Genomic DNA, 72,089 nt, shown 5'->3' with positions numbered 1-72,089 from the left:
AGTTCCGGTAGCACGACGGTGTGGTGACGGTGTTGGTGAAGAACAATCTTCGTAGGGCTTCGCCTAAGCACTACGAAAACTATGACGGAGGATAAACACTAGAGGGGACGGGGTTGCCGGCACACGGCTGGGTGTTTCTTGATGTGTCTTTGGTGCTAGCCCTGCCCCTCTATTTATATGTTGAGCCCTGGGGTCGAAACTTGGAGCAAAAGCCTCCTCAAAGTCAGTTTTGCCCGAAAGGCAAGAGTCCCACTCGGACTCCAGGACCAAACGCCACAATCCTTGGCATCTGGCCCAGACGCCATGGGCCTCGGCGTCTGGCCCAGGGCCAGACGCCAGGGTCTCCGGCGTTTGGCCCCCTGGCCTCCGCAAAACTCCTTTTGCACCGACTTATAGCCCCATGGGCCTGACCCCTTGGCCAAACCATATCATCCAATATATGTATCTTTACCTCCTAACCATTCCGGAGCTCCTCGTCATGTCTGTGATCTCATCCGGGACTTCGAACAACATTCGGTCACCAACATACATAACTCATAGTACTATACCATCAACGAACGTTAAGCGTGCGGACCCTACGGGTTTGAGAAGTATGTAGACATGACCGAGACACCTCTCTGGTCAATATCCAATAGCGGGACCTGGATGCCCATATTGGCTCCTACATATTCTATGAAGATCTTTATCGGTCAGACCGCATAAAAACATACGTTGTTCCCTTTGTCATCGGTATGTTACTTGCCGAGATTCGATCGTCAGTATCTCAATACCTATTTCTATCTCGTTACCGGCAAGTCTCTTTACTCGTTCCGTAATACATCATCCCACAACTAACTCATTAGTTGCAATGCTTGCAAGGCTTATAGTGATGTGCATTACCGAGTGGGCCCAGAGATACCTCTCCGACAATCGGAGTGACAAATCCTAATCTCGAAATATGCCAACCCAACAAGTACCTTCGGAGACACCTGTAGAGCACCTTTATAATCACCCAGTTACGTTGTGACGTTTGGTGGCACACAAAGTGTTTCTCCGGTAAACGGGAGTTGCATAATCTCATAGTCATAGGAACATGTATAAGTCATGAAGAAAGCAATAGCAACAAACTAAACGATAAAGTGCTAAGCTAACGGAATGGGTCAAGTCAATCACATCATTCTCCTAACTAGCGGAGCCACCCGCGCATTTGCGCGGCTAGAGTTTCCTGTTAATATAAAAGTTGTTTTAGATTCGAGATATTTATGTGATATTGATAACTTTGTCTAAAATTAGTAATGAGTGTACTATAACAAATCATGATGATATTCTAAACTTAGAAATACAATTGAGAGCTTCAAATGGTGTCTGTCTAAATCCAATTGCTTATTTTGTTTAGATTATTATTCCAAACTTCCAATATATATTGCTTTCGACCATGTCTATGTTGTTTTTATGCATGATACAAATAATAAAAATAAATCGTACTACTTGCCTTGGATATGTGTTGTTTGCAACCTTTTTGTTAAAATATTCTCTCCAATTACATTGAGTAACTGCTTTTCATTATGATGTTGCACAATATATGTTATTTAACTATCTTTATTGCTTGTATGTAGTTACCAATGAGACACATCCTAAATCGCCAGGGTCAAGGATATACGTACAACCACATCGTCGTGATTCACATGCTCATGACAATTTCATTGTTAGTATACTTTCATGGAAATCACATAAATGATTGGACAACAATCGTTAATAAATTATAAAAAAATCTCATTTCACTTCCTCCTGTATAGTTTACAATATATAGTATATGTACTTTTCTGATAATTACATCTTTAAGCATGACTAAAACAACATATTCCAACCTTGAAATTAATTTTTTATAAGCTCCTTTCTCTTTCTACCAAAATAATACATATTATGTTATGTGCACACCATATTTATATTGGTTTGACTATTATCTTGTCTTGCATCCAATCTTAGTACATATGTAATCTATTCAAGTCTTCATAATCTATCATTTCTTTTCTTTTATGTGTGCCATAAACGACGCTCATGATTGCCAATTCATGAGTACCTTAGATCGACTATTTTTTACACAACTCATCTTCATATAAATGAATCCATATGTGTCAATACATCCAAGATACCCAAGAATATTTGTATACGACACTATGCGTCGAATGTAAACCATTGTCACAACATGCTTCTGATACTGGATGGTCCTACGCAGATCGTTCATTTTAATTATAGTTCTGCATTCTAGTTAAGGTTGATTTGTACATAAATCAAATTCCTCCATGTATTCTTGAGCTGACCTATTTGCAACTACATCTGAAGAACTATAAATTCGATGGTATATATGAATATACAATTCCAATTTGATGACTCGGATGAGCTGAAAAAGTGATACCATGAGATAGTTAACCGATGACATCAGTGATGCTGTTATAGCATGCATGAAGCCGGATTTATATGTAAATCAAATTGTTCTGCGAACAATTATTATTCTTGAGTTTATCTCTTTTTTTAGACATGTTGAGTACTTATGAATTACATTATTTTTATTTTAGTTCTATTTAAACTTTTAGTATACGTTTTTGTTTTGACTAACCACATAATTATTTTACTAAACATCAAACCATATATTTATAGTAGATACGATTATATGATTTTACCTAATATATCATCTGGTAATTAACTGATGACATCTTCATGCAAAAAAAATCACTGATGACATTAGTGATGGTACCGTGGAGTGCTAGCAGCCATATTGTCTTTCTAAGAAAAAAAATGATTATTTTTCACAGCGAATCTGGTTGGTAAAAGGGCTGGTTCCAGCCGCTAGGACGTTGTATTTTATTAGCCTCTTGTTTTCCAATCGGAACATGCACGGATGACTTCCGTATTGATATTGGACTCGGGGAGATTTTTCCTTTTTGACACCATTGGACTCGGGCAGATTACGTATGTGTTGCCTAATGCCTACATTGATTTTGAAAATTTCCACGTACACAGATACGTGATTGATTACGAATATAGGTTTGGTTGTATGACCATGGTCTGGTTCCACACTTGGACTTGTCTAATAATTATCTGTACATCATTATAGTCGTACCTGATTTTTTCTGCATTTTGATCTTAACCGTTAAGATTAGGATCCACAAATCGTATATTTTTAGCACATGTGGACAAACGTGATGGTTTTTTTGACTTCTGTTTTATAATATAATAAAGGATTTTATGCCATATTTACACCTAAAATAGCCCAAGTCATGCGCCTATCTCTGGTATGAAGTTCAGGACACGAACATCTATGCGATTTTCTGAATTATTTTATAGCACGTGAAGTAGACAATTGAAAGTAGCAATATAGCATTTGAATTAGCCTGGCCGGAGAAAGTAATAAGTGTTCTCTTCTCTATGGCCCACTGCTATATACGTGCGCACACATCTATTTTTTCCTTGTTATAACCGGAGTAGAGCAAGTTTGCTAGCCGTAAGTAAACCACTATAGTATGAGTCCGGATAGATTGATTTGCTTAGATCACATGTGATGTCAGTATATTTAATTCTGTGTGGACTCTTCCATGATTATCGCTGTAGTAGATCAATCTGTTTTAGTTTTTCTTTCTTGCATCTAGTACTTGCCTAATCTACACTGTTGATACATCTTAGTTTTTAGAGTGTAAAATCGTCACCTTTTGTTTTCTATCATTTCAAGTATATAATAGATAGATAGATAGATTGGATGGATTGAGGAACAAATTATGTAAGTTTTCTTTGTGATTACTTGTCTGTTGTGTTCGGGAATCAGTGGCCGTGGATGAACTCAAACCATGTCCATGATAGCGAAGCACTTCATTTTAAGTATATAATAGATAGATAGATTGGATGGATTGCGGAACAAATCATGTAAGTTTTGTTTGTGATTACTTGCCTGTTGTGTTCGGGAGTCAGTGGCCGTGGATGAACTCGAACCATGTCCATGATAGCGAAGCACTTAGTCACCAGTCTGCTATAGCACATCCATTGGGTCTCCTCATCGAGGATGATGACTACCTGATCTGCTTCATTTTTTTGCGGATACATCTGTATTGTAGGCCTGATTAGCCTTAAAGAAACTATGGCGTGTAGGCTGCAACAACATACATGTAAGTTGAGATGATTTTAGAAGCTGGGGAATTAGCAATTCATGATTGGAGTGTAGACTGTAATCGGATAGATTGCACCAACGAAGAAATTCCAGACGAAGCAAAGAGAGGAATCAGCTTATGGAGGAGGATGGAATGCTTGTTAATCCAAGATGGAATGCTTGTTAATCCAGCAGTGATGGAGCTACGGACAAATTGATGGGCTGGCCAAGCTAAAGAAGAACACACACAAAAGTATTTTATTCTGAATTAATTCCTAGCTTACTGACCTTGATCCTGGCTACATACTATACAATTTGTAAAGAGTAAACAACAAACGCTACTAAATGGGTGATGAGATAAACATCTAATAAGTGAAAATTTAGATGACGCCTGTGAGGTGAATTCAGAGAAGGACCTCGACACCTCGTTTATCTTTGGAGAAGTAGAGTTGGCCGATTGCGGCTGGGTCGGCCGACTCGTTCTGCTGCTATCGGAGTGTGGCGGTGGCTCATGTGTGGCGGTGGCCGATGGCGACTGCTGACGGCAGCTGCCTGCGGATCAGCCATGGAGCGGCGGCTGCTGCTTGTGGTAGTGTTCATGTCCAGTGGTATTTGATGGGCCTAGATATACCCTTTTCTCTTGCAGGATTGGGCAAACCACGGCCAGGTCAGCCTTCACGTAGCTGCACGACCGGTGTGATCCAGATATGACGATGAGCCGTGCTTGGAGTTGTAGGCACGCAGAGGCTGCAGGGGTTGATTGGTGAGAGACTAAGGATGTACACGTGCTAGAGAAAGAGACGATGTCGAGCTATTTGCGGATTGGAAACATCCTATTTGAAAGCCGTGAGAAAATTGCAACTGCTTGATTCCTCCTATCAGCTGTACTGTAGGTGTCCTAATGGAATATGACATTGCCTTTTTTTTCTTCTTTCAAGGAAAGGATTGGACGTGGTTTACTTGCGCACCAGATTCATCATATTGGTAAGTTTTTTTTGTCTGAAACATATTATTGTACGTGACTGGTTCAATTGTTTCCACACAACAATATTTGTGTGTAACGTTTATATCTTTAATCTCAACTCTTGATATCTAAAATTAATGGTCAAGATAATTTAATCTGTGTGGATGAATATAATGACTTGTTTGCCTCTTGTCTTAATTATATAATAGATAGATGATGTGATCCCGTTAATCAAATGACAACTCATGTCTATGGTTAGGAAACTTAACCATCTTTGATCAACGAGCTAGTCAAGTAGAGGCATACTAGTGACACTCTGTTTGTCTATGTATTCACACATGTATTATGTTTCCGGTTAATACAATTCTAGCATGAATAATAAACATTTATCATGAAATAAGGAAATAAATAATAACTTTATTATTGCCTCTAGGGCATATTTCCTTCAGTTACCGCCTTGCTCAGCCCCTCTTATAGCGTTGCTAGTTGCAGGTGAAGATTGGAGTTTGTTCCTTGTTGGAACATGTTTATTGTTGGGATATCATTATTATATCTTGCTTACTTTAATGCACCTATATACTTGGTAAAGGGTGGAAGGATCGGCCTTATGCCTGGTGTTTTGTTCTACTCTTGCCGCCCTAGTTTCCGTCATACCGGTGTTATGTTCCTTGATTTTGTGTTCCTTTCACGGTTGGGTTATAATGGGAACCCCTTGACAGTTCGCCTTGAATAAAACTCCTCCAGCAAGGCCCAACCTTGGTTTTACCATTTGCCACATAGCCTTTTTCCCTTGGGTTCCACGAACTCAAGGGTCATCTTTATTTTAAACCCCCGGGCCAGCGCTCCTCTGAGTGTTGGTCCAAAACAGAGCCACTTGCAGCGCCACCTCGGGGAAACTTGAGGGTTGGTTTTAGTTGTACGTAGTGTTCATCCGGTGTGCCCTGAGAACGAGATATGTGCAGCTCCTATCGGGATTTGTCGGCACATTCGGGCGGCTTTGCTGGTTTAGTTTTACCATTGTCAAGATGTCTTGTAATCGGGATTTCGAGTCTGATCGGTTCGTCCTGGGAGAAGGAATATCATTCGTTGACCGTGAGAGCTTGTGATGGGCTAAGTTGGGACACCCCTGCAGGGATTTGAACTTTCGAAAGTCGTGCCCGCGGTTATGGGCAGATGGGAATTTGTTAATGTCCGGTTGTAGAAAACCTGAAACTTAACTTAATTAAAATGAATCAACAACGTGTGTAGCCGTGATGGTCTCTTTTCGGCGGAGTCCGGGAAGAGAACACGGTCTCGTGTTATGCTTGAATGTAAGTAGTCTAGGATCACTTCTTGATCATAGATTCTCGAACGTGCTTCGCCTTCTCTTCTCACTCTCATTTGCGTATGCTAGACACCATATATGCTAGTGCTTGCTGCAGCTCCACCTCATACCTTTACCTACCCATAAGCTTAAATAGTCTTGATCGCGAGGGTGTGAGATTGCCGAGTCCCCGTGACTCACAAATTACTTCCAAAACCAGATGTAGGTGTCGATGATACCGTTCCAAGAGATGTGACTGAGCTCAAGTGGGAGTTCGAGGAGGACTCAGGACGATACTACGTTTCCTTTCCAGATGATCAGTAGTGGAGCCCGGTTGGGGCGATCGGGGACATTATGCATTTGGGGTTGTCTTTATTTTGGTTCCGTAGTCGGACCTTGATTGTATCTGGATGATTGTAATGCTATATTTATGTTATTGTGTGAAGTGGCGATTGTAAGCCAACTATGTACCTCTTTCTTATTCAGTTTATGGGATGTGTAAAGATTACCCATCTTGCGACATTGCCTACAATGCGGTTATGCCTCTAAGTCGTGCTCCGACACGTGGGAGCTATAGCCGCATCGTGGGTCTTACAGTTTAAGGGCGAGGGTTGGACAAGGAAACGAGAGTCCGCGTGGCTGGGCAGGGAAAATGCCTCTTGGCCAAGCTTGCCGAGGGAGGGCTTTGATAGTTCGGAGCTAGAGTCCGGGGGCGAGTCCGGCCTTTCCATAACGAGAGGGACCTAGCCTGACTATGGGCTGTCCGGAGACAAAGGCGCCTTTGGATCCCGATTACGAGTTTCATAGCCGAAAGTCCGGTGGGCTCCAAACTCCCATCTTCGGACCGGGCAATTTGCTCCGGATCTAAGGCCAGAGTGGTGATCGGGGCCGCAAACCCTTTGAAGATCAAATCTCCTTGGATATCAGCGACATAGTTTAGGTTCCCGAAGCTGATCTGATGACCAGGGGCGTAGCTGTCGATCTGTTCGAGGGAGCCAATCGAGTTGGCACGCAAAACGAAGCCGCCAAATACAAAAATCTGGCTCGAGAGAAAAACTTCCCCGGAAATGGCATCATTGCTGATGATTGAACGAGCCATCAATCCTTCCGGTGACGGCACAGCGGAACTCTCAATGAAAGCACCAATGTTGGTGTCAAAACCGGCCGATCTCGGGTAGGGGGTCCCGAACTGTGCGTCTGAAGATCGAAGGTAACAGGAGACAGGGGAGACACGATGTTTACCCAGGTTCGGGCCCTTTTTATGGAGATAAAACCCTACATCCTGCTTGATTGTATTCGATGAGTATAGGGGTTACAAGAGTCGATCTACCTCGAGATCGTAATGGCTAAACCCTAGATGTCTAGCCTATGTGATTTGTCTTAGCCTCTACGGACTAAACCCTCCGGTTTATATAGACATCTGTTGGAGTTGTGTCAAATATTGTGTACAAGGTAGGTTACAGTTGGACTTGTAGTTGTATTGTGTTTACATAGGATATATAGTCGTGTCCTAATAGGACACTTGTATCCTAGGCCTCTCATATATAGTGGGGGTAGACACACGATGTAACCTATGCCAACATAATAGCACCGGAACGCAGGGGAAGCCGGCGGCATGTGCCGGTGTCCAAGGCGACCGGGTGCAGTATTGTAGCGGTGTCATGGGGAGGAGCGCCCATAGTCATGCCCCGGGGATGTAGCGATATCGGTGAACCTCGTTAACAAATCTCGGTGTCGTGCTCGTGTGATTGCTTGGTCCTTGGATAATCGACGGAGTGCCTCGAATTTATTTTAACAGGTGGTATCATGAGCAAGGTTTGATATCGAGGCGACTCATGTTGATCTAGAGGAAGTATCGAGTTTGAGATGCAGCTGGCAGCGGTGGCCGGTGTGGTTCTCGACAAGATTGGATCAGCGGAAGGTTACGCGCGTTGCGGCAGTAGAGACGTGTGGCGATCGGATTGACCGGGCGAGCGTACAGGAGCGCGTGCATGAAGGGACGGTGCGCCGCACGGGCAGGCAAGCAGCAGGTTGGTTGATTCCATCGATGGGAGCTGCGGAAGCCCCGTGTGTGGGCAGCTGCCCCAGGTGCGCACGGCTGCAGGTGGGCGAACCGAAGCCAACGCGGCTTGTGGGCATGGGCCTAGGACGTGCCAAGCTGGCCCTGGTGGTTAGTTGTGTGCGTGCTTGATGGGCTAGGCCCTTGTGTAGTGCTGATATGATGTGCAACACAGGAGAGGTGAGATCTGTTTTGGACAAAAAGAAAACCGAGTCCTCGTGTGACACAGAGAGGCAGGATCAAATCAAATTGGTGAAGAAAATTACGTGGTAATACACTAGAAGAGCATGGGCACGGGCAAAGCAATCGCTAGCATCAGGGATTGAGCTAAGGATATTTTTCACACTGTCAGCTATACAAAGAACCATGGCACTAATGGGTACCTGGTTTGAGGTGAAGAAGTTCAACGAGACAGGAAACCTTGGGTTATGGCAGACAAGGATGAAAAATTTGTTGGTGCAATAGGGATGCTTGAAGGCGTTGCAGGAAGTCAGGTCAGCTGAGAAGGAATAATCATGCGATGGACGGAAATTCTTGGAAGACGATTTGGGAGCCTCGAGCGTGTCATGCAGTCGAACAAGTTCGGCTGGGTCGGACTGGACAGTCTGATGGATCGACGCAAGTCGGTTGGTACAGAAGACGGTGGTGGGAGCGGCGACGACGACATAGAAGCGTGATGCCGATGGTGACCGACTTCTGGGCGTGGAAACACACGGCACAGGCCCGAGGCTTGTGTGGCTTCGACAAGACTATGGCGCAGGATCGATTCAAGATGGTGCACATGAGAGCTTGAAGTCAACGGGGCGCGGGGTGGACTGATCATCTACCATGGAGTCATGTTGAAGGTGGAGCTGGATTGAGGGGCTGCGATGTAATGATACAGGGTATCAAAGCCTATTCAGCAAGGGGGAAAAGTGAGTGGCACGCAGTTCGGACTGGAGCCCAGTGGTCTGATGGAAGCGTGAAACCCGTCATCGGTCGGTGATGATCGGTGGTACTCTGCAGTGGGGGTTGAGTGGTGTGGGTTCGCGACCCTTGAGACTCGACCGGGACAGCGGAGGCTCGACGCGGTAATAGCGGCGAGGCATGCAGTATGCATGGGGGCATGGAGACGGGCCAGGGCTCTGGTGGTCATACATGTGGTGAGACAACTGCGAATTTGACTCGGGATGACTACAAGCAACGGTGAAATTCCTTCATGTTTCAGACAGGTGGTCAAGAAAGGAGCGGTGATGTTGAGTTCAGGTAACTCTTATGTGTGACACCCAATATATGAGTTGTCCACTTTCACGCAGGTCAATGATCAGTGTGTGATGGCGTTGGACTGATGCTCTGGAAGTTGGGAGCACAAACTAGAGTAACAAGAAACTTAATTTTGCTCGAGTGTTGACTGTGATCAAGAAAAGAAGGGACTACAAATTGCAGGTGGAGTCATATGGAGTCTTTGAAGTAGCAGCGGTTCTCATGGGATATGCTCAAGTCCAATGTACATGGAAGTTTGACGCATGGACAAATTCAAGGTGGTGGAGAATATTCGCCAAGGTGGAGTTTGTTGGAGTTGTGTCGAATATTGTGTACAAGGTAGGTTACAGTTGGACTTGTAGTTGTATTGTGTTTACATAGGATATATAGTCGTGTCCTAATAGGACACTTGTATCCTAGGCCTCTCATATATAGTGGGGGTAGACACATGATGTAACCTATGCCAACATAATAGCACCGAAACGCAGGGGAAGCTGGCGGCATGTGCCGGTGTCCAGTGTGACCGGGTGCGGTATTGTAGCGGTGTCATGGGGAGGAGCGCCCATAGTCATGCCCCGGGGATGTAGCCATATCGGTGAACCTCGTTAACAAATCTCGGGGTCGCGCTCGTGTGATTGCTTGGTCCTTGGATAATCGACGGAGTGCCTCGAATTTATTCTAACACCATTCACGCAAAGGAGAGTCCCATCCGGACACGGGGAAAGGTCTTCTGCCTTGTATTTCACGGCCCATTAGTCCGACCCATATCAAATTGTCCGGACACCCGAGGACCCCTTAGTCTAGGACTCCCTCACCTCGTCCATGTCGAAGCTCTCCTCCACGGCCAAGAAGCGACCCGTTAGCTCTTCAATCATCAAGGTCTTGAGGTCGAGTAGGAACTGGATGGAGTGGGCGAGCTGCCGGTAGCGCTGCGGCACGCAGCGGAGAAACTTGAGCATCGCCTTGTCCTTGATGATGTCGTCGCCAAGGGCCTCGAGGTCGTTGACGATGCCGGTGAGGCGGACAACAAACTCCTCCATCCTCTCGCCATCCTGGAACCGGAGATTCTCGAACTCCAATCGACGCATCTGCGCCCGGGCTTCGCGAACGCGCTTGGACCCCATCCTCAAGGTCTTGAGGGCGTCCCAAGCCTCCTTCGCCGTGTCCTTCGCAGCCAAGGAGCGCAACATCTCCAGCAGCACAGCTTGGAGGATGATGCCCAAAGCTTCACCATCATCGCGGTAGTCGATGACGGCACCATGCTCAACCACCTCTCATAGGCCTTGCGCCTGCAGCCGCACTCGCATGACAAGCGCCCACTCAGTGTAGTTTGTGCGGGTCAGCGGGGGGAGCTGCCCCATCGATGTGGTCTGTCGAACGATGCGCTCGACAACGCGAACCTCGCCGCTACCGCAGGCGTCGGTGAGCCGCACCTTCGGTGGAGTCGCCAGCTTCCGCCGCTTCCCCTTGGCCAGCTCCGCCGCCTTGGACGCATCATCTCCCTTGGTGCCGGCCATCACAGGGACGGATCAAACTGTAGCTCTGTATACCAAATGTTGGCGCAACCCGAGGAGGAAGAAGCACACACACAGGTCTGGAGGTAGAAGAAGAGCACACACGAAGGTTTGCAGCACCGCACACACTTGTTCCTTTTCTTTGTTTCTTCTCAACGGAAATGAACTGAGTACATGGGTTTTAAGTACCAGACCCACACAACACACACGCACCCACTAACCCCTCTACGTTGCTACACACACGCACCCACTAACCCCACTACGTTGCATGCAGACGCGACGGCCAAGCCAACTGGTTGATCCGATTATTCTTGCATGTACAGGCTTGAGTCAGATCCAAGTTTTTAACAGACTTGAGCTTCCCCACAATGGCACACTTGACGCACGTCTCAACTGAATGCGTCGGTTTCTAGCTCCACGCTGATCTGCCGCTGGACTCGGCCGCTCTGACTCTACGGTGTTAAGTATATGTATTATGTGCATATTGTGTATTAGGCTCGTCTTCTAGTCCTTTGTATAATTAAAGTCCGTGATCCATCTTTGTACATCATATATACGTGCCTATATAAAAAAGCAATACATCGTACAATCATAATCTTCTACATGGTATCAGTTTTTAGGTTCTAACCCTAGTCTTCCGCTATCGCCGCCGCCACCGCCACGCTCCTGCGTGCCGCCGCCACCGCCGCCGCTTGCGCGCCTCCGCGCCGGCTGCCGCTCGCGTGCTACTCCAGCCGCATCCCGATGATCGCTAGCTAGCCTCGCATCAAGCCTCACATCGCATCAAGCCTTGCCTTGGTTCGCTAGCTAGCTAGCCTCGCATAGAATCAAGCCTTGCCCCGATCGCTAGCTAGGCTAGCCTCGTATCAAGCCTCGCCTGGCATTGCTGCTGCCGCATCCATCCTCCCGTCCCGCTAGCATCCACCGCCCGCCCGTCAACCACGCGCGCCAGCCACGCACTTCTCCAGCCGCGTAGCCCGCCCGCCTGCCTGTCGAAGCCGCATCGCTCGATCTGCTGCTACATGCCTGAACTGCTGCTGCCGCCGCGCGATCCACCCCACGTCGCCGCGCAAGTCGCCGCCGTCGGACCAACGATGGCGTCAGGCCCGTTCGCCGCCGCCTTTGTCGTCCCGCCACCGGCATCCTCCGATGCGGCTCCGCCGCCGGTGCCCTATGGCGCGGCCCCGCCGCCATACGGGGCGGCCGCCACCTACAGCGTGTTCGTTGCCGCCCCGCCGCTGGTGCCCTCCGGCGCAGCCTCCCACGGCCCCGTTCCCATGTATGGGGTTTACGAGGCTCCGCCCGTGTACGAGTCTCCCAGGTACTGGTGGGGGTCGTTAGCGGGTCAGCACTCATCCGCTGGGTAGTAGCCAGACGACGCCCAGTACCTGCATCTGTCAGCGGGCCCGCAGGTTTTTCCGGCAGGCCATCCGGCCTATCTGGCACTGTAGTTGCAGCCGGGGCTGTATGGAGCGTACCCACCGTCGTCGTTGAGCGGCGGCTACGGCTTCCCCATGACGTCTCCGCCCCCGTCACTGGCCCTGCCGTCGGCGCCCTGGGACCCGGTGCTCCTTACCGGGCTGCATGCCGCTTCTACACCGAATAACTACGCTGGAGGTGGTGATTGGTACATGGACATCGGTGCTACGGCTCACATGTTTGCTCATCCTGGTAACCTTGCATCCTTCACTCCTGTCTCCACCAACCGCCGCATCATTGTCGGTGACGGTTCCACACTTCCTATCACACATGATGGTCACACTTATTTTCCTTCTATTCTACTCATTTATCTTTGTCTAACATACTTGTGTCACCTCATTTTATTAAGAATCTCATTTTCGTTCGTTGTTTCACTTGTGAAAATCCTGTTACTATTGAATTTGACGAGCTTCGTTTTTATGTCAAAGACGCTCACACCAGGATGATACTTCACCGATGTGACAGCCGTGACGAGCTCTAGACGGTGCACTCGCCTTCATCAACCACCACCGCACCGGTTGCTCTCTCCGCTGGAGTCAATCTTTGGCACGCTCGCTTGGGTCATGCCAACCCCGTCACACTTTGTCACATTTTTAGGAGTTTCAGTTTCAGTTGCAATATGATCGAGGATCATACTTGACATGCCTGTCGAGTCAGCAAACATGTTTGCCTGCCGTTTACTAATTCCACCACCATTGCTTTTCCTTTTCAGTTGATTCATAGCGATGTGAGGACTTCTCCGGTTCCCAATAACTTGGTTTATTTATATTATCTGGTCATTTTTGATGATTATTCTGATTATGTGTGGACTTTTCCTTTGCGCAGAAAGTCGGATGCACTCTCTACCTTGACGGCCTTTTACTCCTATGTCCGCACGCAGTTTGGGCGTCCCATCCTTGCGCTTCAGAGGGACAACGGAAAAGAGTTTGACAACCGCGCTTTCCGCACCTTTTTGTCGCATCATGGCACAGTTTTCCGTCTCACATGCCCGTACACTTCACAGCAGAACAGTCGAGCCGAACGCGTCCTTCGCACTCTGAATGACTGCGTTCGCACGCTCCTGTTTCATGCCAATGTGCCGCCTTGTTTTTGGCCGGACGCACTCTCCACTGCATCACTTCTTCTTAACATTAGACCTTGCCGCCCACGGTGGAACTACGCACCTCACCATCTTCTCTTTGGTACGCCCCCGTCTTATGACTACTTGCGTATTTTTGGGTGCCTTTGCTATCCCAGCACTGCCGACACTGCTTCTCACAAGTTTGCACCTTGATCTGTCGATCGGCTACCCCTCCAACTCCAAGGGATATCGGTGCTACGATCTCGTCTCCCACCGTGTCTTCACTTCCTGGCACGTTTACTTTAATGAGCATGTGTTTCCGTTTCACCAGGTACCTCCGGCTGTTCCTCCCGCCACTGGTGACGCGGGCTCCTCGACGCCTCTCCCAGGGCGCTCGCGCACCTCTTTTGGCCCGCCTTGGCTTTGAGGCGCGCCCCCCGCATGCAGCGCCTCCTACAACTGCGGCACTGGCGCCCTCGGCGCTCCCGACGTTGGCGCCCGCGGCCCCGGCGGCTCCTCTGGCGCCCGCGGCCTTGGTGCCCGCGCCGCCCCGGCGCCCCCGACGTTGGCGCCCGCAGCCCCCGCGGCCGCGGCTCCTTTGGCGCCTGCGGCCTTGGTGCCCGCGGCCCCCCAGCGCCCCCGGTGCCCGCGGCTCCCTCGGTGCCCTCGCCCCCCTCGGCGCCCCCCCCCCCCCCCCCGGCGCCTGTGGCAATCCGGTCACCCGCGCCCGTATGGGCGTTTTTTCGCCCGAGCTCGTGCTACGCCTCGGATGACTACATCCATGCGACGTCCACCTCTGAGCTGTAGCCGTTGCCGTCCTCCGTTTGAGTTGCTCTTTGTGACCCGCTCTGGATGGCTGCGATGCAAGAGGAGTTTGACGCCCTGTTGCGCAACTGGACGAGGCAGCTTGTTCCCCGTCCCCGGCACACCAACGTGATTACCGGGAAGTGGGACTTTAAACACAAGCTCAGTCCTGATGGTACCCTTGATCGCTACAAAGCGCGCTGGGTCATTCGTGGCTTCCGACAGCGTGCTGGCATCGACTTCACCAACACCTTGTGCACCAGATGGACGTCTCCAATGCCTTCCTCCATGGCCACCTTTGTACATCATATATACGTGCCTATGCATGAAGAGCAATACATCGTGCAATCATAATCTTCTACACACGGAGCTGTACGTGCATGCTGCTAACAACCATACCCATGAAAACTACACGACGTGCATGCTACTGATCAGCTGATGCTAACTCAACTAACTAACTAGGCAATGTTAGCTTTGCATGTGTACTCGTGTCCACACTTTTACGAGCATGCTGACTGCCGCAGCCTCAAGCCTTCAACTTAACTACATGCATGAATGAACTAATGCGACGAAACAAACATGATGGATACCTAGACAACAAGGTAAACTCTATCAGATGATGTCCTCGGGAAGGTGATCGAGCAAGGTACTCCTGCCTCTCCTGCCCAGCATGGTGCTTGGTGGAGTCCCGTCAACTAAAAGGAAGGCGTACGTACGCTTTTTGTGAATTACTTCGGCGACTAGCTGCTTCAGTTATGGAAAACAAGTAAGCAACCCACACCAGGAATAATAGACAGGTTTACTCTGCACAGCGGCAAACGATGTTGGCCGGCCGTCGCCTCTAGGAACTCAGAGGACAAGAACGCGGCCAGTTTAGGCGCGAAGTTGGTCCTCACCTGCGTCGGGGAAGAAGGCGGCAGAGAAGGGGCTTGGTGGGAAGCGGAAGTGCAGCTCGGTTGAGAGAACGTCGAGTTAGGCGACGCAGGCTGGGGGTCAAACTTTATAAGAGATGTTGCTATTCGTCCACGCCGAGGCCTATTTATTGATGAGGAGTTCGTCTTGTTTTTGCACAGTTCTGGTCCGTGTCGGACGGAGCTCGAACGAACTTTTAGGGCGGTTAAAGCCGTGTCGACCATCTAATTCAAAGATCAGGAGAAAATATGATTACTGCTGAGCAATGCTCATTTAAGAAAAACATGCTAATGATTCTATGACAAGTGAATGCAATCTCGCCGTAGTTTGAGCCTGGATATGCACGTATGCCATCATATTATTGAGGCCCGCGCTAGGCGCCGCTGGACGGGTCGAAATTTCAGCCGGTCGCCGCACAACCCAACGATGCACGCATCTGTATACCGCATGAATGAGCCCTCTTGCATGTGTTTCTTCTTCTTCCTCCCGCTGCAATTTCTGGCAGCGTCTCATCGCCCCCTCCCCTCCCGTGGCTTTCTGCTTGCAGGTCCGCGTGCCAACTCGCCGTGGACGGTGCAACTCCCTGGCTCGGCGGTTTGTCGAGCTGGTGTCTCATGAGGTTCTGCCTCTATGCAGCAAAATGTGTTGCCGGTTCCAGCAAAGCAGCTCGTAGGTTGTAGAACCCCCTCGTCAGCTGTTGCTCTGTCGTAGTTGTCGCGGTATCAGGTTGCAGCAATGGCGACTGTCGGTTGCAGCTCGCCATGGCCTATTGTAGCTTCCACCGACGCCGGTTCTAGCTTCCACCAGACGCCGGTTGCAGCAAAAAACATCTTAGTCGCCGTCGGGGTTGCATCATCATCATGAATGATGTAGCAAAAAAGTCGTCGCCGATGGTAATACGATTGCAACTCTAGCAAACGTGGTTGTAGCTTCTGTGGCAAACGGTTTTAGCATTCGTCAATGACGCTTAGCCGGTTCTAGCTCGGGTGTACGCGGTTGTAGCATTGCAGCCAACTGGTTTTGGCTACTGCGACACATAGTTGTAGCATTCGTCAACGACGGCGTGCCCCCGCTACAACTCCGGCGAACACGTGTTTTAAGTTTGGCAAACATGGTTGTAGCCTTTGTGGTAAACGGCTTAGCATTCGTTGACGATGCCTTGCCGGTTGTTGTTCCAGTGTATGCGGTTGTAGCATCACCGGGAAATGGTTGTACTTTGTGTGGTATGCAGTTATAGCATTCGCGACGCCGTCGTCCATGTGTTTATATATGCGGCTTCTAGCAAACCTCCGAGCGCCGGCAGCTCGTGTCATCCCCCCCCCCCCCCCCCCCCCCCCCCCCCCCCCCCCCGGCGCGCAGAACCGGAGGAGAGTGCAACGCGAGGTACGGACAGCTCCCTGCCCGTGGCTAGAAAGGCAGAAGTGGTTTTGATGAAGAATAAAATGAAAATAAGAGGCGGAGAACGATTCGTTAGAGGATAAGGTAAACAAAAGAAAAGAAAAGAAAGAAAGATAGGTTGCGGAGCGCACGATCTCGCTCGATCGAGCGCTGCCAGCGTGGCCGGCTTAATATTCTTCCAGCCAGCCACAAACACATTAGTCTTCCGGCCTAATTACAATCAGAAGCACCCATATATGGTGTTCTTACATACCCCATGGGAGCAGCGCCTATCATTCAAAGTGTCTGCTCCAGAGCTCATTCATTGGCCATTGTAAATTCTACAGATTAGACCGGTTCTCCTGCTTTCGCCTTGTATCAGCCCCCTCTCTGTCACAACTAGAGAACCATGGTTAGTTATCATTTCCAACAGGGGGAGCCTTCATCATAAGCAGTTTCCAAAAGACAACTTCAAACTCCTATCAATGTCATACAAGTTCTGCCTTTACTGTTTAATCTGTGTTACAATGCGCTTGTGTTCTTAACCAAGAAGGCGTAAATCCTAGAGTATCTTTATTCGATCAAAAGCTAGCGCAGTAACAATAGTTTGAAGCTAAGAACTTACTTGCTATTAATAGGAATTTGGCTACTACCAACTTAAAAGATAGCAAAGAAAGATCGGATACCAAAAGAGCAGCTGTTAAGTGGCTTCACTTACATCCTGTCTACTTGGGGACATGCACCTGCTGCTGCCGACGCACGAGATATTCCTCATAGTCAGAGTCACTCTCGGAGTCAGAGATCCATCCGTAGCAGGACGGCCTTGTGCGCTTAGTTCCTGTAGCTTCCAGATCTAACACCGCTATGGGAGAAGGCGGGTTAACGAGCATAGGGACCACTTCCTCTGTCTGCTCAACTGCTAGCACAGCCTCAGATGGTGGTACAACCATCACAATGGGATTGAAATCTTCTGATGGTTCCTGCATTTCTGCTTTTTGTTGCTGTATTACCAACCAATAAGAATTGGAGAATATGCTTGAGCTTTGTTACTGGAGAGAATAAGAAACCACAACTAAAGATTGATAACCCAAAGTCTTGGTTTAGAGATAAATCCAATTTATCACAAGTAAAAGCAGTTTGTGCACCCTAAATATTTCTGTTATTACAGAAGTACTGATGGTCGACATGTTTCAGCTGTATTACAAAACCAACTGAGAAAATACTAAATAGTGCAATGCTAAAATGTACAATGCCAATTCATCAGTAAGTTATGTCATCTTAAATGAACATAAAAGGCATCAACCAGTTCATTTCTTTCAGCTGGCAATGTTGGCGAAATAAACAAGCTTTTTTTATGTGAATAGCACATAACATATTCTACACAAGACCAACAAAACAGCTAAGCGGTGACAAGTAATCTCTACAAAATAAAGGAAACATCAGCAGATAACCATTCTATAACTTCAATTGCCAGTTAATTTTCCATATATCATTATATTCTAGCATGAAAGGTGCTTCATGTATCAAATAAGAAGTGATCTGTGGCTCCACCAGGTTGTCAGCAGGTGTTGATAACTGCCCACCAATCCGACTCACATTCTTGGTGCGTACACACAATTCACTTTAATGAAATGCCATGAGCTGTCTAGCCCATGACCTATATTTTTATATCACATAAAAGTACAGCAAGGATATTGGAAAAACAATCAACAGCAAAAAGGAAAGATGTTAAATCATACCCAAGGATGGTGGGATACACAATCACTTGATCGACGAATGGGAACAAATTTCGTTTGAGGAATATGTTGGGTCCAGATATAGTATGATCTAATAGCACTAGAAATGACATTCATGAGGAAATACTCAAGTAATATTTCCATCTTGTTATGTGAGAAGTACAACTAACAGGTTCATCATTATCACGTTCCCTTTAGAATACGTCGGCTATGTTGATGCTATAAAAACTATTTGATGGCATCGTAATGAAATAAATTAATCATCCTAAGACTGAGGTTGTCAATTCGATCAAATATGCCAATGGTAGCCTTGCATTTATTGGTCAGTAGGGAAGCAGACTGGTAAATTACTAACAAGATTACAGTGGCGCACGGACATCACGAGAGACTAACACAAGAAAGTAAATGGAGAGGGAGCTGACCTGAGCCTCTTCATTCTCCTCGTCCTGCTCCGGCATAAATATTGAAAATAAAAACATGTTACTTTGTACCCGCATGAACCTGTGCAAACGCAACCTAAAGCACGTTAAGACTAATATAACATGGGAATGATTGATGGAAGGGAGAGTATCAATCCTAGGGTGGATGGTCCTTCAACTTACTCCTCATTTTATATTCTTACTTTAGTCATTTGAAATAGTATATTGAGAAGTCCCCTTGATTATATTCATAGAAAAAAGATAAGAAATTATAACCGCTCAAATAACCTCGTAATATTATAATCCATGTACTAGGAGATTAGGACCAACCTTTTTCTCATACTAAATGCCTTAAGGCAAACAAGATGAGGAATTCATGGCCAAAAAAGATAAGGAAATACAACGTATGACAGGTATTATTCAGCAAGATTGTTTTCTTGGCTTGTGATGATAGTTACCAATTTCAAAAACATTGCCTCGAATATATTGGTCTGTAGGTAACAGAGTGGTAAACAGTACCAATGGCACACACACACAGAAACTGAACAAATTATGAGACATCGATAAACATGAGAGTATGTGGAGAGCAGGCTCACCAGCTGAGTTTCCACTTCGCCATCAACGAGAACCATCACAATGGGCTTGGCATTTTCTAACGGTGCATCCAACACCACTCCTTCTTCTGCCTACATTACCAGCCAAGCCCATGTAAGAATTGGACAATATGCATGAGCTTTGTTGCTGGAGCATTAATAACACACAAGTAAACATTCATAAACCTGAGGTCCTAGTTAAAAGGTAAATCCAATTTTTGAAATGTAGCAGCAGTTGTGCACCCTAAACGTTGATGGTCAACATGTACTGATGGTTAACATGTTCATGTAAGTATTAATGTTCAACATGTTGATGTTGTAATAGAAAACCAACTGAGAAAATACTACATAGTGCAAATGCTAGCATGTACGACGTTAATTAATAAGTCAACTATGTCAGCTTAAGGGAATCATGCAAGACATCTAACAAACCACTTCTTTCGGCTGGGATTATTGTCATCTTTATGAATTAACAAGCTTTTACATGGAAACACAATGTTGTTTACACAAGACCAGGAAAGCAGTGAGAAGTACTCTCTGAAAAATCAAGGAAATTAAGAGAAAATGGCTGTACAAATCTAGGTTAAGGAATCAACATGAAAAAACGTTGAAGGATCACAAATCTTGAAGTTCAACATGTAAAACCATTATATATCTTAAATTGCCACTTCACTTTTCATATACTATATTACCATATTTGTTCTAGCAAACCAAAACGTGCTTCATATTGTTAAGGAAACCAAAATGGGAAAAATGATTTTACTCAAAGGGAAAGCTAGTACAGATACAAGAGAAGGCCAGCCTGGGTCTTGGGCCAAAAGCTACAAGGGCTAAGAGCTATACATATTTTCTTAACACCACCTTGAATATATTGGTCTGTAGGTAACAGAGTGGTAAATTGGTACCAATGGGACACACACAGAAATCGAACCAAAGTATGAGACAATGATAAGCACGAGAGTATGTGGAGAGCGGGCTCATCAACTAAGTTTCCTCCTCGGCATCAAGGAGAACCATCACAATGGGCATGGCATTTTCTGACGGAGCCTCTAACACAACTTCTTCTTCTGGCTGTATTACCAACAAAGCCCATGTAAGAATTGGACACTATGCATGAGCTTTGTTGCTAGAGCATTAATGAACCACAAGTAAACATTCATAAACCCGAGGTCTTGGTTAAAAGGTAAATCCAAATTTTCAAATGTAAGAAATGTTGTGCACCCAAAATGTTGATGGTCAACATGTACTGCTGATCAACATGTTTATGTACCGATGGTCAACATGTTGATGTTGTAATACAAAACCAACCGAGAAATACTGCATAGTGCAATGCTTACAGGTACGATGCCAATTAATAAACACAAGAGAGTAGTAAATATGTATCAATGGCACAAACACAACAAGTGAATCAAAGTATGAGACATGGATAAACAAAAGAGAGTATGTGGAGAGTGGGCTCACCATTTGAACTTCCTCCACCATCATAATGGGCATGCCATTTTCTAACGGTGCATCCATCATTGCTGCTTCTTCTGGTCGTATTACCTACCAAGCCCATGTAAGAATTAGATAATATGCATGAGCTTTGTTGCTGCAGAATTACAAAACCACAACTAAACATTCATAACATGAGGTCTTAGTTTAGAGGTAAGTCCAATTTTTCTAATGTAAGAGAAGTTTTGCACCGCAAACATTGATGGTCAACATGTACTGCTGATCAACATGTTTATGTACCGATGGTCAACATGTTAATGTTGTAATACAAAATAACCAGAGAAATACTACATAGTGCAATGCTAAGATGTACGACGCCAATTAATAAGTCAATTATGTTAGCTTAAGGGAATCATGCAAGACATCAACCAAACAAGTTCTTTCAGCTAGCGTTGTTCTCATTTTTATGAATAACCAAGCTTTTACATGGAAACACTATGATTTTTATAGAAGACCAGCAAAGCAGTGACAAGTAATCTCCATGAAATCAAGGAAATTAAGAGATAATGGTTGTAAAAATCTAGATGAAGGAATCAACATGAAGGAACATGGAGTGGTCATAAATCTGTAAGTTCAGCATGTAAACCATTGTATATCTTCAATTGGTACTTCACTTCTCATATACCATATTACCATTTTTATTCTAGCACCACAAAAAGTGCTTCATATTTTTAAGGAAACCGAAATGGGCAAAATGATTTTACTTAAAGGGAAAGCTAGTACATATACAAGAGAAGGCCGGCCTTGGTCTTGGGTCTAAAGCTACAAGGGCTAAAAGCTATACATATTTTGTTAACACGGCCTTGAATATATTGGTCTGTAGGTAACAGGGTGGTAAACTGTAACCAATGGCACACACACATAAATCGAACCAAAGTATGAGACATCGATCAACATGAGAGTATGCGAAGAGTGGGCTCACTAACTGAGTTTCCTCCTCGGCATCAATGAGCGCCCCCACAATGGACATTGCATTTTCTAATGGTGCTTCCAGCACACTGCTGCTTCTTCTGGCTGTATTACCAACAAAGCCGATGTAAGAATTGGACAACATGCATGAGCTATGTTGCGGGGGCATTAATAAACCACAAGTAAACATTCATAAACCCGAGGTCTTGGTTAAAAGGTAAATCCAATTTGTTAAATGTAAGAAAAGTTGTGCACCCTAAATGTTGATGGTCAACATGCACTGATGATCAACATGTTTATGTACTGATGGTCAACATGTTGATGTTGTAATACAAAACCAACCGAGAAATACTACATAGGGCAATGCTAACATGTACGACACCAATTGATAAATCAATTATGTCCACTTAAGGGAATCATGCAAGACATCTACAAAACCACATCTTTCTGCTCGCGTTGTTGTCATTTTGATGAATAACCAAGCTTTTGCGTGGAAACTCTATGATTTTTACATAATACCAGCAAAGCAGTGACAAGTAATCACCACAAAATCAAGGAAATTAAGAGATAATGGATGTACAAATCTAGGTGAAGGAACCAACATGAAGAAACATCGAATGATCATTAATCAGTAAGTTCAGCATGTAAACTATTATTTATCTTCAATTTCCAGTTCACTTTTCATATACCATATTACCGTATTTATTTCATCACCACAAAAGGTGCTTCATATTGTTAAAGAAACTAAAATGGACAAAACGATTTTACTCAAAGTGAAAGCTAGTACCCATCATCCGTATAGTATTTCTTGAAACAAAATTTTTAAACGACTAAATCTACTCACAAAAAAAGATTCATTGAGTCATTCTTGGAATGAAGGATGCTAGTAGTGTAGCAGGAGAGTACACAAAGAAGAATTAGTAGTAGAATAAGAAATTAGATTACACATAGTGTGTTAATCCTATTAGTTTTGATTAAAATAAAGCCTACTCAAGTAGCATTGCTGTACTAGTAGAGATTGCATTCGATACAGCGCTAGGATAACATCAGAAGAACCAACGATGTTTCAAGAAAGAAATTACCTTAAGGCATTGTTCGGTTCCTTCAGATTCGAAGGGGATTGAGAGGTATTAAACCCTCTACAAGTCAAAATACATCTCAATCCTACCAATCCCCTTGTGACCGAACAAACCCTAATTAGTTTTCCATTCATCAATTTTTATTCCGGGCATATGGTAATGGCTTACCTTGGAAAATATTGGGGGATTGCGAGATCAGACTGCTGCGGTAGCGAAACAAGCGGCGACGGCCGTACACACAGCAGACTCACGGCGAGCGACCGCCATCTATCGGCGGCTCATCCCCTCGTCCAAGCACAGGTAGGCGGCGCCTCGTGAAGTCGTGGACACACACGCACGCTCGGCTGTAGAGAGTAGGCCCATTAACGTAACTAGCCTGCCTAGATTTTCTTTCTATTTGGGCCTTCTATCTGCAAATAGGGCCGAGTCAGAAGTGGGAAATTGGTACTAGGAGAACTGTGGGCCTGTTAGCTTTGACCAGAGAGCTTCACGCGCATCCGGCTGCATTTTAGTTAGGATCGAGCGAGCCAGCCGAAAAGCCAACCAACTAGCGAATTAAACCGAACGCTTCGTGATTTTTTTCTCCGCTCGGGGCCCCTGCGATCGCACACCTCGCACAGCCCCCTGCGGCCATTAATGATACGATTTGTCGTTTGAGGCTTGTGGGAGATTTAACGGGTTTGTAGTGAAGTGGTGCAGAATGGAATATTTGGTGTGTTTGTCCATATCCATTTTGATGGACGGACACTAGAGATATATGATAATATGTAAACATTTAAAGTTTCCTCAAAGTTCAGCGTTCTTCATGTTTTGGGTACGAGATCGCAAAAATCAATGCATATATCGTAAAAAGAGAAGAGATAATCTAATACTTGATCTAAATCTTGCGAAAGCATTGTGATAGTACATAATGGTTTGTAAACGTGAGAACCTCGACCGCGACCGCGTCGCCCCCGCGGGCGGCCGGCCGCGCCTCCCCTCCTTCCCCGCGAGCCCTCCCCCTCTCTCCTCCTCCTCCCTGTCGCCGTCGCCGGCACCCGCCGCGGGCCTAGCCCGGCATTACTAGGAAAAGGGTTAAAGATAAGATTGACACTAATGGCACACCAGAGATGTGGTGCACCACTACTATATACTAATGGCGCACTGGGTGGAGGTACGCCATTAATGTGGAAGACACTAATGGCGCACCAGACAAAAGGTGCACCACTAATAAAAAAAATCCATTTTTTTCAAACATACTAATGGCGCATCCGGGCAAAGTGCGCCATTAGTAATTAGAACTACTAATGGCGCACCGGTGACAAAGTGCGCCAGTAATTTGTTTTTTTTCTTTTTGGCAAAACTACTAATGGCGCACCGTTGCACAGTGCGCCATTACTAGTTTAAACTAGTAATGGCGCACTGTGCAATGGTGCGCCATAAGTATAAAAATTATTTTTTTTACTTTTGCAAAACTACTAATGGCGCATCATTTACTTTTTTACTTTTTATTTTTTTTACTTTTTTGCATCATTTATCGGGACGAGCACGCGGAGTCTGCCATATGTCCAGTGTGCGGCGTCACTTGATACAAGAAGAGGAAGAACGCTTCTCGAAAATCGGTGTGGTACTTTCCGATCACTCCTCGTCTGCAGCGGTATTTCGCGGACCCTAAGGTAGCAAAGCTCCTGCGTTGGCACGCGGATAGGGAGGAGAAGAAGCGGGAAGATGACGGAAATAATCCGGAGATAAATAAAAAGGACAAGATGCTGAGTCACCCTAAGGATGCGAGCCAGTGGTGAGGACACTCGATCTCGATCCCCCTCCACCGCCGCCGACGAGCACCCGGCCCCCCGCACCCTCCCCCACTCCACCGCCACCAACGGGCACCCCCCGCACCCTCGCCCGCTCCACCGCCGCCGCCGATGATATTTTCAAGTAACAAATTTGAACATATTTTTAAAAAAATTATTACTGTTTTTATAAAAAAAATATTACTGTTATGATTTAAACAAGTTTGAACATATTTAAACACAAATAAATATCAAATAGCATTTAAAATGCAAAAAAAAAATTGCGGAGCCTGGGAATCAAACCCAGGACCTCCTGGTGTGTGTGCTGTGTGCTGACCAGTCGAGCTAGTGGGCAGGTTCTGATGTGGATTGGGTTAGGTGCAATATAACCTGTGCTCGAACTGTAATAAAAAAACATTCTAATGGCGCACCGCTGCGGGGTGCGCCATTGCTATCTAAAAAAAAGATCTCTAATGGCGCACCGAGGAGTGGTGCGCCATTAATAAGCTATCCTCCCTCTCCCTCGCCAGATCCCCTTCAACCCTCTCTCCCTCACCACCAGATCCACCCGCGTGCTGCCCCGACCCACGACGCCGCCGCCCCGACCCTCACCGGACTCCACCCCCGCCGCCCCCGCGCCCCCACCCCCGCCGCCCCGACCCTCGCGCTAGGGTTCCTCGCCCTGCCGCCCGCTCCTCTCCTCCACCTCGGACGAGTGAGCGCCTCTTCCGACCCCTGCAGCAGCCGGCGACCTCGGCCCCGACGCACGCGCCCACCCTGCCGGCCCCTGTCGTCCTCCGCCTCCGGTCTCCCCAGCAGCAGCCGGCGAACCAAGGACGGTGCCGTGACCATCGTCGCCACCTCCCGCCGTCTCTCCCTGCGCGTGGCCAGCGGCTGCTCTCCTTCGACGTGCTGCCCGTGGTGAGCCCCTCTTCCTTACTCACCTCCATGTTCCTTGTTCATCTCTCTGTTCCTTGTTCCTCTCTTGTCCATGCTGCTATTTACATGGATCAATGGATGTGTGTTGATGTTAGGTAGTAGATGGTTTGCTTGATGGTTGGCTGAATTGTGCTAGTTGCTTGCTAGATGGATGGACGAATGGTGCGAGTATGTAGACATCTTTTGCTACTGTGAAGGGTCAGTGCTAGTGTAAAGGGTAGTAGTAATTCGTTCCCTTTTGCTTATGCCTGGTGCTAATTTGCTGCTGTTAGCTTTGTGTGGCTTCTTATTATTCTCTAAATCGTTCTTCAAAGCAGGCTTTGCATCGCTTTAGGTAGTTTTCTCCATGTTTTATCAAGTGACATGTTAACAGCTTGCTAGTTTAGGATACATAATTAATGCCTTTAAATGGTGCACTCTGTAAATGCCTTTAAATATAACCTTGCTAGTTTAGGATACATAATTGCAGAGAAATAATCACATCAATGCCTTTAAATGGTGCACTCTGTAAGAAATTAATAACCTAGCATCACAATTCAGAAATACTCCTGCTACTCATGTAGGTGCCGCATGAGTTTTTTTTGGTTTTGTTACTGCTAGGTAGGTTGATAAGGAGAACTGCATATTTGACAGGCACAATGTCCTGTTTTTTAGTAGGAGCACATTTTACATACAGTTTGGAGTACTAGCTCAGATACTGGTTCAGATTTTGATGTGCTTGCTTGTTACTGTAAGTGAGTTTATAATTGCACCCACTTGCTCGTCCTCATATTTTCTGTAGCCATGCAATTTATAATTGCACCCACTTGCAGCAACTAGCTGGAGTAGATTATGGCAAGTGAAAGCAACAAATTCTCTACAATTTGAAAGCTCAATATCCTTGCAGTAGGAAGAGCTTGCTTTAACTGAATTTGGACTTGGTGCACTAGCTTGGCAATTTTGCTTGCTTGCACCGCTTGAGTAGTTCTCCATCTAATGTAGTCAATAGATGTTGTCAAGTGATTGTGTCATGGTGTTGGTTCTGTTTTTAAAAAAGGAAAGCCACTTGTTCAGGCTTCAAGAAAATATTTTCTCAGAATATTACTGCTAAGCCCAAGCTTGTTAATCAGCATGTACATTTCTGTCATATATTGCTAATGTCTGCTCAGATGTGTGCTTGCTCTTGGCGCATCAGGCTGAGGAAGGAGAAGGAGAAGAACAATGCATGAGAACTGAACTTTGTCAGGTATGTCAAATCTCCAAAATGATATATATATATATATATATATATACTTAGTTACCTATGTTATCTCTAATATGCTTAGTTTCCTATAGGTTAGCTTCATTTTACCTAAGTTGGCTCTAATATGCTAACTTAGAGCTTATATGCTTAGTTTCCTATAGGTTAGCTCCAAAATAACTTATGTTAGCACAAAATGATCAAGTTTACATAATAAGCTTATAGTCTTTTTCTTATTCTTCTTCTTTTCCAAAATGACATAGGTTAGCTTCATTTTACCTAAGTTGGCTCTAATATACTAACTTAGAGCTTATATGCTTAGTTTCCTATAGGTTAGCTCCAAAATAACTTATGTTAGCACAAAATGATCAAGTTTACATAATAAGCTTATAGTCTTCTTCTTATTCTTCTTCTTTTCCAAAATTCTTCTTATTCTTCTTCTAGTATTCTTCTAGTCTTCTTCTTTTTCTTCTTCTAACTTCTTGTTTATCATTTTGCAGATTTGATTTAATTCACGGAAGCTTGCATGGATGGAGTGCTTCTTTTCCATTTGTGTTTTTATTTTGTATCAATGTGAAACTTTTGTGAATTGATGGATAACGGTGTTGGATGAACAATGTGAAACTTTTGTAATATGTAACGATGGACTATGTGTTGGCTATGTATGTATATATGATGGAACTTGTGTGTTGGCTATGATTGTTATATGGATGCTTGTTGTATATATATGTGTTGGATATCTCATAGGTGAAATAGTGACCTGAGATTAAGAAAAAAAATTAAAAAAATTGTTACTAATGGGGCACTACCATGTGGTGCGCCATTAGTATAGCAGACACTAGTGGCGCACCGTGAGCAAAACTAATGGCGCACCAGTGGTGCGCCATTAGTAAAAATTACTAGTGGCGTGCTACTAATGGCGCGCCGGTGATGCGTCATTAGTAGGCAAAACCGGTGCGCCATTAGTAGGCCTTTTCCTAGTAGTGCGGGCGACGTTGGCGGTGGCGGCCCCCGGCCCTTACTCGTCTAGGGTTTCTCCAGCGCGGGACGGAGCTCTATGGGCGGTGTCTTCAAGCGGCGGCAGTCCTGCGCGGCGGCGGGGGCGAGCTCTGGGCGGCGGCGCCGCCGTTGGCGGTGGGGCTACGCAGCTGCATGGGCTGGCGGCGCCCGCCCGACCCAGATCTAGGCCCTTCGGGCCCCATCTGGGCCAGGGCGGACCGGTGACAGGTGTGGCGTTGGCGTGGCCCTCAGGAGGCGGTGGCGAGCGGCGACGATCAGTGGGGTGCTGGCGGCATCGACGCCAGCCTGCTACAGCGTGGCCGGCAGGGCTTAGCGGGCCCATTTCGGGCCTGGCTGGGCCAGGGGTGGCCTGGTATGCCTCGCTGCTGTGTCCGGACGGCTACCGCGACGGTGCCGGAGGCGTGGGCCTCCCGCACGATGGCGGTGGAGGTGGTTCCCTCCCGCTCGGCCTTGGTGCTGTTGCTCCCGCTGGTTGGATCTTCTCACCGGTCTTCTTGGCCTCGTGATGGTGCTCGCGGCGAGATGACGTTGGTGGCGGTGCAACTGTGATGGCGCATGGTTGGGCGGTGGTTTGGCTGGTCGGCTCCAGTTGGCCGGTGGGGTTTGGCGTGCGGGAGAAATCCTTGCCGGTTCGTCCGGCTCCGATGCGGTGACACCGGCGGGTGCCACTATCCCTTCTTGGAGGGTGTCGAGAGTAGCTATCCCCGACCTCCCTCCGTGTACTAGGGGAACCCTAGGATTTGTCCGGGCAGCAGCGTCGTGGGCGTCGCATCTCTTCTTGAAGGTGCTGCTTAGTCCGCGGTAGATCGGAGCCTCGGGCTGTGGTGGTTTGTTTCCGGAGGGCGCAGCGGTCGCGGGTCTTCCGTGCTTTGTCGAGCTGCCGCTGTTGGCATTTATTTCTTTTTCTTTTTCTTTGGGCTTGATGTGTTGCTCGCCCCAGCATTGCGATGTGTACAATGATGATTTGCTTTGGAATACAAAGTGAGGGAAACCCTTTTTCGGTAAACATGAGAACAATAATACATAGCCTGACTCGTCAATCATATTAGAAAAATATTGGATAATAAAAGCATATGAAAAAACAGTCAAATTTGCTAATGGAAATACCCTGGTATTTCTATGTAAAGATACAATTTTCCTTTTTTGCGTGAGAAATTTTCAATCTATCCATCTCCAATCATGGTAGTACAAAGGACACCAGAGGTAATAAAAATTGCAACCAGGTCTGTGGACCATCTAGCGACGACTACAAGCACTGGAGCGAGTCGAAGACGCGACATCATCATTGTCTCTCCTTCCCTGGAGCCGGACAAACCTTGTTGTAGTAGACAGTCGGAAAGTTATCATACTAAGGCCCCGTAGGACCAGTGCATCAGAGCAGCAACCATCACCGATGAATAAAGTCGTAAATCGAAAGTATCGAACCTGTAAACACCCGAACCAATCCGAATAAAGACCAGATCCAAACAGATCCACCGAAGACTAGCACTGACCGAATCCCGCGATATCCGACGAAGACATACCTACACACTCCTTCGATGATGTTAGATGCATCATCGGAACGGTGATTGAACGTGGGAGACATTATTCATACTAAGAGACATCACCGCCGCCACACAGCCACAACCAAGACACTGAACCTAACAAGAATAAAAACAGGGTCCCTCCCGCCGGCAGGGGCCGAGATCCTCCGCACCTCCATAGCCCAAAGGCCATCGGAGGTGGGGCGGACCGGCAGTAGCACCGATGGGATGAAGAGGAAAATTTAGGATGTTTTCTTGTGGAGAAGGAAACAGATCGCCGTCTACAATTTCCTTTTAGGAAGATAAACACGTGTTCTTGCGACAAAACTATCTTTTGCAAAAAAGTGGAAACTGATTGGATCATGTTTCCCAACCAACAGAAGCAACCGAAAGTTAGCCCTCCAAATGTCAGATGTTGTTAAGAGGAAATTTGCAAGCACGGAAACTGGAGACTACCAAAAACAACAAAACACTCACTTCAACCGGCTCGCGAGGAAGGATGTATCACTCCAGCATTGGTACCCATCATCCATTATTTCAAAAACAAAATCAAGCACGCCACTTCCAAACAAGCGGCAATGTCAATTTCCTGCTTATATGGGCAATTCGGATGTGAGTTCAATGGTTTTCCTCCTCCTTGCTTATAAGCTTTATTGGCTTTGTCTATCAACTGGCTTTATCATCCAATTAGTTCAGCCCAGCAAACATCAACTAAGATCATCTCTAGCAGACCCGCAAAATAACCGTCAAAATGCGAGTCGGCATGGAAAATTCCGTCCGAACAGACCCCGCAAACGCGGCCGACCCTTAAAAGTTTTTTAGGGGTGCGGCAAAATCTTGACCCCAATTCACGAATACGCGGGTCCCTCCCCCTCCCCCCGCCCGTCGGTGCCCTGCATATAGCGGGAGCGGTTGGTGGGGAGGACATTTCAGCCCGCGTTTTCCCCCACCTACCACCTCCCCTCTCCCCCTCGCCCCGCCGCCGAGCGGCCACCCGCGATTTCGGCAAAAGTAACCGGCGGGATCACGCCGAAGGGACGCCACACGCATGAGGTTGCCCCCCCTGATACGTCTCCAACGTATCTATAATTTTTGATTGCTCCATGCTATATTATCTACTGTTTAGAATGTTTATGGGCTTTATTATACACTTTTATATCATTTTTTGGGACTAACCTATTAACCCAGAGCCTAGTGCCAGTTTCTGTTTTTACCCTGTTTTAGGGTTTCGAAGAAAAGGAAAATCAAACGGAGTCCAATTGACCTGAAACTTCACGAAACTCATTTTTGGAAGGAAAGAAGCCCAGAATACTTGGAGTGCATGTCGGGGGCTCTACGAGGAGGCCACAAAGCAGGGGGGCGTGCCCTCCACCCTCGTGAGGCCCTCGTGGCCCCCTGACGTACTTCTTTCGCCTATATATCTCCATATACCCTAAAAACATCCGAGAGCACAATAGATCGGGAGTTCCGCCGCCAGAAGCCTCCGTAGCCACCAAAAACCAATCTAGACCCGTTCCGACACCCTGCCGGAGGGGGAATCCCTCTCCGGTGGCCATCTTCATCATCCCGGTGCTCTCCATGACGAGGAGGGAGTAGTTCTCCCTCGGGGCTGAGGGTATATACCAGTAGCTATGTGTTTGATCTCTCTCTCTCTCTCGTGTTCTTGAGGTGATACGATCTTGATGTATCGCGAGCTTTGCTATTATATTTGGATCCTATGATGTTTCTTCCCCCCTCTACTCTCTTGTAATGAATTGAGTTTTCCCCTTTGAAGTTATCTTATCGGATTGAGTCTTTAAAGATTTGAGAACACTTGATGTATGTCTTGCCGTGCGTATCTGTGGTGACAATGGGATACCACGTGATTCACTTGATGTATGTTTTGGTGATCAACTTGCGGGTTCCGCCCATGAACCTATGCATAGGGGTTGGCACACGTTTTCGTCGTGATTCTCCAGTAGAACTTTGGGGCACTCTTTGAGGTTCTATGTGTTGGTTGAATAGATGAATCTGAGATTGTGTGATGCATATCGTATAATCATGCCCACGGATACGAGGTGACATTGGAGTATCTAGGTGACATTAGGGTTTTGGTTGATTTGTATCTTAAGGTGTTATTCTAGTACGAACTCTAGGGCTGTTTGTGACACTTATATGAATAGCCCAACGGATTGATTGGAAAGAATAACTTTGAGGTGGTTTCGTACCCTACCATAATCTCTTCGTTCGTTCTCCGCTATTAGTGACTTTGGAGTGACTCTTTGTTGCATGTTGAGGGATAGTTATGTGATCCAATCATGTTAGTATTGTTGAGGGAACTTGCACTAGCGAAAGTATGAACCCTAGTCCTTATTTCCTAGCATTGCAATACCGTTTACGCTCACTTTTACCATTAGTTACCTTGCTGTTTTTATATTTTCAGATTACAAATACCTTTATCTACCATCTATATACCACTTGTATCACCATCTCTTCGCCGAACTAGTGCACCTATACAATTTACCATTGTATTGGGTGTGTTGGGGACACAAGAGACTCTTTGTTATTTGGTTGCAGGGTTGCTTGAGAGAGACCATCTTCATCCTACGCCTCCTACGGATTGATAAACCTTAGGTCATCCACTTGAGGGAAATTTGCTACTGTCCTACAAACCTCTGCACTTGGAGGCCCAACAACGTCTACAAGAAGAAGGTTGTGTAGTAGACATCAAGCTCTTTTCTGGCGCCGTTGCCGGGGAGGTTAGCGCTTGAAGGTATATCTTTAGATCTTGCAATCGAGTCTTTTAGTTTCTTGTTTTATCACTAGTTTAGTTTATAAAAGAAAACTATAAAAAAATGGAATTGATTTTACCTCATATGCTTCATCTTTTTAATGTCTTTCGTGAGAATAAGGATTCCGATAATTGTGCTCAAGTGCTAGAAGAAGAATGCATTAGAATGTTTGGCACTAAATATTTGAATGATGAGCATGATTGCAATGTTGTTAGTATGAATTACTTGAATATCCATGATGCTAATGATATGCAAAGCCACAAGCTTGGGGAAGCTATGTTTGATGAAGATGATATTTTTTATTCCCCAAGTTTTGATGAGCAAATTTATTATGATGAAAGCATGCCTCCTATCTATGATGATTATTGTGATGACACGTATGCTTTAAAGAACAATGATAACCATGAAACTTGTCATCTTGATCTTAATTTTCAATCACATGATAGTTATTTTGTTGAGTTTGCTCCCACTATTATTCATGAGAAGAATTTTGCTTGTGTGGAGAATAGTAAATTTTCTATGCTTGTAGATCATGAAAAGAATGCTTTAGGTGCTGGTTATATTGTTGAATTCATTCATGATGCTACTGAAAATTATTATGAGGGAGGAATATATGCTTGTAGGAATTGCAATAATACCAAGTTTCCTCTCTATGTGCTTAAAGTTTTGAAGTTATGCTTGTTTTACCTTCCTATGCTAGTTGATTCTCGTTCCCATAAGTTATTTGCTCACAAAATCCATATGCATAGGAAGTATGTTAGACTTAAATGTTCTAGTCATATTGTTCATGATGCTCTCTTTATGTTTCAATTCTTATCCTTTATGTGAGCATCATTGTAATCATCATGCCTAACTAGGGCATTAAACGATAGCGCTTGTTGGGAGGCAACCCAACTTTATTTTTGTTCCTTGATTTTTGCTCCTGTTTAGTAATAAATAATTCATCTAGCCTCTGTTTAGATGTGGTTTTATGTCTTTAATTAGTGTTTGTGCCAAGTAGAACCTTTGGGAAGACTTGGGGAAAGTCTTGTTGATCATGCTGTCAAAAACAAAAACTTTAGCGCTCACGAGAATTGCTGCCATTTTTATTTGGAGAGTGATATTTAGTTAATTATTTTTGCAGATGATTAATAGATAAATTCATCATGTCCAGAAATTTATTTGAGAATTTTATGAGTTCCAGAAGTATACGTTTGATCCATATTACTACAGACTGTTCTGTTTTTGACAGATTCTGTTTTTCATGTGTTGTTTACTTATTTTGATGAATCTACGGCTAGTAAAATAGTTTATAAACCATAGAGAAGTTGGAATACAGTAGGTTTAACACCAATATAAATAAATAATGAGTTCATTACAGTACCTTGAAGTGGTGATTTATTTTCTTATACTAACGGAGCTCACGAGTTTTCTGTTAAGTTTTGTGTTGTGATGTTTTCAAGTTTTGGGTAAGGATTCAATGGACTATGGAATAAGGAGTGGCAAGAGCCTAAGCTTGGGGAGGCCCAAGTCACCCCAAGGTAATATTAAAGGATAGCCAAGAGCATAAGCTTGGGGATGCCCCGGAAGGCATCCCCTCTTTCGTCTTCGTTCATCGGTAACTTTACTTGGAGCTATATTTTTATTTACCACATGATATGTGTTTTGCTTGGAGCGTCAATTTATTTTGTTAGGATTTGATTTCTGTTATTTATAACAATGTTTTGCATCTTTTATTTCAATAAAAGTGGCATTGATAGCCTTTACTATGCCTATGTTACAAGTATACATGTCGCTGTTTGAAAACAGAAAGTTTACCGCTGTTGCAATAATTACCTAGAAAAGTCAGAATGTGGTAAAATGTTGAAACCTTTTGCATATTAAGATCTGATAAATTTACTACAGTGGGAATTTTATTTCATAATTTTTGGAGCTAGGGAAGTATGGATGTTGCAGCATTCTTTACAGACTATCCTCTTTAGGCAGATTGCTGTTATGTTTGCATTGTTTGCATATGTTTGCTTCTTTAATGATTCTATTTGAGGATAGGACTATTAAATATGCAGAGGCATTTAGTATGCAATGTTGAATAATAATTTTAGTGATTTTCTACAGTAGAGTATGATAAGGTTTTTGCAATGGTTTATACTAACTTATCTCACGAGTCCTTGTTGAGTTTTGTGTGGATGAAGCTTTTGAGATTTAGGGAGACCGTGATATGAGAGGAATTAAGGAGACACAAAAGCTCAAGCATGGGGATGCCCAAGGCACCCCAAGATAATATTTCAATAAGTCTCAAGCGTCTAAGCTTGGGGATGCCCCGGTTGGCATCCCACCTTTCTTCTTCAACAACTATCGGTTAGTTTCGGTTGATCCTAAGTTTTTGCTTCTTCACATGATGTTTGCTATTCTTAGAATGTCATTTTCTTTTGCTTTGCTTGCTGTTTGAATAGAATACCAAGATCTGAAATTATTAAATGTTAGAGAGTCTTCACATAGTTGCATAATTATTTGACTACTCATTGATCTTCACTTATATCTTTCGGAGTAGTTTGTCATTTGCTCTAGTGCTTCACTTATATATTTTAGAGCATGGTGGTAGTTTTATTTTGAAGAAATAGATGAACTCTCATGCTTCACTTAGATTATTTTGAGAGTCTTAAATAGCATGGTAATTTGCTTAAATTCCTAATATGCTAGGTATTCAAGAATAATAAAACTTTCTTATGAGTGTGTTGAATACTAAGAGAAGTTTGATGCTTGATGATTGTTTTGATATATGGAGGTAATAATATCAAAGTCGTGCTAGTTGAGTAGTTGTGAATTTGAGAAATACTTGTGTTGATGTTTGTAATTCCCGTAGCATGCACGTATGGTGAACCGTTATGTGATGAAGTCTGAGCATGATTTATTTATTGATTGCCTTCCTTATGAGTGGCGGTCGGGGACGAGCGATGGTCTTTTCCTACCAATCTATCCCCCTAGGAGCATGCGCGTAGTACTTTGTTTCGATAACTAATAGATTTTTGCAATAAGTATGTGAGTTCTTTATGACTAATGTTGAGTCCATGGATTATACGCATTCTCACCCTTCCACCATTGCTAGCCTCTCTAGTACCGCGCAACTTTCGCCGGTACCATAAATCCACCATATACCTTCCTCAAAACAGCCACCATACCTACCTGTTATGGCATTTCCATAGCCATTCCGAAATACATGCAACTTTCCACCGTTCCATTTATGACACACTCCATCATTGTCATATTGCTTAATGATCATGTAGTTGACATAGTATTTGTGGCAAAGCCACTGTTCATAATTCTCTCATACTTGTCACTCATGCATCATTGCACAACCCGGTACACCGCCGGAGGCATTCATATAGAGTCATATCTTGTTCTAAGTATCGAGTTGTAATTCTTGAGTTGTAAGAAAATTAAAGTGTGATGATCATCATTATTAGAGCATTGTCCCAGTGAGGAAAGGATGATGGAGACCATGATTCCCCCACAAGTCGGGATGAGACTCCGGATGAAAATAAATAAAAGAGGCCAAAGAAGCCCAAATAAAAAAAGAAAGAAAAGAGGCTATAAAAAAAGAAAAGGCCCAAATAAAAAAATAAAAAATGAGACAAAAAGAGAGAAGGGACAATGCTAATATCATTTTACCACACTTGTGCTTCAAAGTAGCACCATGATCTTCATGATAGAGAGTCTCCTATGTTGTCACTTTCATATACTAGTGGGAATTTTACATTATAGAACTTGGCTTGTATATTCCAATGATAGGCTTCCTCAAAATGCCTTAGGTCTTCGTGAGCAACCAAGTTGGATGCACACCCACTACTTTATTTTGTCGAGCTTTCATACACTTATAGCTCTAGTGCATCCATTGCATGGCAATCCCTACTCACTCACATTGATATCTATTGATGGGCATCTATAGCCCGTTGATACGCCTAGTTTATGTGAGACTATCTTCTCCTTTTTGTCTTCTCCATAACCACCATTCTATTCCACCTATAGTGCTATGTCCATGGCTCACGCTCATGTATTGCGTGAAGATTAAAAAAGTTTGAGAACATCAAAAGTATGAAACAATTGCTTGGCTTGTCACCGGGTTGTGCATGATTTAAATATTTTGTGTGGTGAAGATAGAGCATAACCAGACTATATGATTTTGTAGGGATAGCTTTTTTTGGCCATGTTATTTTGAGAAGACATAATTGCTTAGTTGGTATGCTTGAAGTATTATTATTTTTATGTCGATATGAACTTTTGTATTGAATCTTATGGATCTGAATATTCATACCACAATTAAGAAGAATCACATTGAAATTATGCCAAGTAGCACTCCGCATCAAAATTTCTGTTTTTATCATTTACCTACTCGAGGACGAGCAGGAATTAAACTTGGGGATGCTGATACGTCTCCAACGTATCTATAATTTTTGATTGCTCCATGCTATATTATCTACTGTTTTGAATGTTTATGGGCTTTATTATACACTTTTATATAATTTTTTGGGACTAACCTATTAACCCAGAGCCTAGTGCTAGTTTCTGTTTTTACCCTGTTTAGGGTTTTGAAGAAAAGGAAAATCAAACGGAGTCCAATTGACCTGAAACTTCACGGAACTCATTTTTGGAAGCAAAGAAGCCCAGAAGACTTGGAGTGCACGTCGGGGGCTCTACGAGGAGGCCACGAGGCAGGGGGCGCGCCCACCCCCCCTGGGCGCGCCCTCCACCCTCGTGAGCCCCTTGTGGCCCCCCTGACGTACTTCTTCCGCCTATATATCTCCATATACCCTAAAAACATCCGAGAGCACAATAGATCGGGAGTTCCGCCGCCAGAAGCCTCCGTAGCCACCAAAAAAAATCTAGACCCATTCCGGCAGCCTGCGGAGGGGGAATCCCTCTCCGGTGGCCATCTTCATCATCCCGGTGCTCTCCATGACGAGGAGGGAGTAGTTCTCCCTCGGGGCTGAGGGTATGTACCAGTAGCTATGTGTTTGATCTCTCTCTCTCTCTCTCGTGTTCTTGAGGTGATACGATCTTGATGTATCGCGAGCTTTGCTATTATATTTGGATCCTATGATGTTTCTTCCCCCGTCTACTCTCTTGTAATGAATTGAGTTTTCCCCTTTGAAGTTATCTTATCGGATTGAGTCTTTAAAGATTTGAGAACACTTGATGTATGTCTTGCCGTGCGTATCTGTGGTGACAATGGGATACCACGTGATTCACTTGATGTATGTTTTGGTGATCAACTTGCGGGTTCCGCCCATGAACCTATGCATAGGGATTGGCACACGTTTTCGTCGTGATTCTCCAGTAGAACTTTGGGGCACTCTTTGAGGTTCTATGTGTTGGTTGAATAGATGAATCTGAGATTGTGTGATGCATATCATATAATCATGCCCACGGATACTTGAGGTGACATTGGAGTATCTAGGTGACATTAGGGTTTTGGTTGATTTGTATCTTAAGGTGTTATTCTAGTACGAACTCTAGGGCTGTTTGTGACACTTATATGAATAGCCCAACAGATTGATTGGAAAGAATAACTTTGAGGTGGTTTCGTACCCTACCATAATCTCTTTGTTCGTTCTCCGCTATTAGTGACTTTCGAATGACTCTTTGTTGCATGTTGAGGGATAGTTATGTGATCCAATCATGTTAGTATTGTTGAGGGAAATTGCACTAGCGAAAGTATGAACGCTAGGCCTTATTTCCTAGCATTGCAATACCGTTTACGCTCACTTTTACCATTAGTTACCTTACTGTTTTTATATTTTTAGATTACAAATACCTTTATCTACCATCTATATACCACTTGTATCACCATCTCTTCGCCGAACTAGTGCACCTATACAATTTACCATTGTATTGGGTGTGTTGTGGACACAAGAGACTCTTTATTATTTGGTTGCAGGGTTGCTTGAGAGAGACCATCTTCATCCTACGCCTCCTACGGATTGATAAACCTTAGGTCATCCACTTGAGAGAAATTTGCTATTGTCCTACAAACCTCTGCACTTGGAGGCCCAACAACGTATACAAGAAGAAGGTTGTGTAGTAGACATCACCCCCCTCATGCGTCGACGGGCCGGAAAGTTGCAGATATGTGGCCCTCCGTCACGGGCGCCCGAATTTGGCTTTTCCGGCCGCCGGTGGCTGCGCCAAACGATGGAATGGCCGGGGAGCACCTCGCGCAGCCCCGGCAAAGTCCCATCGCCGCATGCAGGTACGAGTCCGTCCTGTCACCGTCGCTGACGGTTTGCCGGCATGGATTCGGCCGGTCGTCCGCCAGGCTCGGCGCTCGTGTAGAGGCTCTGTGGCTCACCGATGCCGCTCATACAGTGCGACGACTGCACGCGGACAGTTCTGCGGCTAACTTCGGGCACGCCGAAGCACCCCGGATGGGTGTTCTTCAAATGCGAAAACAACGGGGTACGTGTTGTTTCATTCGGCTTTGGCACCACATTCTTTGGTTAAATTGCGATAGCTCATTTCGAACACCATCATGTGTGTAGGAAGATGGATGCTCATTTTGGTTTTGAGAAGACGAATACATCGATTTATTGATAGAAAGAAACTTAATAAACGTTCTGTGCACTCCTTTGTAGAACCGAAGGCAATGAAGCGGCTGCATGTGCAACTACAGGCGAAGCAACGTCTACTTCTTTAGAACCAAAGAAGAAGAATGAAGAATGCAAAATCAAGAATCCGCAGATCGACAATGAATGCATGGAGAAGATATTGGCCCAACTAGTGGGAGTAGTTATGGAAGTCGGAAATCCTCTAAAATGCATAATTGTGGTTCTTGTTTTCTTTGGTCTTGCTATTCTAGCAAAGATTTGGTGATGTCCTATGTATGCAATGTTGCTGAAAAAACAAAGAAATGCATTATCTTGTGTCAAATTGAGGTGTAAATTTAGGATTTGCGGGCCGGCGGGAGCGGCACCAGACCAGACCCCGCAAAGCTGATCCGTAAAAAAGCATATTCCGCGAATATCCTTTTATACTGGTCTGTTTTGCGGGGTCTGCCTCTGCGGCCGTCTGCGCCGGCCCGCAAAGCCATTTTTCCGCGAACTGCAAACGCGTTTTGCGGGTCGACGTTATGCGGGGTCTGCTAGAGATGCTCTTAGTTTTATAAAACATAAGCTATCATGCTATCTGTCGTTTACCTTTAATAATTTTGTTCCAAAAAAATTCGGTACTTTTGAGCCTGGATATGCACATAGAGCCTAATAGTTTGCCATCATGTTATTTATTAGCATGGAAGTATATCAAGGAAATATGATAGGAGCTGATGAATATCTTATATACCAGGCCAGGCAAAGAAAGGAAATAAACATGTTATGACTTATTTATGTTATCTGCTCAAATTAAGGAACTATGAAACTGCAGACATTTGCATAATATTTTTAACCTATATATTGATCACTGTTTTAACTTTATTTGTTGGTATATCAACTTGCTAGATATGAACATGCAAATTATACAATCATACTGCAGATGTTCTTGTGTTATTTCTGAACTTCTGCGTTATACTATATAGATCAGGCTTTTAATCACAACATCGGATCCCCATTGCACATAGCCTCTTTACGTTGACAAGTCATGGAAATGCAACCTCTTGGCACAATTATTTTTTTGCATATACCTAATTCCCTGCCTAAACATAAGCATCATGTTATTCAGTAATAATATGTCAGTAATTATCTATGCTTTTTTTGTCTAGCATTGTGCCAAACGTTTTCATATATTGCATCTCATACCAGCTGCTCTTTTTTAATGGTTCTAGGGATTTTTCAGTTAAACGCCACGCTGGATTAATTTAACCCTAGCCTTTCGCAGTTCTTCCTTACTTCGAAAAAGGCTGAAGGACAATTTCCAGTGCGTCCCAATTTCCTTATAACATAGGCCAGAATCTTCGTTTAGAAAACCTGCGGCAAGCATTGAAACATTGAGCCACATCGTCTCATAGAAAATTATAGCTAGCGGTTTCAAGCATAGATAAACCATAGTCCACACTGATTCAGACATATTCAGCAAGGCCAAGCCAAGAAGGTCGCGATTTATACAAACGTCAACGGCGAAGCCACGCTAGCACATTAGTACCTAAATATAGTCAGAAGCACCCATATATGTTGTTCTTACGTACTTCATGGGAGCGACACCTGCCATCCAGAGTGTCTGCTCCAGAGCCCATGGTTTACTTATATACTAGAGCCACGGTGTCATTTAAATTCAGTTCGTCATGCTAACAATATAGTACTAGCAATATATTAATACTGCAAATTAGTCCGGTTCTCCTGCTTCCTTTCGCCGTGGATCAGCCCCCTCTCTGCCACAGCAAGAGAACGATGGTTAGCATTTCCAACAGAGGAGTTTTCCAGAACATTACCTCAAACTCATGTGAATGGCATACAAGTTTTGATTTCACCATTCAATCTGAATGGTACTTTGTGTTCTTATTCAAGGAAGCGTAAATCCTAGAGTGTTTTCATTTGATCAAAAGCATGAGAACAATAACAGTGCTATGAACTTATGCATAAAAATTTGGCTACTAACAGTACCAACTTAAAAGATAGCAAAGAAAGATCGGATGACAGAAGCAGCACCTGTTAAGTGGCTTCACTTGCACCCATCTACTTGGCCGGGACATGCACCTGCTTCTGTCGACGTGCAAGATATTCTTCGTAGTCTGAGTCACTCTCAGATTCAGAGATCCATCCATAGCAGGGACGCCTTGTGCGACCAGTTCCTGTAGATGCCGGATGTGGCGGCCCAGCTGTGGGAGCAGGTGGGTCCATGATCATGGGGATCACTTCCCCTGTTTGCTCAACGGCTAACACAGTCTCAGAAGGTTGTGCCTCAGTGTCAACCATCACAATGGGCATGGCATTTTCTGACTGTGGCTCCATCATTGCTGCTTCCTGTTGCTGCATTACCAATACCAACCAAATCCCATGTAAGAATTGGACAAAAATACAACATGCATGAGCTTTGTTGCTTGAGGGAATAAGAAACCAAAATTAAACATTGCTATCCCAAGGTATTAGTTTGGAGGCAAATCCAGTTTGTCACAAGTAACAGGAGTTTCTGCACCCTAAGGGCTTGTTCGGTTGCAACAAAATTGAAGGGGATTGAAGTGGATTGGGGTGGATTAAATCCCATACAAGTCAAAATCTCACTCAATCCCCTCCGGGAGAGGTTTAACCGAACAAGGCCTAAATGTTTTCCTATACTACAGAAAGTACTCACGGGCAACATGTTGAGTTGTATTACAAAACCAAGTGAGAAAATACTACATAGTGCAATGCTAAATATGTACAACACCAATTCATCAGTCAGTTATGTCAGCATCAAGGAAACATAGGAGATATCAACTGGCTCACTTCTTTCAGCTGGCAGTCTTGACTGTTGTCACTTTTATGAATAAACAAGTGCTTACGTGAAAAGCACATAACATTTTTTACAAGACCAACAAAGCAAATAACCACTGCAAAGTAATCTCCAAAAAATCAAGGGGATTAAGAGAGAATGGCCGCACAAATCTAGGTGAAGTATAATCAACAAAAAAAGGGAAGTCGCCTAACGCTTACAAAATCAGTTCTGTCAGCTGTCCCTGCTTATCTGATGTCATGCATCAAATTGCCTCAATGGGTAGTTAATGAGATTGACAGATTAAGGATATTGTTTCTTTGGAAAGGAAAAGAGAAGACTAAAGGAGCTGATTGCTTGGTCACTTCGGACCAAGTTTGTCGATCAATTCAAGGACGACTTGGAATTAAAAAATTAAGTACTCAAAATGATTGTCTTCTGATGAAATTTGTTCACCGCCTCCTTACAGCGCCAAACATTCCGTGGGCAAGATGGGTCAGAATAATTCATTTCAATAACAGGGATGTAGGTGATTGCCTCCCTCTTAATACAAGAGCATGTTCACAAATCAGCACTCATTTAAGGGGTTAGAGAGAGGTGACTTGTGTTCAAATCGGAGATGGGGAGGCGACTTCATTCTGGAAAGACAAATGGCCTACTAACGGCCCCTTTTATATCCAATTCCCTGCCATCTACTCTCATGCGCTCAGGCCTAACATTTCTGTTGCGGACTGTAGGAGAGGCGGAGAATGGATAATTCACACTCAACATATCACGTCTGATCGGGCAGACAACGAGCTCCATTCACTTGCACTCTTCCTCAACTCTGTTGTCTCCAAGAGGGGTCTCTGGACAACCGAGCCCTTCATATGAATCACTCAGTACCATTCTCTGTTGGAAAATGCTACGAGCTCATGAACAGTAACATTTGGAACTGTTCAGCACCCAAAAAATGCAAAGTCTTTGCCTGGTTACTTGTCAAACACAGGATTGAAGTTAGGGTGATTCTGAAAAACCAAGGAATCATCGACAATGACAACTGCCCATTTGGCTGCAGCAACCATGAAACTGTCTCACCTGGTTCTGGAATGCAGCAGAAGGAAACATATTTGGGAACTCCTCGGCGTCCGAATGAGTGATGTGGATCAACCGGCGGACATTTTTACTGACAGAGGAAAGTTCATCTCTGTACTCTGAAGACAAACGAAAATCTTGGGAGCTGATTGCAATCACTTTAATTTGATCTATCTTGCTAGCAAGGGATCGAAGGGTCTTCGATGTCATAACTACCCCCGCCCCGGGGTAGTTGCAAAACAATGCACGGCCATGGTTAAACTCTGGTCAAACAGGGCTAAAAAAGAGGAACTTATGTCTATCCAAGAATGGATTGCGGGCTGGCCAAGGTAGTCACCTTTTCCTTTGCCCTTTGTTCTCCTATTTTGTTTTCTTTTCACCCCTCTCCCTCCCTTTCTCTCCTGTTATGTACCCTGGTTTGTAAGAAATGATGGACAAGGCGATTTGGTGCCCGAGCCCAGCTGGTCCCGATATCCTCTCCTTCCGTTCCGCTCTCAGGATACAAGAAAAGAGGCCTGACGCATCTGACACTGAATTGTGGAAATCAGGCGGGAGGTGAAATACGGGACGGAACAGTGCATTGTACGTGGGACCCAGACATAGCGGTGGGACGACGGAGACGCGTGAGGTAGCTGGTCCGTCGACCAGAGTGTTAGTGTTTTTACCGTGCCTAGGATAAGATCAGGGCAACAGGACGTCGGGGTAAAAGCTGAGCCGTCTGTCAGACACGTCTATGTGATACACATGCGCGCATTGGCTGTAGGCGGCGACCCGGCCCCATCCAAATCCCCCGGTCCATCTAGCACGTCGTTGTTCATTCTGGAAACCCTTGCCGAACCCTGATTTGCGCTGGTGACCAGCCCCCTACCATTTTACTTGGGGCGGCGTTCGTTTTGTGCCGGTGGCCATTTGAATGGATGATGTTGGCATGGAGTTCCTCCTCGATGCCGTTGACAGGTTAGAGACTTCAGATCTGCAAAGTTTTTTAGCAATTTTCAGTGTGTTTTCACTGACGCGCCATGGCCGCCGTCGTTGCCGTTGGATTCTCATGTTCCCCCTACATGAGGAGTTCACCGATAGTCATGAGCAGCCAGATCCGGTCCCTATGTCCTTGTTGGTAAACAGCGGACCAGGAGTTGCCCTCCCTGCGGAATCAGACTTTGGATATGGTTGTGGTCAGCAAATTGGCGTCGAGGACAACAATGGTACACGAGCTGGAGTCCGGCGATGACCTGATTCATCGCCGACGAGGTCTGCGCATCGACTGACAGAGTCAATCTGCAGGCCCGTGAGTGGACAAAAAGGTACGAAATGAAATACGTGGAGTTGTAGGATTACATCTTTTATGTCTCCTGTCCTGACTGAACATTATTTGTGCGTTGCTTATACAGTATTCAGTAAGAACTTAGCAGTTAAAAACTGGATAGTTAATCTGAACAAATTGGACCACTTCATTACCGCACCCATATTAACCCCCCAGGAATAACCACAGGCACCATGTTGCTAGCCTTGTTCCGTACAATGAAAAAAGTGTTAGGAAAGAAAAATTGAATTTTGGTTTCCATGATCGCAGATTACGTCTGGGTAGTGCGCCACCAGACAGGACACCATGCCCTTCCCGAATTATTGCTATGGAGCAGTCGATTTGCAAGTACGCGGAAGAGTCGTCGAAGAGTGTGATAACGCCCGAACTCGGGCTGAATTTTGATTCATTAGGTGAGGCATGCGACTTCTACAATCTGTATTCGTGGGAGATAGGCTTTGCTATTAGATATGGTAAAAGCAGATTGAACGCGGAGAGGACAAAGTGCATGCAACAGATTGTGTGCGGGTGCTTGGTGAGTTTTCATTTCCATAATGTATTCTATGGCGCGTAGGGAAGTGTTTGACCGATTTGTCGTGGTGAAAAACATGCAGGGCAAACCGGAAACAGAGAACAGTAGGTCCTGCAGATGTCAGTGTCCGGCCTTGATTAGGTTGTTGCGCGCAGCAGACAACAGTTGATACATCACAGAGCACCGTGAAAAAGCCACAACCACTCTATGTCGTTGACGATTGGTGAAAAAGTGCACGGGCCGTCTCACAAGCACATTGATGTGTACACTAAAGATTTGATAAAGCAGCTAAGGGAGAATAATGTGAATCTTGGAAAGGTGTACAACATCATTGGCAGTTTTTTTGGGTCGATCGAGAAGGTGCCATTCACGAAGAGGACTCTAAGGAACATTTGTGGGAAGATCAGCCGTGAGCAGGCAGAAGACGATGTTAGGAAGACTTTGGAGGTGTTTGCAGACATTGTCAATGATGACCCTGGTTTGACATATAAAGTTTTGGCAGAGAAAACAAGTAAGGTCAAAAACCTCATGTGGACTAACGGAAGCAGTCGAATGCAGTACAGGTTTTTTAGTGATGTGGTTACATTCAACACAACCTACATGAAAAACCTTTGGTCTTTTTGTTGGGGTTAAAAATCATTTTCAGAGCATTATACTTGCTGGTGTCTTGATGAGGGAGGAACAAGTAGAGAGCTTCAAGTGGGTTTTTTAGTGAGTCCCTGCGGATGATGGGGGGGCCTGCACCAAAGACTATTTTGACAGGTGAGTCAACTAGAGTTTTTCACAAACCATGTTTATGAAAAGAATAGTTCGTTGGACCTAACTCTTGCCATTCATGGTTGCAGATCAGAACAGAGCCATGGAGGTGGCAATCAAGAAAGTTTATCTGGGGACTGTGCACAGGTGGTGCAAATGGCATGTGCTGAAGAAAGCCAAGGAGACATTACGGCAACTGTATACGAAGAAGTCTGACTCCAGGCCGAATTCCATAAGGTTGTCAACCACATGTTAACTGAAGATGAGTTTGAGGCGGCGTGGAACATGCTATAAGATAAGTACAATTTCAGGAAGCACACGTAAATACCTCATGTGAATGTGGTCAGTTCGAGCACACTGGGATGTTGTGCAGCCACGTTTTAAGGGTAACTAACTTCATTCAACAGTTTAGGTCCAGCATCAATGCTTTCCATGGCCTAACAGCTCCAGAAAAGCAAAGAGGGGTCGGGAGACCGACAAGTAGCAGAGAGAAGGCACCGTACGAGGGTCTGAATAAGCAGATCAGATTCTACAGCATATGTAGGCGCGAGGGGCACAAATGGACTACTTCCCCTGAAAGAGGGGATGCACCAAAGAAACCACGGAAGCTTGGAAAGTGCAAGAATTGCGGTATGGAAGGGCACTGCCGGACAACTTGCAATTTTTGTAGAATGAAGTCTGAAATACTGTTTCTGTTCTATTGTTACGAGGATTTTCTAGTGTGTTTGTGTGAGCATTGCTCTGCGCTTGTTCCTCACTTTCAAGAGTCATGATAAGTACTCTAACTTTTAGACCTAAACTATGTTTCCTGATCATTTGTAGAATGATGCTTGCTTAATTGTAAACTGGGTGTACTTGCTTCACCCAGTCGGATGCTTCAGTCTTTTATCGGAATCTTATTTCTGCTGGACTCATTCTGCTAGGGGCCGTCAGGTTTATCTGAACCTTACTTCTGGTGGCTTCATTCAGCTAGGGCTGGGACTGACAGGTTCTACTAGAACACTATATGTTTACTGTGGTCTAGATGACACTATTGGGACTGCAACTAGTGCTTGGAGTACAACACATGATCAGGCTTCCGTGTAGATAATGTGTCAGGCTTGCTGACAAAAACGATGAATGCATTACCAGGGAGAGGTGATCCAACTAGCTGACCTCGTCTACTCGCCGTTTGCTAAACCTGTGGAGTGCACGGCTCAGGTGGACACGCCGTCGCAATCAATGCGAACCATCAGCTGGCTAAATAAAATGAAATACGGCAGCAAAATACACTGGATGGCACGCATCTATAGGTGAGGTTGCGGTGTAGATATCAGGATCATCTGAGCTCGGGCTCAGAAACTGATTTTCGCTATTTCCCCAGTAAACATGAGGAATTGGTGCATCTCACAGGTATTATTGAGCAAGTTTTAGTTTTTCTGGGCCTGGGATAACAGTTAGCAACTAAATCAACACAACCTTGAGCACTTTGGTCTGTAGGCTGAAGCAGAGCGGCAAATTGGTAGGAATACCACACGCAGAGCAGTCACATCAAAGTACGAGACATGGATAAGCACATGAGCGAGCTCGCTCACCTGAGCTTCATCATCATCATCACCACCACCACCGTCATCCCCATCCGTATCCCCATCCTCCTGCTGCGGCTGCTGCACGGCCTGCAGCTGCAGCTTGTCCTGCTCCTCCTGCATCTCGAAGAGCGCGTCCTGCACGACGGAGTAGCAGCTATCCTCCAGGAACGGCCACCCATCCCTCCCGTACACATCCTGAGCACAGGGACGAGGCCGAATCAGCCACGACCGTACAACCATAGCGTCCGCCGGCTCCCGGATCGGCCGACGAAACCGCGGGAGGAGAGAGGGGGAAAAGGAGAGGAGAGGGGGACCAACCCTGAGCAGCCGGTTGACGACGCTGCGGACGTCGGCCTTGCGGTAGCCCATGATGGCGAAGTGGTCGATCGCGGCGTCCATCCGCTGCGTCCCGCCCCTCGGCCGCCGCCGGGACATCGCCGGAGGGGGTGGGCGCAGGCCGCGTCGCTCGGCTCGTGCGGGGGGAGGGGGGGACGGCGGCGAGCTAGGGCTCGATTGGGGAGCGGGGGGTGAGTGGCTGTGGAGTCGTGCGGTGGACTGGTGGTGGCTCGGTCTGGTTTGGTGCGTGACCCGGCCCGAACTGGTGGATATCTGATGATACGGTGATCCCGTACCATCTCGGGCGTTAGATCTGGACTGCAGGGACAGGATTGATCAACCTCTTCCCCGCTGGAAAATATGCACAGGGCAATCATTAGGGGGTTGCACATAGACTGAAGTAGCAGATGTCATTATATTATTGTTTTTCATTTCGGTTAGTTAACCCAAAGATTTCTTTGTTATTTTGCTTCACTAGTGACATGTAAGACACTGAGATTTGTATCACACATGCAGGTTATTTGTCACCGCAACCGTGTTTACAGATTCCTCGCATTTGATGTTGTATGATTTTTTGGAAGGCTTCTTTTTAGGTTGTTGTAACTCTTGATTTTATCATGTAGGTGTACAAGGAGAATATGGAATGACCAAGAGATCGTAAATCTATTCTTTTTGGTTGTGTAAATTAGTGAACTAAATAGTACTCTGTTCTGTTTGGTTATGTAATTTAGTGAACTAAATAGTACTCTTGTAAATATATATGTATATATGTTAAGGCCATGTTAATTCCAAGACAAAGATAGCAGCATATGGTTCACCTTTATTTGTTGAAAGAGTAAAATGCATCACAAGTCCTAAAACTATCATAGGTGTGTCAGTTTAGTCCTATAACTTTCAAACTGCACTTTTGGGTCCTAAAACTATTGGAGGTGTGTCATTTTTAGTCCCATAACTTCAAAATTGCAGTTTTGGGTTTCAAAACTATGTATGTTTGTTCATCTGAGGTCCTAATCTTGCATGGCCACCATCCATGGTGCATTTTTTCAAATGAGCCCTTTTTATGTGTTTATATCCCCCAAAGTGGTACATACGCTTCCACGTTGCAGTGTGTACTGCAACCTGCATGCCCACCACCTCCATGGCCATGAGCTGCACGGTAGCCTCTCTGAGAGGTTTGGCGTGACCGTCGGGGAGACCCCGAGCTAGTCGGCATGAAGGACGACATCCCTCTCCCTCGGCGAGGCCGCCGGGGAGATCCCGAGCCGATTGGGATGGAGTATGCCATCCCACCTCTCTCTCTCTCTCTCTCTCTCTCTCTGTTTGATGATATCGTCGTTGCCCCGACACCCTTGCCGTAGAGTTGGCCGTCCAGGCTGTTGTTTGGGCACGAGCATGTGTTGGAAATATGCCCTAGAGGCAATAATAAATTGGTTATTACTATATTTCCTTGTTCATGATAATCGTTTATTATCCATGCTAGAATTGTATTGATAGGAAACTCAGATACATGTGTGGATACATAGACAACACCATGTCCCTAGTAAGCCTCTAGTTGACTAGCTCGTTGATCAATAGATGGTTACGGTTTCCTGACCATGGACATTGGATGTCATTGATAACGGGATCACATCATTAGGAGAATGATGTGATGGACAAGACCCAATCCTAAGCCTAGCACAAGATCATGTAGTTCGTATGCTAAAGCTTTTCTAATGTCAAGTATCATTTCCTTAGACCATGAGATTGTGCAACTCCCGGATACCGTAGGAGTGCTTTGGGTGTGCCAAACGTCACAACGTAACTGGGTGGCTATAAAGGTACATTACAGGTATCTCCGAAAGTGTCTGTTGGGTTGGCACGAATCGAGACTGGGATTTGTCACTCCGTGTAAACGGAGAGGTATCTCTGGGCCCACTCGTTAGGACATCATCATAATGTGCACAATGTGATCAAGGAGTTGATCACGGGATGATGTGTTACGGAACGAGTAAAGAGACTTGCCGGTAACGAGATTGAACAAGGTATCGGGATACCGACGATCGAATCTCGGGCAAGTATCGTACCGGTAGACAAAGGGAATTGTATACGGGATTGATTAAGTCCATGACATCGTGGTTCATCCGATGAGATCATCGTGGAGCATGTGGGAGCCAACATGGGTATCCAGATCCCGCTGTTGGTTATTGACCAGAGAGTTATCTCGGTCATGTCTGCATGTTCCCCGAACCCGTAGGGTCTACACACTTAAGGTTCGATGACGCTAGGGTTATAGGGAATAGATATACGTGGTTACCGAATATTGTTCGGAGTCTCGGATGAGATCCCGGATGTCACGAGGAGTTCCGAAATGGTCCGGAGGTAAAGATTTATATATGGGAAGTCCTGTTTTGGTCGCCGGAAAAGTTTCGGGGTTTATCGGTAACGTACCGGGACCACCGGGAGGGTCCCCGGGGTCCACCAAGTGGGGCCACAAGCCCCGGAGGGCTACATGGGCCAAGTGTGGGAGGGGACCAGCCCCAGGTGGGCTGGTGCTGAAGGAAATATGCCCTAGAGGCAATAATAAAGTTATTATTTATTTCCTTATATCATGATAAATGTTTATTATTCATGCTAGAATTGTATTAACCGGAAACATAATACATGTGTGAATACATAGACAAACAGAATGTCACTAGTATGCCTCTACTTGACTAGCTCGTTAATCAAAGATGGTTATGTTTCCTAACCATGGACAAAGAGTTGTTATTTGATTAACGGGATCACATCATTAGTTGAATGATCTGATTGACATGACCCATTCCATTAGCTTAGCACCCGATCGTTTAGTATGTTGCTATTACTTTCTTCATGACTTATACATGTTCCTATGACTATGAGATTATGCAACTCCTGTTTGCCGGAGGAACACTTTTTGTGCTACCAAACGTCACAACGTAAATGGGTGATTATAAAGGTGCTCTACAGGTGTCTCCAAAGGTACATGTTGGGTTGGCGTATTTCGAGATTAGGATTTGTCACTCCGATTGTCGAAGAGGTATCTCTGGGCCCTCTCGGTAATACACATCACACAAGCCTTGCAAGCATTGCAACTAATGAGTTAGTTGTGAGATGATGTATTACGGAACGAGTAAAGAGACTTGCCGGTAACGAGATTGAACTAGGTATTGAGATACCGACGATCAAATCTCGGGCAAGTAACATACCGATGACAAAGGGAACAACGTATGTTGTTATGCGGTCTGACCGATAAAGATCTTCGTAGAATATGTAGGAGCCAATATGAGCATCCAGGTTCCGCTATTGGTTATTGACCGGAGATGTGTCTCGGTCATGTCTACATTGTTCTCGAACCATAGGGTCCGCACGCTTAAGGTTTCGATGACAGTTATATTATGAGTTTATGAGTTTTGATGTACCGAAGGAGTTCGGAGTCCCAGATGAGATCGGGGACATGACGAGGAGTCTCGAAATGGTCGAGACGTAAAGATCGATATATTGGACGACTATATTCAGACATCGGAAAGGTTCCGAGTGATTCGGGTATTTTTCGGAGTACCGGGTAGTTACGGGAGAAGCAATGGGCCTTGATGGGCTTTAGTGGGAAGAGGAGAAAGGGCCAAGGGGCTGCTACGCCCCCCCCCTCCCCTCTAGTCCGAATTGGACTAGGGAAAAGGGGGCCGGCCACCTTTCCTTCTCCTCCACTTCCTTCTCCCTTCCTCCCCTCTTGATGGACTCCTACTAGGACTTGGAGTCCTAGTAGGACTCCACATCCTGGCCGCACCAAGTGCCTTGGCCGGCCTCCTCCTCCTCCATCCTTTATATACTGAGGCAAGGGGCACCCCATGAACACAAGTTGATCTTCGTGATCGTTCCTTAGCCGTGTGCGGTGCCCCCCTCCACCATATTCCACCTCGGTCATATTGTAGCGGTGCTTAGGCGAAGCCCTGCAACGGTAGAACATCAAGATCGTCACCACGCCGTCGTGCTGACGGAACTCCTCCCCGACACTTTGCTAGATCGGAGCCCGGGGATCGTCATCGAGCTGAACGTGTGCCAAGAACTCGGAGGTGCCGGAGTAACGGTGTTTGGATCGGTCGGATCGTGAAGACGTACGACTACATCAAACCGCGTTGTCACAACGCTTCCGCTGTTGGTCTACAAGGGTACGTAGATCACACTCTCCCCTCTCGTTGCTATGCATCACCATGATCTTGCGTGTGCGTAGGAAATTTTTTGAAATTACTACGTTCCCCAACAGTGGCATCCGAGCCTAGGTTTTATGTGTTGATGTTATATGCACGAGTAGAACACAAGTGAGTTGTGGGTGATATAAGTCATACTGCTTACCAGCATGTCATACTTTGGTTCGGCGGTATTGTTGGATGAAGCGGCCCGGACCGACATTACGCGTACGCTTACGCGAGACCGGTTCTCCCGACGTGCTTTGCACATAGGTGGCTTGCGGGTGACAGTTTCTCCAACTTTAGTTGAACCGAGTGTGGCTACGCCCGGTCCTTGCGAAGGTTAAAACAGCACCAACTTGACAAACTATCATTGTGGTTTTTGATGCGTAGGTAAGAACGGTTCTTGCTAAGCCCGTAGCAGCCACGTAAAACTTGCAACAACAAAGTAGAGGACGTCTAACTTGTTTTTGCAGGGCATGTTGTGATGTGATATGGTCAAGACGTGATGAGATATAAGTTGTTGTATGAGATGATCATGTTTTGTTGAAGTTATCGGCAACTGGCAAAATCCTTATGGTTGTCTCTCTATTGCATAAGATGCAAGCGCCCAATAACTGCTTTACTTTATTGCTATGCGATAGCAATAGTTACAAGAGCAATTGTTGGCGAGACGACCACGTGACGACACATTGATATACATCAAGATGATGGAGATCATGGTGTCATGCCGGTGACGATAGAGATCATAACAGTACTTTGGAGATGGAAATCAAAGGGGCAAGATGATGATGGCCATATCATGTCACATATTTTGATTGCATATGATGTTTATCTTTTATACATCTTATTTTGCTTAGTTTGACGGTAGCATTTTAAGATGATCTCTCACTAATTATCAAGAAGGGTTCTCCCTGAGTATGCACCGTTGCGAAAGTTCTTCGTGCTGAGACACCACGTGATGATTGGGTGTGATAGGCTCTACGTTCAAATACAACAGGTGCAAAACAGTTGCACACGCGGAATACTCAGGTTATACTTGACGAGCCAAGCATATACAGATATGGTCTCGGAACACGGAGCCCGAAAGGTCGAGCGTGAATCATATAGTAGATATGATCAACATAGTGATGTTCACCAATGAAACTACTCCATCTCACGTGATGATCGGACATGGTTTAGTTGATTTGGATCACATAATCACTTAGAGGATTAGAGGGATGTCTATCTAAGTGGGAGTTCTTAAGTAATATGATTAAATTGAACTTAAATTTATCATGAACTTAGTCCTAGTAGTATTTTGCAAATTATGTTGTAGATCAATAGCTCGCGTTGTTGTTTCCCTGTGTTTATTGTGATATGTTCCTAGAGAAAATTGTGTTGAAAGATGTTAGTAGCAATGATGTAGATTGGATCCGTGATATGAGGTTTATCCTCATTGCTGCACAGAAGAATTATGTCCTTGATGCACCGCTAGGTGACGGACCTATTGCAGGAGCAGATGCAGACGTTATGAACGTTTGGCTAGCTCAATATGATGACTACTTGATAGTTTAGTGCACCATGCTTAATGGCTTAGAATCGGGACTTCAAAGACGTTTTGAACGTCATGGAGCATATGAGATGTTCCAGGAGTTGAAGTTAATATTTCAAGCAAATACCCGAGTTGGGAGATATGAAGTCTCCAACAAGTTCTATAGCTAAAAGATGGAGGAGAATCGCTCAACTAGTGAGCATATGTTCAGATTGTCTGAGTACTACAATCGCTTGAATCAAGTGGGAGTTAATCTTCCAGATAAGATAGTGATTGACAGAATTCTCTAGTCACCATCACCAAGTTAGTAGAACTTCGTGATGAACTATGATATGCAAGGGATAACGGAAACGATTCCCAAGCTCTTCGTAATGCGGAAATTGACGAAGGTAGAAATCGAGAAAAACATCAAGTGTTGATGGTAGACAAGACCACTAGTTTCAAGAAAAGGGCAGAGGGAAGAAGGGGAACTTCAAGAAGAACAGCAAGCAAGTTGCTGCTCAAGTGAAGAAGCCCAAGTCTGGTCCTAAGCCTGAGACTAAGTGTTTCTACTGCAAAGGGACTGGTCACTGGAAGCGGAACTACCCCAAATGATTGGTAGATAAGAAGGATGGCAAAGTGAACATAAGTATATTTGATATACATGTTATTGATGTGTACTTTACTAGTGTTTATAGCAACCCCTCAGTATTTGATACTAGTTCAGTTGCTAAGATTAGTAACTCGAAACGGGAGTTACAGAATAAACAGAGACTAGTTAAGGGTGAAGTGACGATGTGTGTTGGAAGTGGTTCCAAGATTGATATGATCATCATCGCACACTCCCTATACTTTCGGGATTAGTGTTGAACCTGAATAAGTGTTATTTGGTGTTTGCGTTAAGCATGAATATGATTTGATCATGTTTATTGTAATACGGTTATTCATTTAAGTAAGAGAATAAATTGTTGTTCTGTTTACATGAATAAAACCTTATATGGTTACACACCCAATGGAAATAGTTCGTTGGATCTCGATCGTAGTGATACACATAATCATAATATTGAAACCAAAAGATGCAAAGTTAATAATGATAGTGCAACTTATTTGTGGCACTATCGTTTAGGTCATATTGGTGTAAAGCGCATGAAGAAACTCCATGCTGATGGGCTTTTGGAATCACTTGATTATGAATCAGTTGATGCTTGCGAACCATGCCTCATGGGCAAGATGACTAAGACTCTGTTCTTCGGAACAATGGAGCGAGCAACAGATTTGTTGGAAATCATACATACTGATGTATGTGGTCCGATAAATATTGAGGCTCGCGACAAGTATCATTATTTTCTGATCTTCACAGATGATTTGAGCAGATATGAGTATATCTACTTGATGAAACATAAGTCTGGAACATTTGAAAAGTTCAAAGAATTTCAGAGTGAAGTGAAAAATCATCGTAACAAGAAAATAAAGTTTCTACGATCTGATCGTAGAGAAGAGTATTTGAGTTACGAGTTTGGCCTTCAGTTTAAAACAATGTGAAATAGTTTCACTACTCACGCCACCTGGAACACCACAATGTAATGGTGTGTCCGAACGTCATAACCGTACTTTATTAGATATGGTGCGATCTATGATGTCTCTTACCGATCTACCACTATCATTTTGGGGTTATGCATTAGAGACGGCTGCATTCACGTTAAAAGGTCACCATCTAAATCTGTTGAGACGACACCGTATGAACTATGGTTTGGCAAGAAACCAAAGTTGTCGTTTCTTAAAGTTTGGGGTTGCGATGCTTATATGAAAAAGTTTCATCCTGATAAGCTCAAACTCAAATCGGAGAAGTGCGTCTTCATAGGATACCCAAAAGAAAATGTTGGGTACACCTTCTATCATAGATCCGAAGGCAAGATATTCGTTGCTTAGAATGGATCCTTTCCAGAGAAGGAGTTTCTCTCGAAAGAAGTGAGTGGGAGGAAAGTAGAACTTGATGAGGTAACTGTACCTGCTCCCTTATTAGAAAGTAGTTCATCACAGAAATCTGTTCCTGTGACTACTACACCAATTAGTGAGAAAGCTAATGATGATGATCATGTAACTTCAGATCAAGTTACTACCAAATCTCGTAGGTAAACCAGAGTGAGATCCACACCAGAGTGGTACGGTAATCCTATTCTGGAAGTCATGTTACTAGACCATGACGAACTTGCGAACTATGAGGAAGCGATGATGAGCCCAGATTCCGCGAAATGGTTTGAGGCCATGAAATCTGAGATATGATCCATGTATGAGAACAAAGTATGGACTTTGATGGATTTGCCCGATGATCGGCAAGCCATAGAAAATAAATGGATCTTCAAGAGGAAGACGGACGTTGATAGTAGTGTTACTATCTACAAAGCAAGAATTGTCGCAAAAGGTTTTCGACAAGTTCAAGGTGTTGACTACGATGAGATTTTCTCACTCGTATCTATGCTTAAGTTTGTCTGAATCATGTTAGCAATTGCCGCATTTTATGAAATCTGGCAAATGGATAAACAAAACTGCAATTCTTAATGGATTTACTAAAGAAGAGTTGTATACGATGCAACTAGAAGGTTTTGTCGATCCTAAAGGTGTTAACTAAATATGCAAGCTCCAGCGATCCATCTATGGACTGGTGCAAGAATCTCGGAGTTAGAATATACGCTTTGATAAGTTGATCAAAGCATATAGTTTTATACAGACTTGCGGTGAAGCCTGTATTTACAAGAAAGTGAGTGGGAGCACTACATCATTTCTGATAAGTATATGTGTATGACATATTGTTGATCGGAAATAATGTAGAATTATTCTGCAAAGCATAAAGGAGTGTTTGAAAGGAGTTTTTCAAAGAAAGACCTCAGTAAAACTGCTTACATATTGAGCATCAAGATCTATAGAGATAGATCAAGAGGCTTGATAAGTTTTTTCAATGAGTACATACCTTGACAAGATTTTGAAGTAGTTCAAAATGGAACAGTCAAAGAAAGAGTTCTTGCCTGTGTTGCAAGGTGTGAAATTGAGTAAGACTCAAATCCCGACCACGGCAGAAGATAGAAATAGAATGAAAGTCATTCCCTATGCCTCAGCCATAGGTTCTATAAAGTATGCCATGCTGTGTACCAGATCTATTGTATACCCTACACTGTGTTAAGCAAGGGAGTACAATAGTGATCTAAGAGTAGATCACTGGACAGCGGTCAAAATTATCCTTAGTGGAATAAGGAAATATTTCTCAATTATGGAGGTGACAAAAAGGTTCGTCGTAAAAAGTTACGTCGATGCAAGCTTTGACACTGATCCAGATGACTCTAAGTCTCAATCTGGATACATATTGAAAGTGGGAGCAATTAGCTAGAAGTAGCTCCATGCAGAGCATTGTTGACATAGAAATTTGCAAAATACATGCGGATCTGAATGTGGCAGACCCGTTGACTAAACTTCTCTCACAAGCAAAACATGATCACTTTTTGGGTCTTAATTACATAGCGATGTGAACTAGATTATTGAATCTAGTAAACCCTTTGGGTGTTAGTCACATGGAGATGTGAACCAATCACATAAAGATGTGAACTATTGATGTTAAATCACATGGCGATGTGATCTAGATTATTGACTCTAGTGCAAGTGGGAGACTGAAGGAAATATGCCCTAGAGGCAATAATAAAGTTATTATTTATTTCCTTATATCATGATAAATGTTTATTATTCATGCTAGAATTGTATTAACCGGAAACATAATACATGTGTGAATACATAGACAAAGATGGTTATGTTTCCAAACCATGGACAAAGAGTTGTTATTTGATTAACGGGATCACATCATTAGTTGAATGATCTGATTGACATGACCCATTCCATTAGCTTAGCACCCGATCGTTTAGTATGTTGCTATTACTTTCTTCATGACTTATACATGTTCCTATGACTATGAGATTATGCAACTCCCGTTTGCCGGAGGAGCACTTTTTGTGCTACCAAACGTCACAACGTAAATGGGTGATTATAAAGGTGCTCTACAGGTGTCTCCAAAGGTACATGTTGGGTTGGCGTATTTCGAGATTAGGATTTGTCACTCCGATTGTCGAAGAGGTATCTCTGGGCCCTCTCGGTAATACACATCACACAAGCCTTGCAAGCATTGCAACTAATGAGTTAGTTGTGAGATGATGTATTACGGAACGAGTAAAGAGACTTGCCGGTAACGAGATTGAACTAGTTATTGAGATACCGACGATCGAATCTCGGGCAAGTAACATACCGATGACAAAGGGAACAACGTATGTTGTTATGCGGTCTGACCGATAAAGATCTTCGTAGAATATGTAGGAGCCAATATGAGCATCCAGGTTCCGCTATTGGTTATTGACCGGAGACGTGTCTCGGTCATGTCTACATTGTTCTCGAACCGTAGGGTCCGCACGCTTAAGGTTTCGATGACAGTTATATTATGAGTTTATGAGTTTTGATGTACCGAAGGAGTTCGGAGTCCCGGATGAGATCGGGGACATGACGAGGAGTCTCGAAATGGTCGAGACGTAAAGATCGATATATTGGACGACTATATTCGGACATCGGAAAGGTTCCGAGTGATTCGGGTATTTTTCGGAGTACCGGGTAGTTACGGGAGAAGCAATGGGCCTTGATGGGCTTTAGTGGGAAGAGGAGAAAGGGCCAAGGGGCTGCTGCGCCCCCCCCCCTCCCCTCTAGTCCGAATTGGACTAGGGAAAAGGGGGCCAGCCACCTTTCCTTCTCCTCCACTTCCTTCTCCCTTCCTCCCCTCTTGATGGACTCCTACTAGGACTTCCACATCCTGGCCGCACCAAGTGCCTTGGCTGGCCTCCTCCTCCTCCATCCTTTATATACTGAGGCAAGGGGCACCCCATGAACACAAGTTGATCTTCGTGATCGTTCCTTAGCCGTGTGCGGTGCCCCCCTCCACCATATTCCACCTCGGTCATATTGTAGCGGTGCTTAGACGAAGCCCTGCGACGGTAGAACATCAAGATCGTCACCACGCCGTCGTGCTGACGGAACTCCTCCCCGACGCTTTGCTGGATCGGAGCCCGGTGATCGTCATCGATCTGAACGTGTGCTAAGAACTCGGAGGTTCCGGAGTAACGGTGCTTGGATTGGTCGGATCGTGAAGACGTACGACTACATCAAACCGCGTTGTCACAATGCTTCCGCTGTTGGTCTACAAGGGTACGTAGATCACACTCTCCCCTCTCGTTGCTATGCATCACCATGATCTTGCGTGTGCGTAGGAATTTTTTTGAAATTACTACGTTCCCCAACAGGTGCGCCCCCCACAAGGGCCCAAGGCGCCTCCAAGAGGGAAGGGGGGCAAACCCTAGGGCAGATGGGCCCTAAGGCCCATCCCAGGTGCGCCTCCCCCTCTCCCCCTTGTGGCCGCCACCCAGATGGGATCTGGGGGCTGCCGCCACCCCTAGGGAGGGAACCCTAGGTGGGGGTGCAGCCCCTCCCCTCCCCCTATATATACTTGAGGTTTGGGCTGCCCAACACACATGAGTTCTTGACCTCTCCCTGGCGCAGCCCTACCTCTCTTTCTCCTCATATCTCGCGGTGCTTGGCGAAGCCCTGCTGGAGTACCACGCTCCTCCACCACCACCACGCCGTCGTGCTGCTGCTGGATGGAGTCTTCCTCAACCTCTCCCTCTCTCCTTGCTGGATCAAGGCATGGGAGACGTCACCGGGTTGTACGTGTGTTGAACACGGAGGTGCCGTCCGTTCGGCACTAGGATCTCCGGTGATTTGGATCACGACGACTACGACTCCATCAACCCCGTTCTCTTGAACGCTTCCGCGTAGCGATCTACAAGGGTATGTAGATGCACTCTCCTTCCCCTCGTTGCTGGTCTCTCCATAGATAGATCTTGGTGACACGTAGGAAAATTTTGAATTTCTGCTACGTTCCCCAACAGCATGGTCATAGGTGGTGAGCTGTCGGGCGACATAGAGGAGTGCGCGGAAACTGCAAAGCTGGCGCAGAGGTCATCGAGAGTGACACAACCCTAGCAGTAGCCATAGGTGGGTAGCAATTGGACGTTGTGCGACATGTCATTCTGCTGCTATTGGGGGAGGCTGAGATGACCGGTCTACTCTCCTCGCTGGAGCTCAAACCATCATTTCACTGATGGCCTCTGTACCGTCGCCTCTGAGCATTCTGTGCGTGGGAGAAGACGAGCGCGTGAGAATGAGGCGAGACAACGCTCTAGTTTTTTTTTGCATATTTACCTGGTGGGCCCATTGGGTCAGGTCAACGTGGCTACAATCCAAGCATTTCCAAGTGACTCGTTGGTGGGTCAATGCTAACCATGCAAGCTTAGGACCTAAGAGGAAGAAACTTACATAGTTTTGGGACCCACAACTACTGTTTCAAAGTTATAGGACTAAACTGACACACCTTTGATAGTTTTAGGACCCAAAAGTGCAGTTTCGAAGTTATAGGACTAAACTGACACACCTCTGATAGTTTTAGGACCCAAAAGTGCAGTTTCAAAGTTATAGGACTAAACTGACACACCTACGATAGTTTTAGGACTTATGATGCATTTTACTCTTGTTGAAATGCTTCTGGTCCATCAATCTCTAAATGATATGAATGGATTTTGACAATTTGCCATCCCACACCATTTGCTACCTTCTACTGTTTTTTAGACAGATTTTGTTAAGATTTCTCCTATATGTGCATTGCCCCTTTTAGGTGTATTCGTTACGAGAATTTTTTTTGACAACCTAAAGGCTGCAAGATACAAATGTTTCAAACTATTAAATTTTTTAGAAGGTAATTGCCGAGGGTTGATTTCAACCTGGATTAGGATTTCTCTGTTCTATTTTGACATACATGTTGTTTAAGTCTCTTTGCAACCTATTGACGTTGTGAGTAAGGACGGTGATTTGAGTCATCTGTCAACTATGAATCTACATCTGGCCATAGTGAGTATCTGTTGTTAGCTCCGTGGTTTGTTGGTGTCCAGTGCACATGCTAATGGTGACTCTTGTAGGGCAAAAAAATTAGATGCAAAATTATGATTGACGGGTATGCACCGAAATCAGAACTAGTGGCTCCCATCATGTGACGAATGTATTTGGAAAAAAACTTCAGGAAGGAACTATGTACAAGTGCACAAAGGAGTTTTGCTCAGGCAGAAAGCAAAATTGAAAAAGGTATGCACCAGGTTTTTCAGATTAATATTCTGCAATCATAAATATCATGTTGTTCAATTAGAACTGCAAATCTTTTTCTAAAAGGATGTCATATTGTGAACAACAACCTTTTGTATCTACTTTAGTGATCTAAACGCTTTTATATTTCTTTACAGAGGGAGTACAATTTTTTTTTTGCTATCTGCACTTACTTGCAACAGCCGGATATTTTTCACTCATTTTCCTCGTGGTGGATCTTCTTTTTCTTTCATTATGCAGCACCAACAACTGCCGATCTAACTACCACTGTCGCTTCCTCGATTAATTTCCTAGCAGCCAGCACAGACATGAGCAGGCTGTTACAAAGAAGGTGAACAACCTGGACCTAGGCGGCGAGGGGGAGCTCGGGGTCCGGGAAGCCAATGGGACCTGATAGCATCTTCAAGACCAGGTTGTGCATGAGCTTTCTCGCCGGCTAGTCGTGCGCAGTCAGCAGATGCTCCTTTGGCCTGTGCCAAAGTTGAGTTGCGCAGTCCTGCTGCATCTCAAGAAGTCGAAGATCAAGTGGTTCTCATGGTGTTCATGATGATCGTGTGTCTGTTATTTTGCGGAAATGCCTAAACAAAAAACTTTTCTTGTCTATTCTTGTCGTAGTCCATTTTTTCGGTTCAATGAATTCATGATAGGCAATGTTAGATTATTCTAAGTACTGTTAATTGGCTGATTTAATTAGAACCGAGGAATGAAAATTGGATCTTCTCTAATCACGTGAATACAAAGTTCGATCTAATGTTGAATTAAGAGCGTAGATTAAACATGTGCTTGGAGACGCCATCAAGTCGTTGTCGACGAACAAACACGCGTAGCTGTGTAGTAGTTCTGGCCTCCGGCTCCTCGCCGGATGATGGCTGGATCTTCACGTCAATTAGCAACACCTCTAGATTGGTTTCCCAGTAATTTTGTAAGGCAGGTGACTAATGCTATAGGCTGATCGTATGTGAGCCTGTCCCCTTATTTATAATGTGTCGTCTTTGACCGTGGGACCAAACCATAATTAGAGTAATTGAGCCCCCCAATCACAAGCATAATTGATTAATTACCTTTTAATTTGCATTAATCCCAAAATTAATTAATGGGTCAACCTTGACTTAATGTAATTAACATTTTAACCATTTAATCACCTAATAATTCTAACATTCTCCCACTTGATCGAATGGTTAACATCATTAGTCCATACCTCGACAGAAGCATCACACCAAGATAATGTATTCGTAGTAATCGTCTAGTTATTACCGGAACCCCATTATCTATAGCATAATACTCCGTCTCAACACGGATAATTATTCATGGTTGGGAGTTTGTATGTGCATGCAGGCATACTCCCTACGTATGGTCCTAGTAGTTTGTTTCTTTATTAATAATCATGTGCACTTATTGAGCGAAACAAACTTTCTTATTGTCCAGATCAAAATTCGAGATCTCATTTATATAATTATCCCAACAATTAGAGGCCTTGAGTTATACTTATGCTAGCAAAATTAATGGTAAGCCTTTAGTTAGGGGATCAGCTATCATGCACTTAGTACATATATGCTGAATTTAATATTTGAACATTATCTTTCACAACATGATACTCACTTAATTGTTGTTACTCGTGTACTAATGTGCGGATTTCTTATCGCACAAAAATATTAGTCATCTACTTAGACAGTAGGCTTAGTTGTGGTAAACTAATTTTATATGTATCGTGCTATAAAGTACATAACATGATATACTAGCTCCCACTCATCTTAGCGTAAAATTCAATCACCCTTCTTATTTCCTCTATGAACAACTTTTGTTCTCCATTGCCCTTTTGTATATAACTCCCACTGATGTAAACATTCTATAAATATTAGGAGTGTTTGACAGTGGTGAATATTGGGTAACAATATTGAAACGTTGTTTTTCTAGAACATGGGCCGATGCAAATAATTAGCGGCGAAGGTAATAAAAGAGTAATATAACTTATAGGGAATGGAACACATTTTGGCGTATTAATTCCAAATCCTAAGTACCGTAAAGAACTCATTTATTAGTTTATTTACTTACTTTACTTAATATAACCAATAGTGTGGCCTAAATCACATAAGGCAAGTAGATGAAGGTGTCTCTTAATGAGAGTGTTTAATTCTCCCCTTCGAAATATGGCTTAAATAATAGTGCCATCATTTCGATGAACACTCATAATACACATCAAGGATTCACAAGAGATAACACAACCAGAACCATCATGACAACTCTTAATAACACAATATTTTTTCGTAAAATAACAAATAATCCATCATCTCATAGAGAAACAGAATAAAGTCCCTCATGCTAGGAACATAAGAGTATTATTAAGACGGGGGATGAACAATCACCAATACTTAAGGAAAAATACTAATCATTGTTCATCAGTCTCCTTGCCACTTGGAAATCTAAGATTTTGGTCCATCCTTTTGAGTGTCCTCGCGGAATGGAATCCCTGAAATGAGTTCGAAATGTGCATGTGGCACTTGTGTCAAATCATCTTTATTTAGGGGAAAATAAATAAATTATTATGAAACTTAGGAAATTGTTTCATTACCCTTCTTAGCAAGCCATGCCTTAAAGCCATCACATTCTTTCATGACATGCCCATCTTCCTTGCAGAAACGACACTTAGGACCCTTAGGCTCTGTAGCGATGGCCTTGGTGCCAGAGGTCCCTAGCTTGCTTGCATCAATATTAGAGATGTTCATCTTCTTCTTAGGTCTCCCATCATCCTGAGACTTTCTTTTCCCTAAGTTTATGGAAGTAAGATGAGCATAATCTATCCTTTCAACCTTAAGCCGCTCTTCTTCTTGAACGCACATAGATGTGAGCTCACTCATGGTCCACTTCTCCTTCTGAGTATTATAATTAATCTTGAAGGGACCATACTCCATAGGGAGAGAAGTCATAATGAAGTGAACCAGGAAGCCCTCTGAAATCTCCATGTCCATGCCCTTTAATTTTGCGGCCATATCATTCATAGTCATGATATGTTCTCTCACGCCACTTTTACCATCATACTTACTGGTGAGCATTTGCATGATCAGTGTGCTGGCATAAAGTTTTGTGGAGCCTTTAAATTGTTGCTCCACCGATGCCAGATAAGTCTTAGCACATTCGGAATCGGGGATTGCTCCCCTAATCCCAAGAGTAATTGAGCTTTTCATGATCATGAGGGACAATCGATTGGAGCGCTCCCACTTCTCCTTGTTAGCCTCATAAACCTTAGTTTTCTCAGCATGGTTTTCATCATCAGAGGAGAAGGACAAGGGAACTGGAGCCTTCTCCCTAAGTGCGTAGTCAAGATCCATGACCCCAAGGTTAATGGAAATCTGCTCCTTCCATGTAGGAAAGTTAGTCTCATTGAGGGGCTCATTTGAGTTTAGGAGCCCAGAAATAATTGACGGGTTCAAAGCTGAATAAAACATAAATAACATGGATATAAAAATTATGAATTATCAAAATATCCATATTAAGAAAAACTTAATGCATGATATTAATCCTGCGTTGGTCTGATTAATAACATGGCAAATTTAATAAAATCCTAATTCGCAACACCGTTGGGCAGTAACGCCATGGAACAAAATGAAATATCTTTATTGGAAAATTAATTCTAATAATCATGATCATACTCAACTTTGGTCAAAATATAATCATGAATCATAAAAATTAATTGTTGCAATTATCCCAAGATATATAGTAGCCGCTTAGATAAAGGTCGGGATATAATCACGAATTCACGATCACATACAACATTGGTCAGGATGTAACCATGCAATATTAACTTAATCATCACAATTATCCTGACAATATATAGCTGTGTTAAACCAAAACTTCTCGTTGGTTCCATTCTAATTCAACACTTAATGCTCATAAATGACCATTGATGCACGTAGTAAAATAATAATCAAGAGTGCAATTTAATCAGCGGAATTAAATAAGCGGGGAACAACCATTGCCTAATTATATGGACGTGCATCACGGCTTGACTCATGCAGCCCAAAAGAAACCTACACTGATGCGTGACTAAAACACGTGTAGTTAACTGATGATCGGGCGGCAAACAGAACTAATCCATGTGTAACCTATGAAATAACAGTAGTGCTCACGCTATGGCCGAACTAACTGCATGATTTAGCGGCCAAGTGGTGAGAAAAAGAAATACCACTGGGTCAAACAAATAATTTAAACGGTCATCAATTTCATGCGTGTACTACGTACTGAATAACATACACAGCCCATCTAACGCCCGGTTATAGAGGGAGTAATCAGCGTGCATCCGAGCGCTAATGAGCTAGTCGTCCTTCTAATACAACATGATCGAAAATGAACCAGCTTCGTATTCTTCCGCCACGACCAGCGAGAAAATCGGATCGAACGAAGCAGCCGTTGAAGTGAGAAGGCATATGGAACAACCTGAGGCACGTGGCCGCTCTTGATGAGGACAGCGGCGCGAGCACGACCTGATGCGCGCAGCTGTGTGAGCACGGCCTAATGCCCTTCGCGTGGTTAGACCCGTGATACGAAAAGTGTTCATGCATAAGCGAAGACGACGGCGCTTGGAACCGATAAGCGGGATGCCGGCGGCTGATGCGAGCACAAGGTATGATTTCCGGCGACATGATGCAGACTAAAGCGAACGGCGCTGGCCCTGATGCATGTGTACTACGCCTAATGATGTGATTTTATATGCAAGTTCTACCAGATTAATCTACATGTTAACTCAAGAACTGATTCACGAAATTAGATCCAACATGGCTACTGGTACCAAATGTTAGATTATTCTAAGTACTGTTAATTGGTTGATTTAATCAGAACTGAGGAATGAAAATTGAATCTTCTTTAATCACGTGAATACAAAGTTCGATCTAATGCTGAATTAAGAGCGTAGATTAAACATGTGTTTGGAGACGCCATCAAGTCGTTGTCGACGAACAAACACGCGTAGCTGTGTAGTAGTTCTGGCCTCCGGCTCCTCGCCGGATGATGGCTGGATCTTCACGTCAATTAGCAACACCTCTAGATTGGTTTCCGAGTAATTTTGTAAGGCAGGTGACTAATGCTATGGGCTGATCGTATGTGAGCCTGCCCCCTTATTTATAATGTGTCGCCTTTGACCGTGGGACCAAACCATAATTAGAGTAATTGAGCCCCCCAATCACGGGCATAATTGATTGATTGCCTTTTAATTTGCATTAATCCCGAAATTAATTAATGGGTCAACCTTGACTTAATGTAATTAACATTTTAACCATTTGATCACCTAATAATTCTAACAAGGCAAGGCATAAAAAATGGAGTGAACAGAAATTTATTCGTAAACTCCGAGATATTACTATTAGAGCATCAAGCATGTAAATCGCTGTACTAATGAGGCAGCCCATGTTTTGGCAAAATCTGGTGAGCATGATGCTAGGTCCTGCTTGTAAAATAGTGTACCTGATGTTATTGACATTGTTTGTAATGATGAGATTATGAATGAATGAAAGGGTGCTGCCCGTTGTCCCGAAACTAAACGAAATATCTTCGTGTAATCGGGCCTATTCCACCGCTATTCTACATGCATTATCAGCTTTGGTTTTATTTCTGTCATCACGTATCCTACACTGAGAATACATTGCTTTCACATGCCAATATGTTTGATTCTGTTCCCGGCACATGTCGATCTGTTCTCTGCCATGTGGACTTGGGCAATTTTTGCAAAAACATGCTGCTTTCTTGGGGTAAGATGCAAATGTTCCAAGGGGGGGCATGTAAATATGCTAGCAACTTGATCTTGTCCCTTCTTCTCACATCTAACGCACCACATGGTCTTGTATCAGCATATCACCCTTGCACGGTATCACTGGATATTTTCCCCAGCCCGAACGAACCACTACTTTTTTTTTAATTGAACCAAACCAGCAACCACAAGTTGCCTACAGGAGCTCCTTCGATTCAAAGGAAAGATTTTTTAATGATTAGAATCCTGGAATGTTTTCTATATTGGTTGTTTAATTCATGTTTCTCGATACAGGGCGCTTGAACCTTCATTAACTCGGAATGTAGAATGGAGTGGATATAATTTATGATGAGCAATACTCAACCTCTTCATAGTCAGGATGCACACAATCAAACAGAAATAGTCTGAAAAGATAAAAGGATAAAAAAATAACATATCGGCAGCAGTAGAGTCAAATAGGATCAACACTATGCCTATGTCAAAAGAGGTGATGGACCAATACAGAGGTTATGATGTCACCCATGTTGGGAAAAAAAACCTCCATGGCCACCAGCTCCAATCGCTTACGCACCGCTTTGAACAGCTGTTTGTACTCCGTACGGTGAAGCATAGACCACATATGAAGCGAGTGCATACAACAGAAAATAACTTGCAAAGGAGAATAGTTTTTGTCATTAAGAATCAGATCATTTCTACATAGCCAAATTGTGGGTGGTTGTTTGATTCATGGGTTTATGCTACATTTGATGCTAAATCTAGCATCCATTTCAACCTCTTGAAAAATCATGTATTTTTTTCTATGATGATATCAAAGAAACTCAGATCTTATAGCAATCAAATGAACATGATATTATAAACATATATCTTCACATTCCTATGTTTTTACAATACTGCAAAGTCATGGCGGATGAGGGAGTCCTGGATTAGGGGGTGTTCGGGTAGCCGGACTATACCTTCAGCCGGACTCCAGGACTATGAAGATACAAAATTGAAGACTTCGTCCCGTGTCCAGATGGGACTTTCCTTGGCGTGGAAGGCAAACTTGGCGATGCGGATATTCAAGATCTCCTACCATTGTAACCGACTCTGTGTAACCCTAACCCTATCCGGTGTCTATATAAACCGGAGGGTTGTAGTCCGTAGGACATCAACTCCATATACAACAATCATACCATAGGCTAGCTTCTAGGGTTTAGCCTCCTTGATCTCGTGGTAGATCTACTCTTGTACTACCCATATCATCAATATTAATCAAGCAGGAGTAGGGTATTACCTCCATCGAGAGGGCCCAAACCTGGGTAAAAACATCGTGTCCCTTGTCTCCTGTTACCATCCGGCCTTGACGCACAGTTCGGGACCCCCTACCCGAGATCCGCCGGTTTTGACACCGACATTGGTGCTTTCATTGAGAGTTCCTCTGTGTCGTCGCCTTTAGGCCCGATGGCTCCCTTGATCATCAACAACGATGAGGTCCAGGGTGAGACTTTTCTCCCCGGACAGATCTTCGTCTTCGGCGACTTCGCACTGCGGGCCAATTCGCTTGGCCACCTGGAGCAGATCGAAAGCTACGCCCCTGGCCATCAAGTCAGGTTTGGAAGCTTAAACTACACGGCTGACATCCGCGGAGACTTGATCTTCGACGGGTTTGAGCCACGGCCAAGCGCGCCGCACTATCTCGAGGGGCATGATCTAGCTCTGCCTCCGGACAGTGTCCTGGAGGCCGCACACGCACCGGTTCCGACCCCTAACTCGGAGCCTATTGCGCCAATCGAGGATGAGCGGTTGGACGTCACCTTGGGGGCTGCGATCTCAAAGGCGATCGAGCCGAGCGCCAGCCCCGCACTCTGCATGACCCGTGACTCCGAGGATCCGGACTCCTCCCGGACTCCTAACCCCCCGCGCCCCTGCCAATCGAATCCGATTGGGCGCCGATAATGGAGTTCACCGCCGCGGACATCTTTCAGCACTCGCCTTTTGGCGACATCCTGAATTCTCTCAAGTCTCTCTCTTTATCAGGAGAGCCCTGGCCGGATTACGGTCAGCGAGGATGGGATACGGACGATGAAGAAGTTCAAAGCCCACCCACCACCCACTTTGTAGCCACTGTCGACGATTTAACCAACATGCTTGACTTCGGCTCCGAAGACATCGACGGTATGGACGACGATGTAGGAGACGAACAGGAACCAGCACCTGTAGGGCGCTGGAAGGCCACCTCGTCATATGACATATATATGGTGGATACTCCAAAAGATGGAGATGGAGATGGCGATGGAACAGCGGGGGATGACACCTACAAGAAACAGCCAAAGCGCCGGCGTCAGCGGCACCGCTCTAAATACCGCCAAAGAAAAAACGGTGATTCCGGCACGGGAGATAATACTACCCCGGATAGCGCCGAAGAACACCCACCCCAGCAAGATTCGGCACAGGAAGATGGAGAAGCCAGCCCTCATGAGAGAGCAGCAGACCGAGAGGTCGAGGATGATAACTATATGCCTCCCTCCGAAGACGAGGCAAGCCTTGATGACGACGAATTCGTCGTACCATCAGACCCCACCGAACAAGAGTGTTTCGAACGCAGGCTTTTAGCCACGGCAAGCAGCCTCAAGAAAAAGCAGCAACAGCTTAAAGCTGACCAAGATTTGCTAGCTGACAGATGGACTGAAGTCCTTGCGGCCGAAGAGTATGAACTCGAACGCCCCTCCAAGAGTTACCCAAAGCGCAGGCCGCTACCCCGATCAGAGGAGGAAGCACCTACATCACTAGCGCACGACATGGCAGACCGGCCACCTCGCGGCCGCGACAGAGAGGCCTCTCGGCCCTCCACCCAAGCCATGCCCCGGCGCCGCTCAACTAAGGCATGGGAAAATGCGCCAGACCTGCGAGACGTACTGGAAGATAAGGCAAGACAAACAAGATCGATCTACGGATCGCGCAGGCGCCCTACGACACGTGACGATGATCTTCACTCCGGATACAACAAATCCGGCCGGGCCGAACACAACAGACATAGCTCTTCCGAGCTGCGTCGTGATATAGCCCAGTACAGAGGCGCCGCACATCCGCTATGCTTCACGGATGAAGTAATGGATCATAAAATCCCAGAGGGTTTCAAACCCGTAAACATCGAATCATACGATGGCACGACAGATCCGGCGGTATGGATCGAGGATTATCTCCTTCACATCCACATGGCACGCGGCGATGATCTACACGCCATCAAATACCTCCCGCTCAAACTTAAAGGACCGGCCCGGCATTGGCTTAACAGCTTGCCAGCAGACTCAATCGGTTCTTGGGAGGACCTGGAAACCGCATTCCTCGACAACTTCCAGGGCACTTACGTGCGACCACCGGATGCCGACGACTTAAGCCACATAATTCAGCAGCCAGAGGAATCGGCCAGGCAATTCTGGACACGGTTCCTAACAAAGAAAAACCAGATAGTCGACTGTCCGGACGCAGAGGCCCTAGCAGCCTTCAAGCATAACATCCGCGACGAGTGGCTTGCTCGGCACCTGGGACAGGAAAAGCCGAAATCTATGGCAGCCCTCACGACACTCATGACCCGCTTTTGCGCGGGAGAAGACAGCTGGCTAGCTCGCAGTAACAACTTATCAAAGAACCCTGGTAATTCGGATACCAAGGACAAAAGTGGCAGGACACGTCGGAATAAGCAAAAACGCCGCGTTAGCAGCGACAGAAATGAAGATACGACAGTCAATGCTGGATTCAGAGGCTATAAATCCGGTCAGCGGAAAAAGCCATTCAAAAAGAATACTCAGGGCCCGTCCAGTTTGGACCGAATACTCGACCGCTTGTGCCAGATACATGGCACCCCCGAAAGGCCAGCCAATCACACTAACAGAGATTGTTGGGTGTTCAAGCAGGCAGGCAAGTTAAGAGCCGAAAACAAAGACAAGGGGCTGCACAGTGACGACGACGAGGAGCCCAGGCCGCCGAACAACAATGGACAGAAGGGCTTTCCCCCACAAGTGCGGACGGTGAACATGATATACGCAACCCACATTCCCAAGAGGGAGCGGAAGCGTGCGCTACGAGACGTATACGCGATGGAGCCAGTCGCCCCAAAGTTCAACCCATGGTCCTCCTGCCCGATCACTTTTGATCGAAGGGACCATCCCACTAGCATCCGTCATGGCGGCTTCGCCGCATTGGTTCTCGACCCAATCATCAACGGATTTCATCTCACAAGAGTCCTCATGGACGGCGGCAGTAGTCTGAACCTGCTTTACCAGGATACAGTGCGGAAAATGGGCATAGATCCCTCAAGGATTAAGCCCACAAAAACGACTTTTAAAGGCGTTATACCAGGTGTAGAAGCCAACTGTACAGGCTCAGTAACACTTGACGTGGTCTTCAGATCCCCGGACAATTTCCGAAGCGAAGAGTTAATCTTCGATATAGTCCCGTTTCGCAGTGGCTATCACGCCCTGCTCGGACGAACCGCATTCGCAAAGTTCAATGCAGTGCCGCACTACGCATATCTCAAGCTCAAGATGCCAGGCCCTTGAGGAGTAATCACGGTCAACGGAAACACCGAACGCTCCCTCCGTACGGAGGAGCACACGGCGGCTCTCGCAGCGGAAGTACAAAGTAGCCTTCTTAGGCAATTCTCCAGTCTGGCCGTTAAAAAGCCAGACACTGCCAAGCGCGCCCGGAGTAACCCACAGCAGGACCGCCTGGCACGCTCTGAGCAAGCGTAGCAATGCGGCCCCAACCCTAGCTCTCGTGACATAGCGAAACCAGTGCCTCGCGTGCATAACTACGCCCTTGAAATACCATGGGCACAGGGGAAGGGGCACAATAACGGCACGCCCAAAATACGGCTTAAAACGTACTAGGGGCTGCCGAATTCTTTTTTTAATTTTTTCTTACTTTCAGGACTCCATACTTCGGACGACCTGTTCGGCAATTCGACTGCCGCACAAACGATGCAAGATCCAGGGAGGCAGACAAGCCATGCCGCATTATGGAACTCCCAGGTGGTCTCTGTTACGAGCAGTATACCTGTTTTGAATACAATTCCGCGGCCTGCCCCTGGTCAGGACATGTTAAATAGTCCAATATCTTTTTTCTTATCGCACTATTTGTATCGTTCGGCTTTGATAAATAGCATCTCTATAAACAATGCATAGCTTTTTGTCTATTTTTTGCATTATCCTCTTTTCACATATATGTTTATTAAATGACATGATTGCACCCGTACACTATGGTACGGCAAACACGCCAGGGGCTTCAGTACCCCTCATTATGGTGTGAGAAGTCCGTACACTTTCACAAGTGCGGCACCCCGAACTTATAGCACTATATGCATCGGCTCCGAATCATGATTTGGGTCAATAGTTGGGTTTGCCTGGCTCCTATGTTTTGGTGCCTTACGTTCCGCTATATCGGCTAAGGTAGCACTAGGAGAACCACTGCGATTGTGCCCCGGTTCAGCTGGGTTAAGCACCTCAGTGGAGAAAGCTAAAACTGACTGTCATGATGAGGCGAGAGACCGGTCGCTGTTCGAGAGGTTTTTCGAGTCCCTAAAGACTTATGCGCTTCGAGCGAGGAGCTGGCTTTGTCCGGCCAAGGCGTGGATAGCGCCCCGAACTCGGTCTTCCGAACTAGGGGCTTCGCCGAAATTTAAAATTATAGAGTTCTATGGCTAAGTGAGAGTGTTCAAGCATTATAGTTCGATTGCCTGGTTCGTTGTGCTGAGCGCCTCCCTCGAAGGACCCAACTATGGGAAAAAGAGCGCTCAGGTTTATCCCGAACACCCCAGCACTAGTGGCATGGGGGCAGAAGCCGACGACTGGCCATCTCTCAATTTTTTGATAAACAGCCGCACAGAAAGTAATATTTTAAATTCAATAAGCATTGCTTAGCGCATATGAACAAGTTTTCTGCGCACAGGATAAACACGAGCGAGTTCATTCAAAAATCACATCCTTGGTACATTCATCCGCCACAAGGCGGGCACCTGCAAGAACATCCTTGTAGTAGTTCTCGAGCTTGCGATGCTCCTTCAGCTTCTCACCGTCCAGCTTACCCCAGTGCACCTTTGCACGGGCAAGGGCCCGACGGGCACCTTCGATGCAGACGGAGCGCTTGATGACCTCGAGCCTCGGACAGGCCTCCACCAGCCGCCGCACCAGCCCGAAATAGCT

The 72,089-nt window shown here is 45.1% G+C and overlaps 2 protein-coding genes and 1 long non-coding RNA gene across 6 annotated transcripts; all 3 read right to left on the bottom strand.

Moving 5' to 3' along the window:
- Positions 1-17,817: 17,817 nt before the first annotated feature.
- On the bottom strand, positions 17,818-23,380 carry LOC147961763 (uncharacterized). 4 transcript variants are annotated; one of them, XR_015610247.1, is made up of 6 exons: positions 23,230-23,380; positions 23,065-23,157; positions 21,996-22,087; positions 21,041-21,124; positions 19,583-19,672; positions 17,818-19,083 (listed from the first exon to the last, which is right to left on the bottom strand). It is a non-coding gene; the product is annotated as an uncharacterized LOC147961763 (long non-coding RNA). The 4 variants fall into 4 exon arrangements; XR_015610249.1 differs by having other exon boundaries at positions 17,818-19,068; XR_015610248.1 differs by lacking the exon at positions 23,065-23,157.
- Positions 23,381-40,271: 16,891 nt separating this feature from the next.
- Positions 40,272-47,498, bottom strand: LOC125522392 (uncharacterized). The gene is made up of 4 exons (XM_048687452.1): positions 47,229-47,498; positions 46,917-47,105; positions 40,915-41,235; positions 40,272-40,637 (listed from the first exon to the last, which is right to left on the bottom strand). The coding sequence occupies exons 1-3, from the start codon at positions 47,343-47,345 to the stop codon at positions 40,942-40,944; spliced, it is 600 nt and encodes a 199-aa protein (XP_048543409.1). The 5' UTR covers positions 47,346-47,498; the 3' UTR covers positions 40,272-40,637; positions 40,915-40,941.
- A 15,095-nt stretch (positions 47,499-62,593) lies between these two features.
- Positions 62,594-65,105, bottom strand: LOC147961762 (uncharacterized). Its single transcript, XM_087533931.1, has 3 exons — positions 65,087-65,105; positions 62,743-63,603; positions 62,594-62,640 (listed from the first exon to the last, which is right to left on the bottom strand). Exons 1-3 carry the CDS (start codon positions 65,103-65,105, stop codon positions 62,594-62,596), a joined length of 927 nt encoding a protein of 308 aa, XP_087390057.1.
- Between the last annotated feature and the right edge of the window lie 6,984 nt (positions 65,106-72,089).

Source organism: Triticum urartu, chromosome 7A (genome assembly GCF_056163025.1).
Source record: "Triticum urartu cultivar PI428250 chromosome 7A, HENAU_Tu73, whole genome shotgun sequence".
NCBI lineage: Eukaryota > Viridiplantae > Streptophyta > Magnoliopsida > Poales > Poaceae > Triticum > Triticum urartu.
Note: the sequence above shows the minus strand (reverse complement) of the source record. Positions and strands in the feature narration are given on the sequence as shown.

What these genes read in the sequence shown, in the direction of transcription:
- LOC125522392 (XM_048687452.1), bottom strand. Translation starts at nt 47,345, where the DNA reads ATGTCCCGGCGGCGGCCGAGGGGCGGGACGCAGCGGATGGACGCCGCG. An exon ending in TCGTCAACCGGCTGCTCAGG is followed by an intron (nt 47,106 to 47,228) that starts GTTGGTCCCCCT and finishes CCCTGTGCTCAG; the next exon opens with GATGTGTACGGGAGGGATGG. An exon ending in ATGATGATGATGAAGCTCAG is followed by an intron (nt 41,236 to 46,916) that starts GTGAGCGAGCTC and finishes TTGGTAATGCAG; the next exon opens with CAACAGGAAGCAGCAATGAT.
- LOC147961762 (XM_087533931.1), bottom strand. An exon ending in GGCATGGCTTGCTAAGAAGG is followed by an intron (nt 62,641 to 62,742) that starts GTAATGAAACAA and finishes AACTCATTTCAG; the next exon opens with GGATTCCATTCCGCGAGGAC.